This window comes from Haliotis cracherodii, unplaced genomic scaffold (genome assembly GCF_022045235.1).
Source record: "Haliotis cracherodii isolate W230 unplaced genomic scaffold, xgHalCrac1.p SCAF_1, whole genome shotgun sequence".
Taxonomy (NCBI): domain Eukaryota; kingdom Metazoa; phylum Mollusca; class Gastropoda; order Lepetellida; family Haliotidae; genus Haliotis; species Haliotis cracherodii.
The window spans coordinates 75,061,034-75,124,467 of record NW_027266264.1 but is presented as its reverse complement, the minus strand read 5'-3'; the positions used below and the strand labels follow the sequence as shown (position 1 = coordinate 75,124,467).

The 63,434-nt window shown below is 38.4% G+C and overlaps 1 protein-coding gene across 1 annotated transcript; it reads right to left on the bottom strand.

Moving 5' to 3' along the window:
* Positions 1-40,787: 40,787 nt before the first annotated feature.
* LOC139468734 (E3 ubiquitin-protein ligase TRIM9-like) lies at positions 40,788-57,375 on the bottom strand. Its single transcript, XM_071250864.1, has 6 exons — positions 57,295-57,375; positions 52,083-52,854; positions 50,913-51,173; positions 49,878-50,138; positions 47,007-47,093; positions 40,788-42,229 (listed from the first exon to the last, which is right to left on the bottom strand). Exons 2-6 carry the CDS (start codon positions 52,833-52,835, stop codon positions 42,215-42,217), a joined length of 1,377 nt encoding a protein of 458 aa, XP_071106965.1. The 5' UTR covers positions 52,836-52,854; positions 57,295-57,375; the 3' UTR covers positions 40,788-42,214.
* Between the last annotated feature and the right edge of the window lie 6,059 nt (positions 57,376-63,434).

Genomic DNA, 63,434 nt, shown 5'->3' with positions numbered 1-63,434 from the left:
TCCATATTCTGAAACTATCTACGTCCAGAACAATATACCACTCGACATCATTTCTTATCTCGACGATCAACATGCGGAACCATCTACTATGACCATATAGAAATAGTAAACAAGAATCCGAGTTTAAATCAGACATTGAACAATAATAGTAGTTTAAGTTGGGAATACTCCTCTTCCTCTGCAAACTGTAGTAAAAGCCTCTTTGAACTTAGTCATTCTGAAAGCATATACCCACACGTTGGATACCGGACTAATCAGTAGACAGAGGATACTAGACGTAACCAAGTAATCTATGTCCACGTGTTTGCCTACCATCGAAATCCCAATAGGGCCAATCCAAGTTATGCCATACACAATACCCATCAGAACAGCAGCTTGGGATTGGCTTTTTATTCTGATCTGATACCGTCTGTCACGCTGCAAATGAGTTCTGCTTATGACGTAAACGTAGGCGAAGAAAGCGAAATTAAGAACCATCAGTATTACGAGGACAACTCCTGTAAAGTATAAGAACATGTTTTGTGAACCATAGATACCTCGAAGAAGTCTTCCAATAACAATATACATCAGACACAGGATCCAGGACAAAATCACGACAATCACCATTTTTCTTACTGTTACAACTTCACAGTATATATATGGATACCGAATACCAAATAAACGCTCGAAAGCAATTAATGAAATACTAAGAAAGGTCATCATGAAAATGTATGCCAAAAATTGTGTTCTGAACTCCACAAATATGGAGTTGCATCGCAACTGTGGTTCGATGTGGTACATTATATAGATGGGAAAACCAAGAGCACAACTTGATGCGTCACTGACGGCCACGTTGATAAGAGGAATATTGCAGGGAAATGCTCTTAATGATTTAGTTTTCAGGTACACAAAAATTATCATGCAATTACCAATCGTTCCAATGAGCGCCATGACAGAACCAACTGTCGCAATGGTGATGAGCATTGCTCCATCAACAGGCTTTGGACCCTCATAGGTCAACGACACATTTTCTGAATCGTTGTGCATGATGAAGTGTGATTCAGTTACAAACAACTATGATTTCTCTCTGCACTTTTAACATATAATATATTTGTATGCTCATCACAGAGGAAGTTCGATGTTAATAAGATGCAATATTTGATAGATTGATTGGAATGACACGCTGTAAAAATATTCAATTAGTAATAAAACAAACGCTTATTTCAGTTTCAGCAGAAATGATTTACAATGAAATATTTATATGATTCCCCGTGGCACACACAAATGTTGTAAAAACTCGAAATTTCAAAATGGTCCGTTCACAGGATAACTAACTCTACACTATGGGTCGGCATAAAAGGCGTCAAGTGAAATTCCACTAAACAAATTGACATACTACCAGCAGATATATATATATCAATGGTAAAACGGATTGTTGACAGAGAGATCATTTTTAAAACACTCTTACAAAAGACAACAAATCATTAAAAATATGAATATAATCTGATGACGTATTCGAAATCTTCGACACTGAATATGTTGACATGTCAAAAAAATCACAGTTGTTTAGTAGACGTAAATATTACAACTGTATCACATCAATCCCTGTTACACTATAGCATTAGGGTGTTAGTCGTGGATCATTCAACGTCAAGTAACGATTGTTCGCTGATTGACATTTCCTATCACCACACAAAGAGTGATGTATCAATCATTCAAGGCTGTGTCACGGGTTTCTTCAAGCAAGTTGTCCCGATGCCATTACCATGCTGTCCTCACGTGAAAGCAAGGAGGGATCTGCCCCTTTAGTCAAGGTACAAAACATCTCGGAACTGAGTGGCTTACCATACAGCCTTTGGACCAAGTGTGTATAGATTGTTGAATAGATCAGTAGTCCGTATCTTTCACATATCTCCAGTAGGTTTCCAACTGAAACATCAATCGTTTGTCATTTCCTGTCCTCTTCCTTTTAAAAGCCAACGAATCGTAATTCATAAGTGTACAAAGCGTGGATTGTTCGATATTAAGATTTCGATCATTGAAAAGTTAATACATTCATATATCGACATAATGTGTAATTTGAGTTCAAACTACTACACAAATAGTTTCAAAAACAAATAAAGAACTCTACATCTGACATACTTTTCTTAAATATCAAACTTTCAACGCCAGAGGATTTTTTGCCAAAACATTCAATTGGGTGTAAGAAGATAAAATAGTGACGGAATTATATGAAAATTAGGATATCAATGATCAACAACTATATTATATAGTAATAAGTAGTTCTGAATTAGATATGCCTTGTTTATCTGGACTCTTACAACCTACAACTTCGCTTTCGGTCGACTGAACATGGCAGGCGGTGAACATGTTACACGTAGACTGGACACCATGTCGACCAAAACAGCGAAATGTTTTAGAGATGTGATGCTAAATGGTGAGAAGATACCAATGTATAGTAATTAATTATCTTCCAATGAACCAATTAGGCATGATATTTAACCGAATGATAATTTGTTAAAACCTGGATGAGAATTTATCTGAATCTCACTCTTGTATAGTTTCCTAATCACAGGATTGTTCTGAACAATGAAGCACGATGATGAATTCTCAACAAGACACACGTCCTCTAAGAAGCGATGTTGTTCAATAGTCGAGACGAATCTTGCATCAGTACAGGGCCTCTTTAAGAATCAGCCGCGGATCTTGTGAGGGATGTCCGCTTAGAGGAGGAGAAGAAGAAGAATATTATATTAATATAGTGTCACCCACTGTATATATAAAATGACAAGGTAAGAATGTAAAAACTCTGCGGCAGGCCAAAATGGCCTTCGAGACACTAAAAGACTCATAAAAACAATATTTTATATATATACACAACACATTTAATAATAATTATGAAAATAACATTCATAGTATCCCCCGTACAAGCATCATATATACACACAATCACATCCATTCCCACATCCAGTCCTTCACTCACAGCAGCTTACTCAAAACACTCTAATACACCTGTTCATTCAAACACATCCAAACCCTCATTGACAACTGCTCAATCATATTCGAACCCTCACCACACCGTCACACACTACCCTCAGCCAGACCCTATTCTTTAAACACGTGTACCCATTCCATCCATACCACCCCCTATATCTGCATTATCAACCGCGCCCTCACACGCAACAACATCCTTTCCCACTTCCACAAAAAGAAGCATCAAACACGTACAAAGACACTAACACGTAAGTAACATTCCACTGTCACATATACACACTCCCCACTTAACAACACATATACAATTAAACGGAACAAGCATACAGCACAACCTTACACACCTTAGAAGGCTGGCACAAGGCACAAAGAGTCGTTTCACATCACTCCTTTTGGTGTGATGTTGAATAGATAATTGTTGGATGGCCAGTTAGTCACATTTTCTATCAACCCCTTTTTCAATTCCTTTTCTGTCATGAACTGCTCATTGTCTTTTACACGTCCATACAAGCGTCGTCATTCCTTGTATCGCTTTTTCATGAAGCTAGAAAATAAACGGCAAAAAAGAAACCCACATTTGAGGGGCGTCGGGTGGCATGTACGGCTTACTGAATATGCTTTGCTTGTGTATCAATTTATACCACATCGTCTTCCCTGGACTAATTGTGATTTGGTTATGGCACACAGTTCTTGACTTTTCGAACCCGGTTACATTATGACAGTTTTATTTATTAGCTTTGTAATCAATATGCTCTTAAATACAAATGACAATGTTTGTAGCAACGTTATTGCTTCTTGGTAATTCATATCAATTGCCACATTATCGGGTGATAATAAAATACTTCAAAAATTGCTTTCAGGTCGTTAGCACAATATGATCTTTCCATGCAGTGCATGCTGTGAATGTATCATAGAATACTACACCGTTAATATGAAGTTGATAGTGATACAAAAGACACGATAATTAATGTCAAGGCTGGCGATTCAATCACTTATTGTATAAACTAACTGGAATGGAGTGAGTGAGTTACAATTTAACGTCACATCGGAAATATTTCATCAATATCGTCTTTTGCTGTCTTTTCTATATTGGGTGTCCCCAGGTAGTGTGACTATATATATATATATATATATATATATATATATATATATATATATATATATATATATACACACACACACACAAGTATGATCCGATTGCAGAAGAGAGTGCTCAATACAAAGTAGAGCATACATACAGATTTGAATACACTTTCCTTATATCATTTTGCAACTCTGAGTTTCACGCACCCATGGTATTGCGTACGATCATCAGGCATAATGAAACATGGTTTTTAGTTTGACCCTTTCTTTTTTGCTCGGCTTGGGGGTTTACCATGGCGACAGGTGGAAATGAGCTCGCTTTTTTTGTTTAGCTTGTTAGCTGTTAGCATGAGAATCTCGAGCTTCTCTTCCATGCATAGGTTGCAAATCCCTGAGTCTCTTTTGTTGGTGTTTGATTTCTTGATTATGTCCAATTTAATTTTGTCTCAACGGGCAAGTCATGATTTGAAGTACGAAATTTTAATATTGGCATGTAGTTCCCTTTAGGAAGTAACAGACAGTTTTCAAAATTTGGTTTTTCTTATGGTGTTTATAGTATATACCCTTTGGACTCGACTCCATACTTTCCCTCCACTTTTGTATAAACTGGTCCTTAAGTATCTGTTCGACCGTTGAGACTAGCCAATTTGTAGTGCATATGTATATGGTTTATGAAATATTTCACTTAGTCCGACATCATTTAGTATCTTTTGTACACACACAATCCATGGAAAATTTGTTTTGTATTCCGCTGGCTTTGAAATAATGTAGCGGTACAGAAATGTGATATTTTATTTATGCCATTTTGGCAATTCAATTTGCGCCAATAAGCTATTATACGTTTAAACAGTTTAATATATATTGGTTCCCTGTTAAGTTCTCTATATACCATATGATTTGGCGTTGAGTTTGTTAATCCGGCTGCAAGTTTCAAGAATTTTAAGTGTATTTTTTCTATTACTCCTACCTTTTCAAAACCCCATACATATGATCAATATAAAAGGATTGGAGCAACCATAATATCAAAAGCAGTTAGGAGGCAATCGAGTGGTAGATTTACATTTCTAGCTCTTTTAATATAGGCAGTACATCGCTTTCGTTGCACTTTTAATCAGGGCTTTTATTCCCATAACAAATCTTCTGTTTCTGTGGAATTTTATTCCTAGGTATGTATAAGTATCTACTATTTCCAGAGGCCGTTTATTTAAAACAAATATATTTTTGGAAGATTTAGCCGGACCTCCTCCAAAAATTAAAATCTTGGTTTTTGATATATTTACGTTTAGTTTCCACCTTATACAGTAATTTTGAAACGTATCTAATGAATTTTGTAGACATTTGGGTGTTTCGCTAAAAGGTACAGTGTCGTCTGCATATAGGAGTACTATAAAATGTATCCAGATCTGGGTCTCATTCTCCGTTAAGCAGTAGATATTTATTCCTACGCATTCGTTATCGGTTAAAAAGAATTCCAGGTCTTAAGGAAAGATTGAAAACAAAAGGGGTGACAGATTTACCCCTTGTCGTACACCTGATTCACATGGAAAATATTCAGATAATGTATGATTTGATTTTACAATGATTTTATGTTCATATACATATTTTTGACCAAATTGAAGAATCTACCCTTTATGCCTGTTTTTAGGATTTTGGTCCAAAGACCATTTCTCCAGACAGTGTCAAATGCTTTGGTGAAGTCTATAAAGGCACAGAAGATTTTTTCTTTTGGGTCATATGGATCATCTTTCTGTTTGTAAATTGGTTTTATTATTCCTATTAACCATGCTTCAGGGATAATACCTGAGGCGAGTACCAGATTAAAGAATTCAGTATATAAAGGGGCTAATAAGATCGACACTGTCAATGATATAGTCGTTTTCTACGTTATCTAGACTTGCTGCTTTGTTCCGTTTAAGTTTCTTTGCTGCTTTTAGAATTTCATCGGTATTGATATCATCATTCAAAATACTGCAGTCACTTACATTCCCGTCTAAAATATATTCATTAAAATCATCTTCGTCTTGTTTAGGGTTCTGGTTTATGTTTTTGAAAAAATTCAAAGAAGCTAGCAATATCCGGTATATTTTTTTGTTTTCTGTTATACGTTGTTTATAATATTTTCCAAAATTCTTTTGGGGATTGTTTGATATTTTTTCGAAAAGCTTCGGTCAGTGGGTTATTATAATTTCGTATATGTTTGTCCATGCATTTTTTATATGCTTTCGAATGCTGTCGGTAAAGACTTTTATTTCTTACTGTATTATTTTTCTTAAAACGACGTTTGGCTTTGTTAAACATTTTTCTTGCCCTTTTGCATTCATTTCCGAACCATGGTTTATCAGTGTTACGACGGTACATGGCTTCACCACTACAGCTTCTTACACCAAATGCCGCACGTGCAGCGTCAATTAGCACGTGCGCTATGCTGTCTCCAAGATTGTTTACGGAAAGTGGGTCACATTGTTGGATACGCGCTTCGTGGGCTAACTGGGTGAGTTTATTTATTTGTTCAACATTTATATTTTGGCGGAATAAGTCAGTTTTGTTGCTGTCGTAGCATTTTGGTTTATTCATTTCCTTATGTATGTTATTCGGTTGAGGGGAGTCCAGGTTTTCTAAGTAGGTTTTGTCACAGTTAGAGAGAATGTGAGTGGACAATGTACATCCGAGAAAAAGAGAGAGAACTCCTGTATATCGAATGTTATAAAAAGTTTATAACAGTTTTGTCCTTACATGTTGTTTTTTTCCAATAAGTTTATCCGTACCCAGTCGTCCATTTCCTATAAATAAATTCAGATTTTACAAATATCAATCACTTTATTCCCGAAGTTATTTATCTTGATTCTATCATGTGTGCCCCTAACCCTTGGCAAATTCAAGTCATCCAGTAAAGATTCAGGCTCAATTTCTTTTGTTATCTCATTTACATCTAGATGTTGATCAGTTGATCCTTTAGTCCAAGTGTACAGCGCACCTGACATTACTAAGCCACTTTGGGGTATCCCATTTTAGTTTGATTTCGTTTATGCTTTTGGGCATGTCTATGTTGTCCTCGACATAGTCTCTTCCACATATATATATTATAATACTTTTTTGAAAAACAGAGTATTGGAAACAACAGTTACTTAGTGCGTAGTCCATCACGGGAAGGTTGGTTACCCACGGATTGCTAAAACAAACTGAGTATTAGAAATACTAGTTACTAAGAGCTTAGAAATCACGGGAAAGTTGGTTATCCACGGATTACTACCAAAACTAAGTATCACAAACCCTAGTAACCAAGTTTAGTTCAGTACAAACAGGCTAAGTAAGAATCTTAATCGACATGGCCCCGGAAGTCACTTTCTGACGGAACCTGAGTTTCGACGGTGACCATTCCAGTAGCGAGTCAATCGTGAACGGTTTAACGAAGTCTGGATGATGATGATGATGATGATGATGATGATGATGATGATGATGATTTATCGAGTGCTTCCAGTGTAGCCAATTTCGCACTCGAGCCTGGAGGGTGAAGATACGAGATCGGACATCCGAGGGGTCATCCTCTCCTGCATTACAACTGAGGGCGGCGCCTAGCTAACGTATGTTTCCAAAAACGGGGAAAACACGAATAGCAACCCTAATTATAGAGAGAGTACCTAATATATATCATTCTCAATCAATGTACGATGTTCATATTATCTGGGGGTAAGTACCATTTTGCTAAGAAGATTGACGACGATGAAGATATTCATGTTTAGCGGTACATGATTGAACTTATATAAACAATCGGTACAATTCCAACAGACAATGATCATGTAAATAAGTCAAGTCACGTTTTTCCACATAATCTCATCATGTGTACAGATTATTCCGGTATATACAGGAAAGCAAAGTATAAACCAACTATGCACAGCGAAGTCACAATACTGGCGCACCTAAGTACTACAAAAAATGGACACTACCAACGTAAACCAATGTCAGTTTTATGTGATTTGAGTTTTGATTCCCTGAAGCGATAATACATGTAGGTGATCCGTAAATTAGGTGACGTGTGTGGGAGCCGTCGAGCCGGCAGGTGATACTAAAAATGAAACGTGCGTTTCGAGGTAGGAGAACCCGCGGCTTAATTCTGTGTATTTTCTTTGATATGTGGATGTGAGAGGTTTTCTGGCTGAGCCTATGAGGTGTGATGTCCTGGGTGGGGAGGGACAGTGTTTTAACTGCTTTTCTTTTGAATATTACTTGTTGGGCCTCCCCAATTAACCTTTTCTTTTCATGGTTAACACAGACTTTTTTCTGGAAATGGATATCAGTGAATGTCAAAGGGACTGACAGGACACGTGTTGAAAACTGTTAAAGCACTTCCAGCACTGTCCAAGTCACATGCATAAACCTACAGCGCTGTTAAAGTCACGTGCATAAACCTACAGCGCTGTTAAAGTCACATGCATAAACCTAAAGCGCTGTTAAAGTCACATGTATAAACCTTCAGCACTGTTAAAGTCACATGCATAAACCTACAGCACTGTTAAAGTTACCAAAATACGATATTATTGTAAAATGTGCCTTCTAAGAAGTGTCCATAGACGCAACATATTTTCATCTTAAGTACATGCATACTCACAATTCAAGCGTGCATTTCAACAAATCCTCTAAAGTGTTGATTGATCCAGATCAATATTGGACCTTAAACTTATAATGTCACAATAAATACTCTTGGCAGTACGTACATGGAAGTGAAGTCGTTTATAGTTTCCGTCTCAGCACTAATGTTATAGAGGAAACGAGGGAAGTAAGAACGTAAAGGAACGTTTTAATACCAGTAAATACAGTTAATAACATATAAAGCCCTCTTTGAAGAATGATTTTATTCAAATTTAGATGCGCAAACATGATAACAGAACATATAGTAAAGGTTGAACAATGTATGTAGAATGTTCAACAACATCTAGCATATACATCGAATATAAGGCATGGAGACTCATCAAAACAAAGTCAGAAACAGGAACAATATCATATTGAAGCAGCATACAGGGTACTATACTACCAAAGCATACTGAACATCTACATTATGAGACTGGCTGGTGGATGTCAGCTATAAGAACTATGGTTGGTTTACACAATGACCCCAAACAACATTGTCCCAAATGACTGAAAGATTTTAGTCCCATGTTCAGATGACTCAACAACAATGTTCTACCTATAATCTTCCATATTTTGAAAACATCTACCTTGGATTCCAGAACAATCTACTACTCGATAGCATTTCTTATCTCGACGATCAGCATGCGGAACCATCTGCCATTACTAAAATACATAATAAACAGTTATGCGAGTTCACAACATAAATTCAAAAAGACTATTCTACTACACATGTGAAACGTGATTGGACTGAGCAGATGATATGAATTTGATACAAGGTCGATCCAAAATTCGTGTGTGCTGACACCTGTGATAACGAATTTCATTAGCTGCTTTGATTGATAGTTTCATAACACTGCCCCAAAACAATGGAAGCATGGAGAAACAATGTTCCCATGCTTAAATATATTTTGTCAACTTACTGTGTCTTACAATATACCGGCATTTAACGTTGTACAACAATAAGCGGTATCAACCATTTAAGTATCTTGTTAAATCATTTTTCTTAATTCTCCTCCGGGAAATGTTAAAGACATTTGAGTCATTATCTGAAAGCAACGCAAACCTTTTTAAACTCTCTTCAGTGTGTGAGGATGTCGATGGGTATGTTAACTATAGCTATCCCAGTCTGTGATGCGTCTACTCTTCTACCCTTATAAACTGTAGTAAAAGCCTCTTTGAACTTAGTCATTCTGAAAGCATATACCCACAAGTTGGATACCGGACTAATCAGCAGAGGGAGGATACTAGACGTAACCAAGTAATCTATGTCCACATGTCTGCCTACCATCCAAATCCCAATAGGGCCAATCCAAGTTATGCCATACACAATACCCATCAGAACAGCAGCTTGGGATTGGCTTTTTATTCTGATCTGATACCGTCTGTCACGCTGCAAATGAGTTCTGCTTATGACATAAACGTAGGCGAAGAAAGCGAAATTAAGAACCATCAGTATTACGAGGACAACTCCTGTAAAGTATAAGAACATGTTTTGTGAACCATAGATACCTCGAAGAAGTCTTCCAATAACAATATACATCAGACACAGGATCCAGGACAAAATCACGACAATCACCATTTTCCTTACTGTTACAACTTCACAGTATATATATGGATACCGAATACCAAAAAAACGCTCGAAAGCAATTAATGAAATACTAAGAAAGGTCATCATGAAAATGTATGCCAAAAATTGGGTTCTGAACTCCACAAATATGGAGTTGCATCGTAACTGTGGTTCGATGTGGTACATTATATAGATGGGAAAACCAAGAGCACAACTTGATGCGTCACTGACGGCCAAGTTGATAAGAGGAATATTGCAGGGAAATGCTCTTAATGATTTAGTTTTCAGGTACACAAAAATTATCATGCAATTACCATGCGACTATTTCACGGCACAGTTGAATTTAAGCAAACAATATAACAATCATAATCAATGTGATAACGATGTGATAACAGCACTCACGTTGGGTGACATTCCGCTGAATACATTTGACATACCTACTAGTAACAGTTTTGTAAAGATGTCAAAGGAAAAACAAATTGTTGATAGAGATATTCATAATGGAATCACATTTTCCAATGACAATAAATCATAAAAACTATCATTATGACTTTAATATGATGACGTTTCCGAATTTGAGCCCAAGATCAGACAATCACAATCAATAAAGAAAAATATTCTAATTTGACATACAACTAGCAAACACGTCAAAGGTAAACACACTTTTTACCAACAGATTAATATTTAATCACTCAAAAGACACTAAATCATAGAAAATATCCATATGATATTAATCTGATGACGTAAAACGATATCTTCGACACTGAATATGATGACGTGGTACAAAATCAGAGTGGTTTAGTAGACGTAAATATTATTATTTAACGGTTGAGCAGGCGTATTATGTTGAAACCCGAACCCCGAAACTCTGTAACACTACTGCTTCACCAGTACAGGGTGTGGGTCATGGATCATTCAACGTCAAGTAACGATTGTTCGCTAAGTGAAACTTTCTATCACCACACATAGAGTGATGTATGAATCATTCAACGCGGTGTCACGGGTTCTTCAAGCAAGTTGCCAGTGCAATGCTGTCCTTACGTGAAAGCAAGCATGGATCTGTTTCTCATTTCATGGTAGAATGCACCTCGTTACTAGCCTGCTTACCACACAGCCTTTGGACCAGTTGTATATTGATTGTTGAATAGATCAGTAATCCATACCTTTTACATATCTCCAGGAGGTGTCCAACTGAAACATCAATCGTTTATCATATCCTGTCCTCTTCCTTTAAAAGCCAACGAATTGTAATTCAAAGTATACAAAGTGTGCATTGTCCGATATTAAGATTTCGAATATTGAAAAGTCAATACATATATATATATTGCCCACGTTGATGCCGCATTTATGTATTGATGGACATTATGTGTAGTTTGAGTTCAAATTAAACACAAATAATTCGTTTCCTCAAGGAATAAACAACTCTACAACTTACCAACTTTTGTTCAATCAAAAAGGTTTCAACACCAGAGAATAATTTTGAGAAAACAATTGGTGGTAAAGGTAAAATACTGATGCAACTTCTTTGAAAATTAGGATATCAGTGATCAACAACTATATTATATAATTGTAAGTAATTCTGAACTAGATACGCCTTGTTTATCTGAACTAACTTTTACAACCTGCAACTTCGCTTTCGATTTACTTAACATAGCAGGCGATGAACATGTTACATGTAGGCTTGACATCATGTCGAACCATGCCAAAACCAATTTGGGCTGATATAAAATTAACTGATAACATGTTAAAATCTGGATCACAACTTATCTGAATACGGTGAGTTGACGACGAAACAAAAACGTTTTGTGTTGTCAGATGCTTGTAATGTTTCCTACATTTCACAGGATTGTTCTGAGCTGTATTACATGAACCATGCAAGTCACTTCACCCCGATGCTGGAACAAAGTTTGTATGAAGAATCCTTCACAGCATCTGTCACAGATGCTGATGTTGTCCAATAGCCTTGTGAGATGAATATTGCATCAGTGTAGAGCTTTTTAGAGGAATATGTAAGGGGTGTCCGCTTAGAAGGTGACACAAGCAACCAAACACATACGGACTGTTGGTGTGACGTTGAATACTTGTAGGATGGCCAGTAAGTCGTATATTCTATAAAGTTCCTTTTCAAGTTCATTTCTGTCATAGACAATAAAATCATGAACTGCTTATTGTCTGTTACACGTCCATACAAGCGTTGTTATTCCTTGTATAATGCCTTGTTGATGGTATATTCATTTTTTGATGATGCTGGAACAGCATAACTTGCATCAAAGATAAATCCCACAATTGCTAAAACGAGGGACTCATATGTTAACGGGCGTCGGTTAGCATATAAGTGAGCTTAGTGAATTTCTTGCATTCGTGTCATTTATATACCACATTGTTTTCCTTAGACCAACTGAGATTTGGATATATCACACAGCGTGACCTTTTGAACCGAAGCTCACGACTGCAGTTCCATCTATTATCTTTGTAATCAATAAGTACTAATGGCAATGTTTGAAGCAACGTTATAGCGTCTTTGTCATGTGTCTTGATTATCTGCTGATGAAACTAATAAATAAAAGTGTATGTAGTCCTCAGTACAACAGGATCTTCCTTTGTAGCGCATGGTGTGAATGCATGATAGAAGAATACATCGTTAATGTGATAGTGTTGATAGAGATAGGAAAGTCAAATTAATGTCAAGGCTGGTGAGTCAATCACTTCCTTTCACTTGTGTCCAGCTTCTAATATTTTATGGACCTTGTTGTATAAACTAACTTGAGTGGAGCTCTGACATCTACTTCCAACAACCAAAAAATTACTTGGATTTTTGCTGAATTTCAAAACGTATTTACATTTAATTTGTACATCCGCAGTTGTAGAATGAGGAGTCGGTAAATTCCTTGTTCTAATGACACGGATGTGTATATGTACCTTATTATCTTCAACAATTCCCCTTCAATACACGATTGTAAATTTTGAATATGTCAACATACATTGTGCACTATGGTTATGACTATATTGACATACAACTATCATTTGTATTCTGTGCATGTATATTATTGTGCATAGATTCAGTGATGAAGTTCTATAATTATCTCAACATATGAAATCGACATTTTACTCAAGTGTGATGCAAGAACAATAAAACATTTCCATAAGTAGAATGAATATCTACTAACAGCAGAGTCCATTGTACGATTCCGACTATATCACACTCTATTCCAGACCAGTTCTGACTGATGGGCACTATTGGTCTCAGACTAAGTCATGTCAGTGAGAAAAGTGTACTATTACGTGTGTGATATCGTGTCAGGACGCAAATCACTGTCATTACTTAATCAGATGATCCTGAAGTACGACCAATGTGTAATGAATGGAAATTTTTGCTCAGATTGGCAAAGTCAAAACAAGAACTTATAAGCTTCGGGTGTATCTATGATCTGGTATCATTCAATTATCATCAAACAGCTAATTCCCTTCCACTGATTTACCCACCTGCACTCAAAATAAAAGTGTCCAGTGATGCTGCTTCATCTGTTTCACATTTAGATCGATAACAAAACACTTTCCAAACCACTGTATGACAAGAGGGATTGCGGGTGCTACCGGTAGGGCAGGACATGGTTACCCTTTTCGCAAATACCTGTTGTCTACACTGATTTCCAGCGGTTCATTCATACATTTTCCACAGCTATTTGCCCTTAACACCAAGTGGTATGTTTTGGCAGAATATCTAGTCTGGCTATTCTCTTGAACTGACAATTTATATTCAATGTCCCCTTTATATTGAGCAATATTTCAACAAATAGCGTCATACATGTACTTCTCTTGCTCAAAAGTTGTTTGATCAAGATTACAACATCCAAAGCTTTAGAAGTGTTATGGACACAATGTGGAGGATACTTCCAACAATTATGGTCGATACAATTCCCTCTTTTTGCCTTGCATCATATGTTCCCGCTCTTTTTTAGGTGAACAATTGACTTACCTTTGCATGTGTTTGTGATGATGCCACCGATGGGGTCGGATACGCTCCACTTTTCGCGAACATCGCGTATCATCACTGTTTGAAAGAGATTCATAAACACATCCTCACGAGACAGTCAGAAGCATTCAGTCGACTCTATTATCGGTAAATCTGAGGTTTCTTGTTGCTATGGAAATAGATTTGTCGATTTTATCACACGTGAGTGTAAATCACGTATTGCACCTGTAGCTCTTTGTTAGACAATTTCAATGTTACAATGATAATAATATTCTTACTTCAACTCCAAGAGGACAAATCGATATTTGGGACGCTGTAAAGTACAATTCTGCCCGCTTCTGATAAATCGCATACAACAATGATGAACGAAACGTGGTTTGTTTCACAATAAAACATTGTTCTATCATGTCGGGGGGGGGGGGGGGGGTTCGCTGTGCAGAGTTGCGTCCCTTGGGCACGCCAGGAATTTATGATTGTGGGTTCGAATCCCGGTTCACCCCGATTATGTTTCTAGGTTTGTCAGCATCATACCCGTGCTCGTGGGTTTCATCGAAGTGGTAAACGTCTGAGACCTGCATCACTTCGGGCTTTCCTCCCACATTAAGCTGACACGCCGTGATATAACTGGAATACTGTTAAAGCGGCGTTAAACCCAACTCACTCACTCTATCATGTCGTCATTTCTGGAGATCGAATATGCGCTCGCAAATAATGACGTCATATATTGGACGACGTTATTTTTTAGAGGGAAGTGTCTACTATGTTGTTCCCCACAGATGTAGCTTGACTACGCAGATAAACGATCGCATCCAAAAGTGGGAGAGATATTATAATCGGTATTAGGAGAATAGGAACCGATAATCAACGTGAGGATTGTGATATTATGCCGGGGAAACCCAACTTAACCCACCTGTTAATGGACTTGTCCAACATTTCCGAGGTCGGCTTCTATTCCCGTATTCACCAATATTAAAATTTGGCAAAATATTTTTAAAGCTCCTACCTTGTATCAACATCCTGAGAGAGGTTATACATAATGTTGATATCTCATATAAGAAATAAACCGGCCGTGGTCATTGCATCCCTCGTGGTTTATTCTCCCTGCAGTGTGAACAACTCCCACTAGTCGCTTACGTCTTAAGCATTTTTTCCTTTGGTATGTGAAGTATATGAGTCATTGTTGGAGACGTTAACGAGAACATTTTGTACCAGCCTTCAACTAATTACGTAATCACATAGATTTCAATAACCAGCGTAACATAACGATAGAGAGTTTACACGCTCAACAGTACTCTGCAACTCCCCATTATCGTCAGTGTGTGCCCTGGTTCAGTACAGGCAGTTCGTTGTCGTAGATGTTGTTGTGACGCAGGGATATATTGTTTGGAGACCAATAACATTCTCAGTCAGTCTTATTCTCAATCAATGTACGATGTTATAATATATATATTAGGAACATATTGTTTGTAGGCTAATAACATTCTAAATTAGTCTTATTCTCAATCAATGTACGATGTTACTATGATATATATGAGGTGCTCTTTTTGCAGGCCAATAACATTCTCAAACAGTCTTATTCTCATTCATTGTACGATGTTATCATAATAGATTATGCTCATATTATCTGGGGGTTAGTACCATTTTGATAAGAAGATTGATGAGGCTGATGTTTAGCAGTACCTGATTGAACATATGTAAATAATCAGTACAATTCCAAAAGACAATGATCATATAAATAAGTCAAGTCACGTTTTCCAACCTAAATCTCAACATGTGGTACATAGAGATCATTTCGGTATATACAGGAAAGCAATATATAAACCAACTATGTACAGCGCAGTCACAACAATGGACACTACCTACGTAAATCAATGTCAGGTTGAGGTGATTTGAGTTTTGATTCCCTTAAGCGATGAAAGGTGATCCGTAAATGAGGTGACGTAGGCACGGGGGAGAATCTGTACCAGTATAAAATCTCCGGGGTGTGTGTGTGTGTGGGGGGGGGGGGGGGGGGGGGGGGGGGTTGTACGGGGGAGAGTTTATACTGGGACACCGGTTCGGGCCGGCAGGTGATACTAAAAATGAAACTTGTGTTTCGAGGAAATTGTTTCTCAAGTGTCCATACAAGAATAGTTTTGTTCAAGGAACTGAGTTTGAATGAAAATGTATAGCAATGACTACATACCGCGAGTCCTAGTAGGAGAACCCGCGGTTTAGTTCTATGTATTTTCTTTGATATGTGCACGGAGAGGTTTTCTCACTAACCCTAGGATGTCCTGGGAGTGACAGTGCTTTGAAAACTTAACTTTTGTTAATTACGTTTTGGGCATCCCTAATTAACCTTTACTCATTCATGGGAAACACAGACTTTTTTCTGGAAATGGATATCAGCGAATATCAAAGGGACTGACGGGACACGTGTTAATAACTGTTAAAGCACTTCCAGCACTGTTTAAGTAACGGAGTGTCAACGTGCTTTTCATCGGCTCCCACTTCTTTTTTGTTTGTTTGTTTGTTTGTTTGTTTGTTTGTTTGTTTGTTTGTTTGTTGTTTTACGCCGCACTCACCAATTTTCAGATAATGACAAGCATCAACCAGTTCAACAAGCCTGACCACCCGATCCCGTTAATCGCCTCTTACGACAAGCCTAGTCCCTTTTTACAGCAAGCATGGGTTGCTGAAGCTCCCATTGGCGAAACAAATCGTATAAACTTAAACACGTCCGACGTTACAGGTATAAACCTACAGCACTGTAAAAGTTACAAAAATACAGTTTTAAAATGTGCCTTCTTAGAAGTGTCTATAGACACAACATGCTTTCATCTAAAGTGCATGCATACTCACAATTCAAGCGTGTATCAATATTGGGCCTTAACAACATAGTCCAAACAGAGTCCTCTTTGAAGAACGGTTTTATTAAAATTTAGATGCGCAAGCATGATAACAAAACATATAGTTAAGGATGAACAATGTATGTAGAATGTTCAACAACATCTAGCATATACATCGAATATAAGGCATGGGGACTCATCAAAACAAAGTCAGAAACAGGAACAACATCACATTGAAGCAGCATACAGGGTACTATACTACCAAAGCATACTCAACATCTACATTATGAGACTGGCTGGTGGATGTCAGCTGAAAGAACTATGGTTGGTTTACACAATGACTCCAAACAACATTGTCACAATTGACTGAAAGATTTTAGTCCCATGTTCAGATGTTCAACAACAAAGTTCTACCTATAATCTTCCATATTTTGAAAACATCTACGTTGGATTCCAGAACAATCTACTACTCGATAGCATTTCTTATTTCGACGATCCATCTGCCATTACTAAAATACATAATAAACAGTTATGCGAGTTCACAACATAATTTCAAAAAGACTATTCTACTACACATGTGAAACGTAATTGGACTGAGCAGATGATATGAATTTGATACAAGGTCGATCCAAAATGCGTGTGTGCTGACACCTGTGATAACGAATTTCAGTAGCTGCCAATGGAAGCATGGAGAAACAATGTACCCATGCTTAAATATATTTTGTCAACTTACTGTGTCTTACAATATACCAGCATTTAACGCTGTACAACAATAAGCGGTATAAAACGTTTAAGTATGTTGTTAAATTAATTTACGTAATTCCTCTCAGGAAAATGTTATAGACATTTGAGTCATTATCTAAAAGCAACGCCAACCTCTCTTCAGTGTGTGAGGATTTCGATGGGTATCTCTATGTTATTAATAACTACAGCTATCACAGTTTGTGATGAGTCTACTCTTCTACCCTTATAAACTGTAGTAAAAGCCTCTTTGAACTTAGTCATTCTGAAAGCATATACCCACAAGTTGGATACCGGACTAATCAGTAGACAGAGGATACTAGACGTAACCAAGTAATCTATGTCCACATGTCTGCCTACCATCCAAATCCCAATAGGGCCAATCCAAGTTATACCATACACAATACCCATCAGAACAGCAGCTTGGGATTGGCTTTTTATTCTGATCTGATACCGTCTGTCACGCTGCAAATGAGTTCTGCTTATGACATAAACGTAGGCGAAGAAAGCGAAATTAAGCACCACCAGTATTACGAGGACAACTCCTGTAAAGTATAAGAACATGTTTTGTGAACCATAGATACCTCGAAGAAGTCTTCCAATAACAATATACATCAGACACAGGATCCAGGACAAAATCACGACAATCACCATTTTTCTTACTGTTACAACTTCACAGTATATATACGGATACCGAATACCAAAAAAACGCTCGAAAGCAATTAATGAAATACTAAGAAAGGTCATCATGAAAATGTATGCCAAAAATTGGGTTCTGAACTCCACAAATATGGAGTTGCATCGCAACTGTGGTTCGATGTGGTACATTATATAGATGGGAAAACCAAGAGCACAACTTGATGCGTCACTGACGGCCACGTTGATAAGAGGAATATTGCAGGGAAATGCTCTTAATGATTTAGTTTTCAGGTACACAAAAATTATCATGCTATTACCAATCGTTCCAATGAGCGCCATGACAGAACCAACTGTCGCAATGATGATGAGCATTGCTCCATCAACAGGCTTTGGACCCTCATAGGTCAACGACACATTTTCTGAATCGTTATGCATGATGAAGTGTAATTCAGTTACAAACAACTATGATTTCTCTCTGCACTTTTAACATATAATATATTTGTATGCTCATCACAGAGTAAGTTCGATGTTAATAAGATGCAATATTTGATAGATTGATTGGAATGACACGCTGTAAAAATATTCAATAAGTAATAAAACAAACGCTTATTTCAGTTTCAGCAGAAATGATTTACAATGAAATATTTATATGATTCCCCGTGGCACACACAAATGTTGTAAAAACTCGAAATTTCAAAATGGTCCGTTCACAGGATAACTAACTCTACACTATGGGTCGGCATAGAAGGCGTCAAGTGAAATTCCACTATACAAATTGACATACTACCAGCAGATATATATATCAATGGTAAAACGGATTGTTGACAGAGAGATCATTTTTAAAACACTCTTACAAAAGACAACAAATCATTAAAAATATGAATATAATCTGATGACGTATTCGAAATCTTCGACACTGACTATGTTGACATGTAAAAAAAATCACAGTTGTTTAGTAGACGTAAATATTACAACTGTATCACATCAATCCCTGTTACACTATAGCATTAGGGTGTTAGTCGTGGAATCATTCAACGTCAAGTAACGATTGTTCGCTGATTGACATTTCCTATCACCACACAAAGAGTGATGTATGAATCATTCAAGGCTGTGTCACGGGTTTCTTCAAGCAAGTTGTCCCGATGCCATTACCATGCTGTCCTCACGTGAAAGCAAGGAGGGATCTGCCCCTTTAGTCAAGGTACAAAACATCTCGGAACTGAGTGGCTTACCATACAGCCTTTGGACCAAGTGTGTATAGATTGTTGAATAGATCAGTAGTCCGTATCTTTCACATATCTCCAGTAGGTTTCCAACTGAAACATCAATCGTTTGTCATTTCCTGTCCTCTTCCTTTTAAAAGCCAACGAATCGTAATTCATAAGTGTACAAAGCGTGGATTGTTCGATATTAAGATTTCGATCATTGAAAAGTTAATACATACATATATCGACATAATGTGTAATTTGAGTTCAAACTACTACACAAATAGTTTCAAAAACAAATAAAGAACTCTACATCTGACATACTTTTCTTGAATATCAAACTTTCAACGCCAGAGGATTTTTTGCCAAAACATTCAATTGGGTGTAAGAAGATAAAATAGTGACGGAATTATATGAAAATTAGGATATCAATGATCAACAACTATATTATATAGTAATAAGTAGTTCTGAATTAGATATGCCTTGTTTATCTGGACTCTTACAACCTACAACTTCGCTTTCGGTCGACTGAACATGGCAGGCGGTGAACATGTTACACGTAGACAGGACACCATGTCGACCAAAACAGCGAAATGTTTTAGAGATGTGATGCTAAATGGTGAGAAGATACCAATGTATAGTAATTAATTATCTTCCAATGAACCAATTAGGCATGATATTTAACCGAATGATAATTTGTTAAAACCTGGATGAGAACTTATCTGAATCTCACTCTTGTATAGTTTCCTAATCACAGGATTGTTCTGAACAATGAAGCACGATGATGAATTCTCAACAAGACACACGTCCTCTAAGAAGCGATGTTGTTCAATAGTCGAGACGAATCTTGCATCAGTACAGGGCCTCTTTAAGAATCAGCCGCGGATCTTGTGAGGGATGTCTGCTTAGAGGAGGAGAAGAAGAAGAATATTATAATAATATAGTGTCAACCGCTGTATATATAAAATGACAAGGTAAGAATGTAAAAACTCTGCGGCAGGCCAAAATGGCCTTCGAGACACTAAAAGACTCATAAAAACAATATTTTATATATATACACAACACATTTAATAATAATTAAGAAAATAACATTCATAGTATCCCCCGTACAAGCATCATATATACACACAATCACATCCATTCCCACATCCAGTCCTTCACTCACAGCAGCTTACTCAAAACACTCTAATACACCTGTTCATTCAAACACATCCAAACCCTCATTGACAACTGCTCAATCATATTCGAACCCTCACCACACCGTCACACACTACCCTCAGCCAGACCCTATTCTTTAAACACGTGTACCCATTCCATCCATACCACCCCAAAAATCTGCATTATCAACCGCGCCCTCACACGCAACAACATCCTTTCCCACTTCCACAAAAAGAAGCATCAAACACGTACAAAGACACTAACACGTAAGTAACATTCCACTGTCACATATACACACTCCCCACTTAACAACACATATACAATTAAACGGAACAAGCATACAGCACAACCTTACACACCTTAGAAGGCTGGCACAAGGCACAAAGAGTCGTTTCACATCACTCCTTTTGGTGTGATGTTGAATAGATAATTGTTGGATGGCCAGTTAGTCACATTTTCTATCAACCCCTTTTTCAATTCCTTTTCTGTCATGAACTGCTCATTGTCTTTTACACGTCCATACAAGCGTCGTCATTCCTTGTATCGCTTTTTCATGAAGCTAGAAAATAAACGGCAAAAAAGAAACCCACATTTGAGGGGCGTCGGGTGGCATGTACGTCAGGCTTACTGAATATGCTTTGCTTGTGTATCAATTTATACCACATCGTCTTCCCTGGACTAATTGTGATTTGGTTATGGCACACAGTGCTTGACTTTTCGAACCCGGTTACATTATGACAGTTTTATTTATTAGCTTTGTAATCAATATGCTCTTAATTTCAAATGACAATGTTTGTAGCAACGTTATTGCTTCTTGGTAATTCATATCAATTGCCACATTATCGGGTGATAATAAGATACTTCAAAAATTGCTTTCAGGTCGTTAGCACAATATGATCTTTCCATGCAGTGCATGCTGTGAATGTATCATAGAATACTACACCGTTAATATGAAGTTGATAGTGATACAAAAGACACGATAATTAATGTCAAGGCTGGCGATTCAATCACTTATTGTATAAACTAACTGGAATGGAGTGAGTGAGTTACAATTTAACGTCACATCGGAAATATTTCATCAATATCGTCTTTTGCTGTCTTTTCTATATTGGGTGTCCCCAGGTAGTGTGACTATATATATATATATATATATATATATATATATATATATATATATATATATATATATATATACAGGTAGTGTGACCATATATATATATATATATATATATATATATATATATATATATCGGCCAGTCTCAACGGGCAAGTCATGATTTGAAGTACGAAATAAACTGGTCCTTAAGTATCTGTTCGACCGTTGAGACTAGACACTTTGTAGTGCATATGTATGGTTTATGAAATATTTCACTTAGTCCGACATCATTTAGTATCTTTTGTACACACACAATCCATGGACAATTTGTTTTGTGTTCCGCTGGCTTTGAAATAATGTAGCGGTACAGAAATGTGATATTTTATTTATGCCATTTTGGCAATTCAATTTGCGCCAATAAGCTATTATACGTTTAAACAGTTTAATATATATTCTACCATGAATTTCGAATTTACTCGATTCTGATTGGTCAATCAGAGGCTATTAAATCACAATAAACCCCCTCTGATTGAAACAGCTGGTTTGACGGCCGCATCACCGCGGAAGCTAATATTCATAGAATAGTACTATTTTCAGTCATTGTCGGTAGGCATATTTAAATCACTATATCTACAATTACAGGTTACAAAATGCACAGATGCGGTTACTACAATATTCAAAGGATGTGTGGCAATACATTTCGTGCAGAAAAACACGACAGAAATCTACAAGGGGAATGTTTTTACGTTTTGGAGACAACAGAGCTTGAAATTTTGGCGCTTTTCTATATACGACTGTGACGTCATATCTTTTGCGTCACAATGAGCGATATGACGTCATAATGGTGATGCGCGATGTAGAGCGAAAGCCTTGCAAAGCTTGCTTTGTTTTCTTTAGGGATGCCCACCTCATGTTAGCTTACCAAGTTGCCGTGCTTATATGCTTTCAATACCTGTCATATGTTCTAGTGAAGTATTACGGTGTAAACAAACTGCTTGAGTATATACAGCGCCATATTTTGTTGGGTGATTCCGTAATTCAGATCGATAACCAACTCAAAACAAAGAACTCAACCCATGCCGGTTCACTCAGTATATTTGCTAACACCAAAGAGTTCGCGTTTTATTTAGTCATGGTAGAATTGAGATAAACATACTGTGTTTTCAATGTAGAGCTAGGTTACCTGTAGATTTAACCGCGCTAAATTTAACATTTGAAACCTCACGCTGCGCGTTCGGTTCCAAATTCAATTTAGCGGGGTTAAATCTACAGGTAACCTAGCTCTACATTGAAAACACAGTATGTTTATCTCCTAATTGGTTCCCTGTTAAGTTCTCTATATACCATATGATTTGGCGTTGAGTTTGTTAATCCGGCTGCAAGTTTCAAGAATTTTAAGTGTATTTTTTCTATTACTTCTACCTTTTCAAAACCCCATACATCTGATCAATATCAAAGGATTGGAGCAACCATAATATCAAAAGCAGTTAGGAGGCAATCGAGTGGTAGATTTACATTTCTAGCTCTTTTAATATAGGCAGTACATCGCTTTCGTTGCACTTTTAATCAGGGCTTTTATTCCCATAACAAATCTTCTGTTTCTGTGGAATTTTATTCCTAGGTATGTATAAGTATCTACTATTTCCAGAGGCCGTTTATTTAAAACAAATATATTTTTGGAAGATTTAGCCGGACCTAATCCAAAAATTAAAATCATGGTTTTTGATATATTTACGTTTAGTTTCCGACTTATACAGTAATTTTGAAACGTATCTAATGAATTTTGTAGACATTTGGGTGTTTCGCTAAAAGGTACAGTGTCGTCTGCATATAGGAGTACTATAAAATGTATCCAGATCTGGGTCTCATTCTCCGTTAAGCAGTAGATATTTATTCCTACGCATTCGTTATCGGTTAAAAAGAATTCCAGGTCATAAGGAAAGATTGAAAACAAAAGGGGTGACAGATTTACCCCTTGTCGTACACCTGATTCACATGGAAAATATTCAGATAATGTATGATTTGATTTTACAATGATTTTATGTTCATATACATATTTTTGACCAAATTGAAGAATCTACCCTTTATGCCTGTTTTTAGCATTTTGGTCCAAAGACCATTTCTCCAGACAGTGTCAAATGCTTTGGTGAAGTCTATAAAGGCACAGAAGAGTTTTTCTTTTGTGTTTTTAATATCTGTGTTAACATATGAAGAACAAATACATTATCTGCCGTTGATAATTTTTTTCTGAAGCCAGCTTGCGCTGATGTTATAAGATCGTTTTCTTCTAAAAAGAGTTTTAATCTGTCATTTAGAATACTTGTAAACAATTTACCAAAACAACTCAGCAATGTTATCGGTCTATACGAATTTGGGTCATATGGATCATCTTTCTGTTTGTAAATTGGTTTTATTGTTCCTATTAACCATGCTTCAGGGATAATACCAGAGGCGAGTACCAGATTACAGAATTCAGTATATAAAGGGGCTAATAAAATCGACACTGTCAATGATATAGTCGTTTTCTACGTTATCTAGACTTGCTGCTTTGTTCCGTTTAAGTTTCTTTGCTGCTTTTAGAATTTCATCGGTATTGATATCATCATTCAAAATACTGCAGTCACTTACATTCCCGTCTAAAATATATTCATTAAAATCATCTTCGTCTTGTTTAGGGTTCTGGTTTATGTTTTTGAAAAATTCAAAGAAGCTAGCAATATCCGGTATATTTGTGTTTTCTGTTATACGTTGTTTATAATATTTTCCAAAATTCTTTTGGCGATTGTTTGATATTTTTTCGAAAAGCTTCGGTCAGTGGGTTATTATAATTTCGTATATGTTTGTCCATGCATTTTTTATATGCTTTCGAATGCTGTCGGTAAAGACTTTTATTTCTTACTGTATTATTTTTCTTAAAACGACGTTTGGCTTTGTTAAACATTTTTCTTGCCCTTTCGCATTCATTTCCGAACCATGGTTTATCAGTGTTACGACGGTACATGGCTTCACCACTACAGCTTCTTACACCAAATGCCGCACGTGCAGCGTCAGTTAGCACGTGCGCTATGCTGTCTCCAAGATTGTTTACGGAAAGTGGGTCACATTGTTGGATACGCGCTTCGTGGGCTAACTGGATGAGTTTATTTATGTGTTCAACATTTATATTTTGGCGGAATAAGTCAGTTTTGTTGCTGTCCTAACATTTTGGTTTATTCATTTCCTTATGTATGTTATTCGGTTGAGGGGAGTCCAGGTTTTCTAAGTAGGTTTTGTCACAGTTAGAGAGAATGTGAGTGGACAATGTACATCCGAGAAAAAGAGAGAGAACTCCTGTATATCGAATGTTATAAAAAGTTTATAACAGTTTTGTCCTTACATGTTGTTTTTTCCATAGTTTCCAAGTTTATCCGTACCCAGTCGTCCATTTCCTATAAATAAATTCAGATTTTACAAATATCAATCACTTTATTCCCGAAGTTATTTATCTTGATTCTATCCTGTGTGCCCCTAACCCTTGGCAAATTCAAGTCATTCAGTAAAGATTCAGGCTCATTTTCTTTTCTTATCTCATTTACATCTAGATGTTGATCAGTTGATCCTTTAGTCCAAGTGTACAGCACACCTGACATTACTAAGCCACTTTGGGGTATCCCATTTTAGTTTGATTTCGTTTATGCTTTTGGGCATGTCAATGTTGTCCTCGACATAGTCTCTTCCACATATATATATTATAATACTATTTTGAAAAACAGAGTATTGGAAACACCAGTTACTTAGTGCGTAGTCCATCACGGGAAGGTTGGTTACCCATGGATTGCTAAAACAAACTGAGTATTAGAAATACTAGTTACTAAGAGCTTAGAAATCACGGGAAAGTTGGTTATCCACGGATTACTACCAAAACTAAGTATCACAAACCCTAGTAACCAAGTTTAGTTCAGTACAAACAGGCTAAGTAGGAATCTTAATCGACATGGCCCCGGAACACACTTTCTGACGGAACCTGAGTTTCGACGGTGACCATTCCAGTAGCGAGTCAATCGTGAAGGGTTTAACGAAGTCTGGATGATGACGATGATGATGATGATGAAGATTTATCGAGTGCTTCCAGTGTAGCCAATTTCGCACTCGAGCCTGGAGGGTGAAGATACGAGATCGGACATACGAGGGGTCATCCTCTCCTGCATTACAACTGAGGGCGGCGCCAAGCTAACGTGTGTTTCTAAACACGGGGAAAACACGAATAGCAACCCTAATTATAGAGAGAGTACCTAATATATATCATTCTCAATCAATGTACGATGTTCATATTATCTGGGGGTAAGTACCATTTTGCTAAGAAGATTGACGACGATGAAGATATTCATGTTTAGCGGTACATGATTGAACTTATATAAACAATCGGTACAATTCCAACAGGCAATGATCATATAAATAAGTCAAGTCACGTTTTTCCACATAATCTCATCATGTGTACAGATTATTCCGGTATATACAGGAAAGCAAAGTATAAACCAACTATGCACAGCGAAGTCACAATACTGGGGCACCTAAGTACTACAAAAAATGGACACTACCAACGTAAACCAATGTCAGTTTTAGGTGATTTGAGATTTGATTCCCTGAAGCGATAATACATGTAGGTGATCCGTAAATTAGGTGACGTGTGTGGGAGCCGTCGAGCCGGCAGGTGATACTAAAAATGAAACGTGCGTTTCGAGGTAGGAGAACCCGCGGCTTAATTCTGTGTATTTTCTTTGATATGTGGATGTGAGAGGTTTTCTGGCTGAGCCTATGAGGTGTGATGTCCTGGGTAGGGAGGGACAGTGTTTTAACTGCTTTTCTTTTGAATATTACTTGTTGGGCCTCCCAAATTAACCTTTTCTTTTCATGGTAAACACAGACTTTTTTCTGGAAAAGGATATCAGCGAATGTCAAAGGGACTGACAGGACACGTGTTGAAAACTGTTAAAGCACTTCCAGCACTGTCCAAGTCACATGCATAAAGCTACAGCGCTGTTAAAGTCACATGCATAAACCTAAAGCGCTGTTAAAGTCACATGTATAAACCTTCAGCACTGTTAAAGTCACATGCATAAACCTACAGCACTGTTAAAGTTACCAAAATACGATATTATTGTAAAATGTGCCTTCTAAGAAGTGTCCATAGACGCAACATATTTTCATCTTAAGTACATGCATACTCACAATTCAAGCGTGCATTTCAACAAATCCTCTAAAGTGTTGATTGATCCAGATCAATATTGGACCTTAAACTTATAATGTCACAATAAATACTCTTGGCAGTACGTACATGGAAGTGAAGTCGTTTATAGTTTCCGTCTCAGCACTAATGTTATAGAGAAAACGAGGGAAGCAAGAACGTAAAGGAACGTTTTAATACCAGTAAATACAGTTAATAACATATAAAGCCCTCTTTGAAGAATGATTTTATTCAAATTTAGATGCGCAAACATGATAACAGAACATATAGTAAAGGTTGAACAATGTATGTAGAATGTTCAACAACATCTAGAATGTACATCGAATATAAGGCATGGAGAATCATCAAAACAAAGTCAGAAACAGGAACAATATCATATTGAAGCAGCATACAGGGTACCATACTACCAAAGCATACTGAACATCTACATTATGAGACTGGCTGGTGGATGTCAGCTATAAGAACTATGGTTGGTTTACACAATGACCCCAAACAACATTGTCCCAAATGACTGAAAGATTTTAGTCCCATGTTCAGATGACTCAACAACAATGTTCTACCTATAATCTTCCATATTTTGAAAACATCTACCTTGGATTCCAGAACAATCTACTACTCGATAGCATTTCTTATCTCGGCGATCAGCATGCGGAACCATCTGCCATTACTAAAATACATAATAAACAGTTATGCGAGTTCACAACATAAATTCAAACATACTTTTCTACTACACATGTGAAACGTAATTGGACTGAGCAGATGATATGAATTTGATACAAGGTCGATCCAAAATTCGTGTGTGCTGACACCTGTGATAACGAATTTCAGTAGCTGCTTTGATTGATAGTTTCATAACACTGCCCCAAAACAATGGAAGCATGGAGAAACAATGTTCCCATGCTTAAATATATTTTGTCAACTTACTGTGTCTTACAATATACCAGCATTTAACGTTGTACAACAATAAGCGGTATCAACCATTTAAGTATGTTGTTAAATCATTTTTCTTAATTCTCCTCCGGGAAATGTTAAAGACATTTGAGTCATTATCTGAAAGCAACGCAAACCTTTTTAAACTCTCTTCAGTGTGTGAGGATGTCGATGGGTATGTTAACTATAGCTATCCCAGTCTGTGATGAGTCTACACTTCTACCTCTATAAACTGTAGTAAAAGCCTCTTTGAACTTAGTCATTCTGAAAGCATATACCCACAAGTTGGATACCGGACTAATCAGTAGACAGAGGATACTAGACGTAACCAAGTAATCTATGTCCACATGTCTGCCTACCATCGAAATCCCAATAGGGCCAATCCAAGTTATGCCATACACAATACCCATCAGAACAGCAGCTTGGGATTGGCTTTTTATTCTGATCTGATACCGTCTGTCACGATGCAAATGAGTTCTGCTTATGACGTAAACGTAGGCGAAGAAAGCGAAATTAAGAACCATCAGTATTACGAGGACAACTCCTGTAAAGTATAAGAACATGTTTTGTGAACCATAGATACCTCGAAGAAGTCTTCCAATAACAATATACATCAGACACAGGATCCAGGACAAAATCACGACAATCACCATTTTCCTTACTGTTACAACTTCACAGTATATATATGGATACCGAATACCAAAAAAACGCTCGAAAGCAATTAATGAAATACTAAGAAAGGTCATCATGAAAATGTATGGCAAAAATTGGGTTCTGAACTCCACAAATATGGAGTTGCATCGTAACTGTGGTTCGATGTGGTACATTATATAGATGGGAAAACCAAGAGCACAACTTGATGCGTCACTGACGGCAACGTTGATAAGAGGAATATTGCAGGGAAATGCTCTTAATGATTTAGTTTTCAGGTACACAAAAATTATCATGCAATTACCAATCGTTCCAATGAGCGCCATGACAGAACCAACTGTCGCAATGATGATGAGCATTGCTCCATCAACAGGCCTTGGGATCTCACAGGTCAACGAACCATTTTCTGAATCGTTGTGCATGATGAAGTGTGACAATAGAATAATGTAAATCACTCTGAATCACTTACAATTAACTAGGCATTTTCTCATAAGATTTGGAAAATAAATTTATTCCTCGGGGACCACATGTTCACTCCTCTTAGAGTCGTAGATGTTACATTTACTCATACACAAAGTGCAACTTTAAAAAATGGGTGTATAACCGAATCTTAAAAACAGGGAACCAAAAGATTATTTGTTTATCTGAGAAACAAGCGACTATTTCACGGCACAGTTGAATTTAAGCAAACAATATGACAATCATAATCAATGTGATAACGATGTGATAACAGCACTCACGTTGGGTGACATTCCGCTGAATACATTTGACATACCTACTAGTAACAGTTTTGTAAAGATGTCAAAGGAAAAACAAATTGTTGATAGAGATATTCATAATGGAATCACATTTTCCAATGACAATAAATCATAAAAACTATCATTATGACTTTAATATGATGACGTTTCCGAATTTGAGCCCAAGATCAGACAATCACAATCAATAAAGAAAAATATTCTAATTTGACATACAACTAGCAAACACGTCAAAGGTAAACACACTTTTTACCAACAGATTAATATTTAATCACTCAAAAGACACTAAATCATAGAAAATATCCATATGATATTAATCTGATGACGTAAAACGATATCTTCGACACTGAATATGATGACGTGGTAAAAAATCAGAGTGGTTTAGTAGACGTAAATATTATTATTTAACGGTTGAGCAGGCGTATTATGTTGAAACCCGAACCCCGAAACTCTGTAACACTACTGCTTCACCAGTACAGGGTGTGGGTCATGGATCATTCAACGTCAAGTAACGATTGTTCGCTAAGTGAAACTTTCTATCACCACACATAGAGTGATGTATGAATCATTCAACGCGGTGTCACGGGTTCTTCAAGCAAGTTGCCAGTGCAATGCTGTCCTTACGTGAAAGCAAGCATGGATCTGTTTCTCATTTCATGGTAGAATGCACCTCGTTACTAGCCTGCTTACCATACAGCCTTTGGACCAGTTGTATATTGATTGTTGAATAGATCAGTAATCCATACCTTTTACATATCTCCAGGAGGTGTCCAACTGAAACATCAATCGTTTATCATATCCTGTCCTCTTCCTTTAAAAGCCAACGAATTGTAATTCAAAGTATACAAAGTGTGCATTGTCCGATATTAAGATTTCGAATATTGAAAAGTCAATACATATATATATTGCCCACGTTGATGCCGCATTTATGTATTGATGGACATTATGTGTAGTTTGAGTTCAAATTAAACACAAATAATTCGTTTCCTCAAGGAATAAACAACTCTACAACTTACCAACTTTTGTTCAATCAAAAAGGTTTCAACACCAGAGAATAATTTTGAGAAAACAATTGGTGGTAAAGGTAAAATACTGATGCAACTTCTTTGAAAATTAGGATATCAGTGATCAACAACTATATTATATAATTGTAAGTAATTCTGAACTAGATACGCCTTGTTTATCTGAACTAACTTTTACAACCTGCAACTTCGCTTTCGATTTACTTAACATAGCAGGCGATGAACATGTTACATGTAGGCTTGACATCATGTCGAACCATGCCAAAACCAATTTGGGCTGATATAAAATTAACTGATAACATGTTAAAATCTGGATCACAACTTATCTGAATACGGTGAGTTGACGACGAAACAAAAACGTTTTGTGTTGTCAGATGCTTGTAATGTTTCCTACATTTCACAGGATTGTTCTGAGCTGTATTACATGAACCATGCAAGTCACTTCACCCCGATGCTGGAACAAAGTTTGTATGAAGAATCCTTCACAGCATCTGTCACAGATGCTGATGTTGTCCAATAGCCTTGTGAGATGAATATTGCATCAGTGTAGAGCTTTTTAGAGGAATATGTAAGGGGTGTCCGCTTAGAAGGTGACACAAGCAACCAAACACATACGGACTGTTGGTGTGACGTTGAATACTTGTAGGATGGCCAGTAAGTCGTATATTCTATAAAGTTCCTTTTCAAGTTCATTTCTGTCATAGACAATAAAATCATGAACTGCTTATTGTCTGTTACACGTCCATACAAGCGTTGTTATTCCTTGTATAATGCCTTGTTGATGGTATATTCGTTTTTTGATGATGCTGGAACAGCATAACTTGCATCAAAGATAAATCCCACAATTGCTAAAACGAGGGACTCATATGTTAACGGGCGTCGGTTAGCATATAAGTGAGCTTAGTGAATTTCTTGCATTCGTGTCATTTATATACCACATTGTTTTCCTTAGACCAACTGAGATTTGGATATATCACACAGCGTGACCTTTTGAACCGAAGCTCACGACTGCAGTTCCATCTATTATCTTTGTAATCAATAAGTACTAATGGCAATGTTTGAAGCAACGTTATAGCGTCTTTGTCATGTGTCTTGATTATCTGCTGATGAAACTAATAAATAAAAGTGTATGTAGTCCTCAGTACAACAGGATCTTCCTTTGTAGCGCATGGTGTGAATGCATGATAGAAGAATACATCGTTAATGTGATAGTGTTGATAGAGATAGGAAAGTCAAATTAATGTCAAGGCTGGTGAGTCAATCACTTCCTTTCACTTGTGTCCAGCTTCTAATATTTTATGGACCTTGTTGTATAAACTAACTTGAGTGGAGCTCTGACATCTACTTCCAACAACCAAAAAATTACTTGGATTTTTGCTGAATTTCAAAACGTATTTACATTTAATTTGTACATCCGCAGTTGTAGAATGAGGAGTCAGTAAATTCCTTGTTCTAATGACACGGATGTGTATATGTACCTTATTATCTTCAACAATTCCCCTTCAATACACGATTGTAAATTTTGAATATGTCAACATACATTGTGCACTATGGTTATGACTATATTGACATACAACTATCATTTGTATTCTGTGCATGTATATTATTGTGCATAGATTCAGTGATGAAGTTCTATAATTATCTCAACAAATGAAATCGACATTTTACTCAAGTGTGATGCAAGAACAATAAAACATTTCCATAAGTAGAATGAATATCTACTAACAGCAGAGTCCATTGTACGATTCCGACTATATCACACTCTATTCCAGACCAGTTCTGACTGATGGGCACTATTGGTCTCAGACTAAGTCATGTCAGTGAGAAAAGTGTACTATTACGTGTGTGATATCGTGTCAGGACGCAAATCACTGTCATTACTTAATCAGATGATCCTGAAGTACGACCAATGTGTAATGAATCGAAATTTTTGCTCAGATTGGCAAAGTCAAAACAAGAACTTATAAGCTTCGGGTGTATCTATGATCTGGTATCATTCAATTATCATCAAACAGCTAATTCCCTTCCACTGATTTACCCACCTGCACTCAAAATAAAAGTATCCAGTGATGCTGCTTCATCTGTTTCACATTTAGATCGATAACAAAACACTTTCCAAACCACTGTATGACAAGAGGGATTGCGGGTGCTACCGGTAGGGCAGGACATGGTTACCCTTTTCGCAAATACCTGTTGTCTACACTGATTTCCAGCGGTTCATTCATACATTTTCCACAGCTATTTGCCCTTAACACCAAGTGGTATGTTTTGGCAGAATATCTAGTCTGGCTATTCTCTTGAACTGACAATTTATATTCAATGTCCCCTTTATATCGAGCAATATTTCAACAAATAGCGTCATACATGTACTTCTCTTGCTCAAAAGTTGTTTGATCAAGATTACAACATCCAAAGCTTTAGAAGTGTTATGGACACAATGTGGAGGATACTTCCAACAATTATGGTCGATACAATTCCCTCTTTTTGCCTTGCATCATATGTTCCCGCTCTTTTTTAGGTGAACAATTGACTTACCTTTGCATGTGTTTGTGATGATGCCACCGATGGGGTCGGATACGCTCCACTTTTCGCGAACATCGCGTATCATCACTGTTTGAAAGAGATTCATAAACACATCCTCACGAGACAGTCAGAAGCATTCAGTCGACTCTATTATCGGTAAATCTGAGGTTTTTTGTTGCTATGGAAATAGATTTGTCGATTTTATCACACGTGAGTGTAAATCAGGTATTGCACCTGTAGCTCTTTGTTAGACAATTTCAATGTTACAATGATAATAATATTCTTACTTCAACTCCAAGGGGACAAATCGATATTTGGGACGCTGTAAAGTACAATTCTGCCCGCTTCTGATAAATCGCATACAACAATGATGAACGAAACGTGGTTTGTTTCACAATAAAACATTGTTCTATCATGTCGGGGGGGGGGGGGGGGGGGGGGGGGGGGATTCGCTGTGCAGAGTTGCGTCCCTTGGGCACGCCAGGAATTTATGATTGTGGGTTCGAATCCCGGTTCACCCCGATTATGTTTCTAGGTTTGTCAGCATCATACCCGTGCTCGTGGGTTTCATCGAAGTGGTAAACGTCTGAGACCTGCATCACTTCGGGCTTTCCTCCCACATTAAGCTGACACGCCGTGATATAACTGGAATACTGTTAAAGCGGAGTTAAACCCAACTCACTCACTCTATCATGTCGTCATTTCTGGAGATCGAATATGCGCTCGCAAATAATGACGTCATATATTGGACGACGTTATTTTTTAGAGGGAAGTGTCTACTATGTTGTTCCCCACAGATGTAGCTTGACTACGCAGATAAACGATCGCATCCAAAAGTGGGAGAGATATTATAATCGGTATTAGGAGAATAGGAACCGATAATCAACGTGAGGATTGTGATATTATGCGGGGGAAACCCAACTTAACCCACCTGTTAATGGACTTGTCCAACATTTCCGAGGTCGGCTTCTATTCCCGTATTCACCAATATTAAAATTTGGCAAAATATTTTTAAAGCTCCTACCTTGTATCAACATCCTGAAAGAGGTTATACATAATGTTGATATCTCATATAAGAAATAAACCGGCCGTGGTCATTGCATCCCTCGTGGTTTATTCTCCCTGCAGTGTGAACAACTCCCACTAGTCGCTTACGTCTTAAGCATTTTTTCCTTTGGTATGTGAAGTATATGAGTCATTGTTGGAGACGTTAACGAGAACATTTTGTACCAGCCTTCAACTAATTACGTAATCACATAGATTTCAATAACCAGCGTAACATAACGATAGAGAGTTTACACGCTCAACAGTACTCTGCAACTCCCCATTATCGTCAGTGTGTGCCCTGGTTCAGTACAGGCAGTTCGTTGTCGTAGATGTTGTTGTGACGCAGGGATATATTGTTTGGAGACCAATAACATTCTCAGTCAGTCTTATTCTCAATCAATGTACGATGTTATAATATATATATTAGGAACATATTGTTTGTAGGCTAATAACATTCTAAATTAGTCTTATTCTCAATCAATGTACGATGTTACTATGATATATATGAGGTGCTCTTTTTGCAGGCCAATAACATTCTCAATCAGTCTTATTCTCATTCATTGTACTATGTTATCATAATAGATTATGCTCATATTATCTGGGGGTTAGTACCATTTTGATAAGAAGATTGATGAGGCTGATGTTTAGCAGTACCTGATTGAACATATGTAAATAATCAGTACAATTCCAAAAGACAATGATCATATAAATAAGTCAAGTCACGTTTTCCAACCTAAATCTCAACATGTGGTACATAGAGATCATTTCGGTATATACAGGAAAGCAATATATAAACCAACTATGTACAGCACAGTCACAACAATGGACACTACCTACGTAAATCAATGTCAGGTTGAGGTGATTTGAGTTTTGATTCCCTTAAGCGATGAAAGGTGATCCGTAAATGAGGTGACGTAGGCACGGGGGAGAATCTGTACCAGTATAAAATCTCCCGGGGTGTGTGTGTGTGTGGGGGGGGGGGGGGATTTGTACGGGGGAGAGTTTATACCGGGACACCGGTTCGGGCCGGCAGGTGATACTAAAAATGAAACTTGTGTTTCGAGGAAATTGTTTCTCAAGTGTCCATACAAGAATAGTTTTGTTCAAGGAACTGAGTTTGAATGAAAATGTATAGCAATGACTACATACCGCGAGTCCTCGTAGGAGAACCCGCGGTTTAGTTCTATGTATGTTCTTTGATATGTGCACGGACAGGTTTTATCACTAACCTTAGCTTATGAGGTGTGATGTCCTGGGAGTGACAGTGCTTTGAAAACTTAACTTTTGTTAATTACGTTTTGGGCATCCCTAATTAACCTTTACTCATTCATGGGAAACACAGACTTTTTTCTGGAAATGGATATCAGCGAATATCAAAGGGACTGACGGGACACGTGTTAATAACTGTTAAAGCACTTCCAGCACTGTTTAAGTAACGGAGTGTCAACGTGCTTTTCATCGGCTCCCACTTCTTTTTTGTTTGTTTGTTTGTTTGTTTGTTTGTTTGTTTGTTGTTTTACGCCGCACTCACCAATTTTCAGATAATGACAAGCATCAACCAGTTCAACAAGCCTGACCACCCGATCCCGTTAATCGCCTCTTACGACAAGCCTAGTCCCTTTTTACAGCAAGCATGGGTTGCTGAAGCTCCCATTGGCGAAACAAATCGTATAAACTTAAACACGTCCGACGTTACAGGTATAAACCTACAGCACTGTAAAAGTTACAAAAATACAGTTTTAAAATGTGCCTTCTTAGAAGTGTCCATAGACACAATAGGCTTTCATCTAAAGTGCATGCATACTCACAATTCAAGCGTGTATCAATATTGGGCCTTAACAACATAGTCCAAACAGAGTCCTCTTTGAAGAACGGTTTTATTAAAATTTAGATGCGCAAGCATGATAACAAAACATATAGTTAAGGATGAACAATGTATGTAGAATGTTCAACAACATCTAGCATATACATCGAATATAAGGCATGGGGACTCATCAAAACAAAGTCAGAAACAGGAACAACATCACATTGAAGCAGCATACAGGGTACTATACTACCAAAGCATACTCAACATCTACATTATGAGACTGGCTGGTGGATGTCAGCTGAAAGAACTATGGTTGGTTTACACAATGACCCCAAACAACATTGTCACAATTGACTGAAAGATTTTAGTCCCATGTTCAGATGTTCAACAACAATGTTCTACCTATAATCTTCCATATTTTGAAAACATCTACCTTGGATTCCAGAACAATCTACTACTCGATAGCATTTCTTATCTCGACGATCAGCATGCGGAACCATCTGCCATTACTAAAATACATAATAAACAGTTATGCGAGTTCACAACATAATTTCAAAAAGACTATTCTACTACACATGTGGAACGTAATTGGACTGAGCAGATGATATGAATTTGACACAAGGTCGATCCAAAATTCGTGTGTGCTGACACCTGTGATAACGAATTTCAGTAGCTGCCAATAGAAGCATGGAGAAACAATGTTCCCATGTTTAAATATATTTTGTCAACTTACTGTGTCTTACAATATACCAGCATTTAACGCTGTACAACAATAAGCGGTATAAAACGTTTAAGTATGTTGTTACATTAATTTACGTAATTCCTCTCAGGAAAATGTTAAAGACATTTGAGTCATTATCTAAAAGCAACGCAAACCTCTCTTCAGTGTGTGAGGATTTCGATGGGTATCTCTATGTTATTAATAACTACAGCTATCACAGTCTGTGATGAGTCTACACTTCTACCTCTATAAACTGTAGTAAAAGCCTCTTTGAACTTAATCATTCTGAAAGCATATACCCACAAGTTGGATACCGGACTAATCAGTAGACAGAGGATACTAGACGTAACCAAGTAATCTATGTCCACATGTCTGCCTACCATCCAAATCCCAATAGGGCCAATCCAAGTTATGCCATACACAATACCCATCAGAACAGCAGCTTGGGATTGGCTTCTTATTCTGATCTGATACCGTCTGTCACGCTGCAAATGAGTTCTGCTTATGACGTAAACGTAGGCTAAGAAAGCGAAATTAATCACCACCAGTATAACGAGGACAATTCCTGTAAAGTATAAGAACATGTTTTGTGAACCATAGATACCTCGAAGAAGTCTTCCAATAACAATATGCATCAGACACAGGATCAACAGGCTTTGGACCCTCATCTGAATCGTTGTGCATGATGAAGTGTGACAGTAGAATAATGTAAATCACTCTGAATCACTTACAATTAACTAGGCATTTTCTCATAAGATTTGGAAAATAGATTAATTCCTTAGGGACCACATGTTCACTCCTCTTAGAGTCGTAGATGTTACATTTACTCATACACAAAGTGCAACTTAAAGAAATGCCGAATCTTAAAAACAGGGAACCAAAAGATTATTTGTTTATCTGAGAAACAAGCGACTATTTCACGGCACAGTTGAATTTAAGCAAACAATATGACAATCATAATCAATGTGATAACGATGTGATAACAGCACTCACGTTGGGTGACATTCCTCTGAATACATTTGACATACCTACTAGTAACAGTTTTGTAAAGATGTCAGGAAAGGAAAAACAAATTGTTGATAGAGAAATTCGTAATGGAATCACATTTTCCAATGACAATATATCAAAGAAAATATCCTTTTTATTTCAATATCATGATGTATCCGAAATGTTCGAAACCGTTTGTGTTGAAGTGGAAAAACACACATTTGCTAAGTGACCGTAAATATTGTAACTGTATCACATTATAATTCTGTTCAGGGCAGAGACTTTGTCAGTCTTGAAAAACTCAAAGTCACGGAACGGTTGTCCTTTCAGCTGGTGAGTTGGCCTGTAACCTTGTCACAGTATCTTGGTAACAGTCATGAATCAGTCAAAGTCACGGAACGATTGTCCATTTTGCTGGTGAGTTGGCCTGTAACCTTGACACAGTATCTGAGTACCAGTCATGAATCACTCAAAGTCACCTTTCTTTTGTCCATTTAGCTGGTGAGTTGTCCTGTAACCTTGTCACAGTATCTGGGTACGAGTCATGAATCACTCAAAGTCACCTTTCGGTTGTCCATTTAGCTGGTGAGTTGTCCTGTAATCTTGTTACAGTACCTGGGTACCGACCCTGGAGCATTCAACGTCATGTTACAGTTGTCCTTTCTTTGAACATTCCAGAAACATACCTCAAGTAGGGTTCCAACTGAAACATCACTCGTTGGTGAAACCCTTTCCTCTTCCTTTTAAAGGCAACGGAGCCTAATTCAAATATGTACAAAGTGTGGACTGTTCGATTTTCAGTATTCCATAATTGTATGAAGTTACTACACAAATAATTCGTTTCAGCAGGAATAAACAACCAAATCACAACTATGATGGTCGCATGGATGGTGAAGTGGATGCCTTCTTTTCGTCAATCCTTTCTTGATTTTATCACCAATCACACTGAGCCAGAAAGGATAGTAGGTTTCGTTCCAGTGTCAACAGAGTGCGTGAATATGTTAGTGAGCACTGCCTTCCCGGTCGATGATGATGGTGAGTAATCACGTGTAATTCGAAAGAAACACGCTGTACGCCTAGTGTTGATTACTTTTGTCACCATTGGTCTGTCGCATTATTTAACACTAAATGTGTTGAACATTTATTGATCTGAATTTCTGTCAGTGGTGCCTAAATTACAAATTAGGTTTGTAATTGTTATGCAATGTCAATAGTGAGTGAGTGAGTTCGGTTTAACGCCGCTTTTAACAGTATTCCAGTTATATCGCGGCGTGTCAGCTTAATGTGGGGGGAAAGCCCGAAGTGATGCAGGTCTCAGGCGTTTACCTCTTCGGTGAATCCCACGAGCACGGGTATGGTGCTGACAAACCCAGAAACATAATCGGGGCGAACCGGGATTCGAACCCACAATCATAGGTTTCTGGCGTGCCCAAGGGATGCAACTCTGCACAGCGAATCGCGTCGCCTTAGACGACTGGGCCACCCAAGCCCCCTGAAATGCCAAAAGCTTACTTTGATACTACATACGGCTATCAGTATTTTCTTAATTAACTATGTTGCATAGCTATAAGTAATATTGAACTATACAGATAATCCCTGTTTATGTGGACTAGCTCTTACAACCTACAGCTTCCCTTGCATGTAAAGGTTGTTCTTTGAGAGAGATTTTCCAATAACCACATACAGAGTGATGTATGAATCATTCAACGCTGTGTCACGTTTGTTCAAGCAAGCTGTCCCGATGCCAATACTATGTTGTCCTTACGTAAAAGCAGGGATCTGACTTATACAGGTAGAATACGCCTCAGAAACTATGTATACATTGCGTACCATACAGACTTCGGACCAGTTGTATATAGATTGTTGAATAGATCAGTGGTCTATATCTTACACATGGGCTTCACACATTGTGCCCATGTCGGGAATCGATCCCGGGTCTTCGGCGTGACGAGCGAACGCTTTAACCACTAGGCTACCCGACAGTGGTCTAGTGGTAGAGCGTCCGCCCGGAGAGCGGAAGGTCCGGGGTTCGATCCCCGGCCGCGTCATACCAAAAGACGTTAAAAGATGGTACTTGTTGTTACTCTGTCTGGCGCTCGGCATTAAGGGGCTAAAGCAAGGACTGGTCGGCTCGGAGTCAGTATACTGTGTCTGAGTGGGGTATTCGTGTTAAACTGCGGCATGGTATCTCAGTGGACTAGCACTATAAATCGGCATCAGTCCGGACTAGTACAATCAGCCTCACACACACACACACACACACACACACACACACACACGCGTACATGCACGTCGCTATATAAGTGCAATAATCTTGGAGGCGACGTTAAACCCCATTTCACCTCACCTCACCACCACTGAACCTTGCAGATGGTGAACATGTCACGTGTAGGCGTAACATCATGTCGAACACAGTCGCGATGTTTGCAGAGTGGAAAGGGGATGTGGTGTTACAAGCGCGAATAAGAAGTTTGGGAAGGGGGTACATGAAGACATGAAAGGGGCTTGGATCTTACAGCATACACATCCTCATACAAAACATATTACGAGGCGACTGCCTCCGTGGTCTAGTGGTAGAGCGTCCGCCCGGAGAGCGGAAGGTCCGGGGTTCGATCCCCGACCGCGTCATACCAAAAGATTGTACGTTAAAAGATGGTACTTGTTGTTACCCTGTCTGGCGCTCGGCATTAAGGGCCTAATTTTACAAGGACTGGTCGGCTCGGAGTCAGTATACTGTGTCTCAGTGGGGTATTCATGTTAAACTGCGGCATGGTATCTCAGTGAGCTAGCACTATAAATCGGCATCAGTCCGGACTAGTACACAGCCACACAAACACAAACACTCGTACATGCACGTCGCTATATAAGTGCAATAATCTTGGACGCGACGTTATACCCAATTTCACCTCACCTATTACGAGGCAAGAAACGTGTTAAGCTTAGAATCGTTGTACTGTGAGTTACAACAGTATCGCACTGGCGTGTTTAAATACTGCAGTTGTGAAATTGTTCCCGGGGAGCGTCCAAAAAGGGTATTTTGTTATCTCTCACCCTGCATTTAGTCCTCTCTTTTCCCAAACATGGGTATTGATCTTCACGGCAAAACAACTATCAATGAATACTTGACGATGCATAAGAATGAAACAGTTTTATTCATGTCAGTTTACAGAGATGATAATTCAGTATAGAATATAACAGTAAATAAACAGATCATGTTTTATGCATGATCATATTCAATACTTGAAACACAAAAAATGTAATATTTGGCGTATATTTTATTGTTATTAATTATTTTTGAAAGCGTTGAGAAGTTTTATGTTTCAAATAGTATTTCCCTTCAAGTAAGCATACATTTGCTGGGTCAGCCATCTGCCAGGTTGGAATGCGAGGGAAATATAACGAAATATAGCCATAACTAGTTCAATACATTGCGCTGTATTTAGAGCGAAACATCTCGTACTTAATGCACGGCCTGAACTATACAATAGAATATAATATCCATTCAGTATGAACTGTTTATTCAGAGTAGTCTGCATTGCAATAATATTTGTGACCAGTACTTTTGGTGATTAGAAGTGACACGCAGCAACCTATGCTTGTCGTAAGAGGCAACTTAATAGATTAGTTGGTCAGACTCGATGACAAAGTTTATTGCGTGTCATTGCACTCCGGCGGCGTTGATGCTTGCTCAAAATACCAATCACTGGTATGTCTGCCTAGAGTTGAGTATTTACAGGCCGCCATCATATAGTTGAAATATTGCTGAAAGCGTCATAAAACAAGAAACTAGAATTTTTCTCATTCAAGTAGTATTCAAACTGACACCTCAGGACTAGACCGACTTGAGCATCTAGATTAACCTTAAGAATTTAATCACATAAAATTCTAAAGAAATACTGAGTATTCAAAATACCAGCGCGCAATATCGTATATACATGTGCATGTGTCTGTGTTATTAATGCCTTTTCTACTTGATGGTGAACGGGTTTCGAACTCTCAAAAAAGGGTCTGTGGTTGAAATAAAATATAATTAGAACCATAACATATAATTAGACCCTTTATTTAATTTTATTCGCGACCCTTGAAGATCTGGACTAGAATAGGTCTTCAGTAACATATGCTTGTCGTAAGAGGCGACTAACGGGATCGGGTGTTCAGGCTCGCTGACATGGTTGATGCATGTCATCGTATCCCAATTGCGTAGATCGATGCTTATGATGCATCACTGGACAGCTGGTCCAGACGCGATTATTTACAGACCGCTGTCATAAAGCTGGAATATTCGTGAGTGCGGCGTTAAACAACAAACAAACAGACAAACAGCATATGCCGATTGCCAGGTCATGATAATTTCTAGATAATACACAACAATGTAGATAATGCAGACAATAGGTAAAATACTTATACGTAGCTCTAATAACGTATCACCCATTATGTCTGGGGGTAAATGACAAAAGTTATGTAACATTAGGATTAAGTGCGAAGTTAATCATATTCTTGTGTTATATACCAGCACATCACGCGATCGTCAGCGGGATATAAACAGAATGACGCTGCTGTTGCGTCAGTTGTAGTGAAGGCCACAGATAATCGCCAAGGGTGTCACTCATGATAATATCAGGTCAAACGTCATGTATTCGTAAGTTCTCAGCCATCCTTTATTTGGCAGCCCTCTGAAACAGAGTGAGAGACACACACGTTTATAGTAACAGTTAAGGAAACTTCTGCAACGAAAAATGGTCCATATATTGCGACTTTGATTAATTGTTTACATGGTCCATTAACTGCGATTTGATGTAACCATTTACATGGACCATTATTGTGATTTTGATGTAACCAAATACAAGGTCCATATATTGCATTGTTGATGTAACCACGTACATGGTGAATGTATTGTGACTTTATTGTAACCACGTACATGGTGAATATATTGCGATGTTGATGTAACCACGTACATGGTGAATGTATTGCGATGTTGATGTAACCACGTACATAGTGGATGTATTGCGATGTTGATGTAACCACGTACATGGTGAATGTATTGCAATGTTGATGTAACCATTTACATGGTGAATGTATTGCGATGTTGATGTAACCACGTACATAGTGGATGTATTGCGATGTTGATGTAACCATTTACATGGTGAATGTATTGCGATGTTGATGTAACCACGTACATGGTGAATGTATTGCGATGTTGATATAACCACGTACATAGTTGATTTTTACGATGTTGATGTAACCACATACATGGTGAATGTATTGCGATGTTGATGTAACCACGTACATAGTGGATGTATTGCGATGTTGATGTAACCACGTACATGGTCGATTATTACGATGTTGATGTAACCACATACATGGTGAATGTATTGCGATGTTGATGTAACCACGTACATGGTGAAAGTATTGCAATGTTGATGTAACCATTTACATGGTGAATGTATTGCGATGTTGATGTAACCACATACATGGTGAATGTATTGCGATGTTGATGTAACCAAGTACATGGTGAATGTATTGCAATGTTGATGTAACCATTTACATGGTGAGTGTATTGCGTTGTTGGTGTAACCACGTACATGGTGAATGTATTGCAATGTTGATGTAACCACGTACATGATGGATGTATTGCAATGTTGATGTAACCAAGTACATGGTGAATGTATTGCAATGTTGATGTAACCATTTACATGGTGAATGTATTGCGATGTTGATGTAACCACGTACATGGTGAATGTATTGTGACTTTATTGTAACCACGTACATGGTGAATATATTGCGATGTTGATGTAACCACGTACATGGTGAATGTATTGCGATGTTGATGTAACCACGTACATAGTGGATGTATTGCGATGTTGATGTAACCACGTACATGGTGAATGTATTGCAATGTTGATGTAACCATTTACATGGTGAATGTATTGCGATGTTGATGTAACCACGTACATAGTGGATGTATTGCGATGTTGATGTAACCATTTACATGGTGAATGTATTGCGATGTTGATGTAACCACGTACATGGTGAATGTATTGCGATGTTGATATAACCACGTACATGGTTGATTTTTACGATGTTGATGTAACCACATACATGGTGAATGTATTGCGATGTTGATGTAACCACGTACATAGTGGATGTATTGCGATGTTGATGTAACCACGTACATGGTCGATTATTACGATGTTGATGTAACCACATACATGGTGAATGTATTGCGATGTTGATGTAACCACGTACATGGTGAATGTATTGCAATGTTGATGTAACCATTTACATGGTGAATGTATTGCGATGTTGATGTAACCACGTACATGATGGATGTATTGCAATGTTGATGTAACCAAGTACATGGTGAATGTATTGCAATGTTGATGTAACCATTTACATGGTGAATGTATTGCGATGTTGATGTAACCACGTACATGGTGAATGTATTGTGACTTTATTGTAACCACGTACATGGTGAATATATTGCGATGTTGATGTAACCACGTACATGGTGAATGTATTGCGATGTTGATGTAACCACGTACATAGTGGATGTATTGCGATGTTGATGTAACCACGTACATGGTGAATGTATTGCAATGTTGATGTAACCATTTACATGGTGAATGTATTGCGATGTTGATGTAACCACGTACATAGTGGATGTATTGCGATGTTGATGTAACCATTTACATGGTGAATGTATTGCGATGTTGATGTAACCACGTACATGGTGAATGTATTGCGATGTTGATATAACCACGTACATGGTTGATTTTTACGATGTTGATGTAACCACATACATGGTGAATGTATTGCGATGTTGATGTAACCACGTACATAGTGGATGTATTGCGATGTTGATGTAACCACGTACATGGTCGATTATTACGATGTTGATGTAACCACATACATGGTGAATGTATTGCGATGTTGATGTAACCACGTACATGGTGAATGTATTGCAATGTTGATGTAACCATTTACATGGTGAATGTATTGCGATGTTGATGTAACCACATACATGGTGAATGTATTGCGATGTTGATGTAACCAAGTACATGGTGAATGTATTGCAATGTTGATGTAACCATTTACATGGTGAGTGTATTGCGTTGTTGGTGTAACCACGTACATGGTGAATGTATTGCAATGTTGATGTAACCACGTACATGGTGAATGTATTGCAATGTTGATGTAACCATTTACATGGTGAATGTATTGCGATGTTGATGTAACCACGTACATGATGGATGTATTGCAATGTTGATGTAACCAAGTACATGGTGAATGTATTGCAATGTTGATGTAACCATTTACATGGTGAATGTATTGCGATGTTGATGTAACCACGTACATGATGGATGTATTGCAATGTTGATGTAACCAAGTACATGGTGAATGTATTGCAATGTTGATGTAACCACGTACATGATGGATGTATTGCAATGTTGATGTAACCACGTACATGGTGAATGTATTGCAATGTTGATGTAACCACGTACATGGTGAATGTATTGCAATGTTGGTGTAACCACGTACATGATGGATGTATTGCAATGTTGATGTAACCACGTACATGGTGAATGTATTGCGATGTTGATGTAACCACGTACATGGTGAATGTATTGCAATGTTGATGTAACCACGTACATGGTGAATGTATTGCAATGTTGATGTAACCATTTACATGATGAATGTATTGCAATGTTGATGTAACCACGTACATGGTGAATGTATTGCAATGTTGGTGTAACCACGTACATGGTGAATGTATTCCGATGTTGATGTAACCACGTACATGGTGAATGTATTGCAATGTTGATGTAACCACGTACATGGTGAATGTATTGCAATGTTGGTGTAACCACGTACATGATGGATGTATTGCAATGTTGATGTAACCACGTACATGGTGAATGTATTGCGATGTTGATGTAACCACGTACATGGTGAATGTATTGCGATGTTGGTGTAACCACCTACATGATGGATGTATTGCAATGTTGGTGTAACCACGTACATGGTGAATGTATTGCAATGTTGATGTAACCACGTACATGGTGAATGTATTGCGATGTTGATGTAACCAAGTACATGGTGAATATATTGCGATGTTGATGTAACCACGTACATGGTGAATGTATTGCGATGTTGATGTAACCACGTACATGATGGATGTATTGCAATGTTGGTGTAACCACGTACATGGTGAATGTATTGCAATGTTGGTGTAACCATGTACATGGTGAATGTATTGCAATGTTGGTGTAACCACGTACATGGTGAATGTATTGCAATGTTGGTGTAACCACGTACATGGTGAATGTATTGCAATGTTGGTGTAACCACGTACATGATGGATGTATTGCAATGTTGGTGTAACCACGTACATGGTGGATGTATTGCAATGTTGCTGTAACCACGTACATGGTGAATGTATTGCAATGTTGGAGTAACCACGTACATGATGGATGTATTGCAGTGTTGGTGTAACCACGTACATGGTGATCGATTGCGATGTTGATGTAACCACATACATGGTGGATATATTGCGATGTTGATGTAACCACGTACATAGTGGATGTATTGCGATGTTGATGTAACCACGTACATGGTGAATGTATTGCGATGTTGATGTAACCATTTACATGGTGAATGTATTCCGATGTTGATGTAACCACGTACATGGTGAATGTATTGCGATGTTGATGTAACCACGTACATGGTTGATTATTACGATGTTGATGTAACCACGTACATGGTGAATGTATTGCGTTGTTGATGTAACCACGTACATGGTTGATTATTACGATGTTGATGTAACCACGTACATGGTGAATGTATTGCGATGTTGATGCAACCACGTACATGGTGGATTATTGCGATGTTGATGTAACCACGTACACTTGAGGCACTCAGACAAGTTTGTGTGTAAATCTCATGAACGAACACGATTCTCCAGGAGTTGACGTATTCATTGCTGCCACGTAACACCTATATGGATCTCCAACATACGGTATGTACAACAATTATGGAGCCTATGAAATTTATTCTATTTGAATGGTATTGTATACGCGTATCTAATGGCAATTCTGAAACCACTGTTTCCTTAAAAGTCCTAAAAGGGAGATGTTTACATACTTTAACATAGACTTGCGACAGTCGAAGCGCTACGATCGCTTTGTGGAACGGGACACAGGTTCGTTAATTCTTAACTTCCTTGCGAATTTACCTTCCTATTGCAGTATCTGTCATAGCGTGACGAAGTCTATAGTTGCAGCTCTCCGTCAAGATATGCAGTATGCAGTTACGATGTTTACTAGAGACTCAATACCTTTACATGGTTGTAAGTTACCGCTGATGTGGGATGGACTGAACATAGATGAAGTTTCAGGCTGCTGGAGAAATAAGACAAATCCCGGATTACAAGAGTTGCCTCCCTTCACCTACCTGCAGCCTAGCTCGGCGATCTCGGAGAACGTGCAGCAACTCGGCCATCGCATCAGCGCGAATGTTCATCAGCTCAACCAACTTCAACTGTAAACACAAACTCTTCACTTATACAATTCCAATATTTAGTCTGAAGGAATAAACTCAAGGTGTATATATTCAACATATGTTTATATAAACTTGAAACCAAAGGAAATGCGAACGCCTACTCCCCTCAAACGCCCACACACAAGCACGCATGCCAGCACGCACATGTACGCAACACGCACACGCACACGCACACGCACACGCACACGCACACGCACACGCACACACGATCGGGCTGTGACCAGTCCAAATTTACGACCAGGGTACCCGAAAGCCAATTACTGAACCGATCCAGGTACCCGCTGTTCACCGGTTTTCACAATTACATTCGTAGATAGTATTTGCTAGTTCACCAAGCATGCTAAGTGAATTGTCTTTCAAAGATATTACTTACCTCAGTAATACATTCATTTACGACAGGTTGTGTGAACAAAATGATTTTATATCAATTGTCTCTCTCTCTCTCTCTCTCTCTCTCTCTCTCTCTCTCTCTCTCTCTCTCTCTCTCTCTCTCTCTCTCTCTCTCTCTCTCTCTCTCTCTCTCTCTCTCTCTCTCTCTCTCTCTCTCTCTCTCTCCAAACACACAGAAACATACATACATGCACACAGATATATCCCCACACACGTGGGTTTGGATTTACACACACCCAAATATACACTCATGGATCTCTCTCTACACACACACATGGACACGCACACGCACATGCACATGCACACGCACACGCGCACTCACACGCACACTGGACCCGCTGTATTACGTTCCCTTTCCAAAGACAATTATCTAAAACGATCCTACTATTATCATAGGGAAAATGGACAAAGTTTGACAAATATCTTATCACGTGAAATGCCACATATTAGGAATCGGAAATTGTGAAAGAAGGAAATTTTACAAATAACGACCACGTTCCATTATCTTTAGACTGCAAAGGGTCAAACCGATAACGCATATAGGACAGGACCCGCATCTCTCATGGTGCTGGTCAGATAACGTTAGGCAAACAAATGTAAGACGTTAATATCTGTATCTGTATCTATAGCTGTTTATCATCCACCCTTATCAAATCACCCGTACCACGTATATATTCGTTGCATACTAGTCAACTGATAAACTATCATTCTTACTAAACTTCACTCATAAACAACTTTATCATCAACGCCTCGGTCAAACTAAAATATATAATTCTGTCAGTTTCTTCAGTCAGTGGGATTATCTGTAGAAGCTAGAATAGGTATAAATACGGACGACAGACAGTCACAAATGATTCTGTGGCTGTCTAATAAACTGGCTGTATATTCACTCAGGTCTTGGGTTGTTGTGTGGGTTGGTCGTGTACAGTGGTACCTCTGCTAAGCTCCCCTCACTCGCTTTAAATACTGTTATGCACTTTGAACTGAATTCTGAGGCGGAATTTGTCAAATATTTGTTAAACCGCGCCATCAGCATATATCAGTATCATCTACCCAATACCTTATATCTTTGTATGTATCAACTGTTTCCTTATATCTTTGTATGCATCAACTGTTTCCTCATGTATGTGTATGTATCAACTGTTTCCTCATATATATGTATGTATAAACTGCTTCCTTATATCTGTGTATGTATCAACGGTTTCCTTATATCTGTGTATGTATCTACTATTTTCTTATATCTGTGTTTGTATTGGCTGTTTCCTTATATCTGTGTATCTACCAGCTGTTTTCTTATATCTGTGTATCTATCAACTGTTTCCTTATATGTGTATGTATCAACTGTTTCCTTATATCTGTGAATGTATCAACTGTTTCCTTATATCTGTGTATGTATCAACTGTTTCCTTATATCTGTGTATGTATCAACTGTTTCCTTATATCTGTGTATCTATCAACTGTTTCCTTATATCTGTGTATGTATCAACTGTTTCCTTATATGTGTATGTATCAACTGTTTCCTTATATCTGTGTATCTATCAACTGTTTCCTTATATCTGTGTATGTATCAACTGTTTCCTTATATCTGTGTATGTATCAACTGTTTCCTAATATCTGTGTATGTATCAACTGTTTCCTTATATCTGTGTATGTATCAACGTTTTCCTTATATCTGTGTATGTATCAACTGTTTCCTTATATCTGTGTATGTATCAACTGTTTCCTTATATCTGTGTATGTATCAACTGTTTCCTTATATCTGTGTATGTATCAACTGTTTCCTTATATCTGTCTATATATCAACGATTTCCTTATATCTGTGTATGTATCAACTGTTTTCTTATATCTGTCTATATATCAACGATTTCCTTATATCTGTGTATGTATCAACTGTTTTCTTATATCTGTCTATATATCAACGATTTCCTTATATCTGTGTATCTATCAACTGTTTCCTTATATCTGTGTATCTATCAACTGTTCCCTTATATCTGTGTATGTATCAACTGTTTTCTTATATCTGTCTATATATCAACTGTTTCCTTATATCTGTGTATGTATCAACGGTTTCCTTATATCTGTGTATGTATCAACTGTTTCCTCATATCTGTGTATGTATAAACCTTGTTCTCATATCTGTGTATGTATCAACTGTTTCCTCATATCTGTGTATGTATAAACCTTGTTCTCATATCTGTGTATGTATCAACTGTTCCCTTATATCTGTGTATGTATCAACTGTTTCCTTATATCTGTGAATGTATCAACTGTTTCCTTATATCTGTGTATGTATCAACTGTTTCCTTATATCTGTGTATGTATCTGCTTTTTCCTTATATCCTGTTTTGAAGTTTGAACAAGTGCAATACATACCTGAACATTGACAGATTTCCTGGGCGCAAGTTTGTTTTTAGTTGATTTGCGCTTGGTTTCCCCTTTCTGTGGCGTTAGGCTGATGTCCATAAGAGAATGCGTTGGAGACTGGGACTGGTGCTGGCCCACACACCCTATACATAGATAGACGGAACAGTCCAAGCACCTAACTGTGGCCGTCTGTGGTGGTGTCGTTTGACATGTTTTGCAGGTGAACTCAACAGCGAACTGAGCAAGTTCCGACACGACACTGACATCCACCTACAGCGCACAGGACAGAACCTTTAGTGAGTGAGTGAGTGAGTTTTGCTTCTTTGTTGTTTTAACGCCGCACTCAGCAATATTACAGCTGTATAACGGCGGCCACTAAATAATTGAGTCTGGACCAGACAATCCAGAGACTGACATCATGAGCATCGATCTACACAATTGTGATACGACGATCTACACAATTGTGATACGATGACATGCATCAACCAAGTCACCGAGCCTGACCACCCGAAGCCGCTAAACGCCTTTCACGACAAGCACAGTCGTCTCCTAGGACAAACATGGGTTGCTGAAGAACTATTCTCTACCCGGATCTTCACGGTTCGAGTGAGTGAGTGGGTGAGTTTGGTTAAACGCTGCTTGAACAGTGTTTCAATTACATAACGGCGTGTCAGCTTGATGTAGGGGGAAAGTCAGAAGCGATGCAGGTCTTAGACGTTTACCACTTTGGTGAAACCCACGATGACAGGTATGGTGTTGACAAACCTTGAAACACAATCGGGGTGAACCGCTAGTCGACCCACGATCATATGATCAATTGCGAGCATGGGTATGGTGCTGACAAACATAGAAACATAACCATAGGTGACTGGCGTACCTAAGGGCATCACTCAGGGTTAGGGTTCTGCGCATAATATAGTAACATTTGTGGTGATAGGATGTTAATTGCATTGTACACTGCGTTATGGTCGATCCAAATTTTAGGTAAATATAACTATTGGTTATGAATGAATGAATGAATGAATGAATGAATGAATGACCTACCCTGGACTGAACTGAACTCATGCTACCCCCGCGATCCCTTGTGGGTTCTGACGATCGTCTTTCCGTCGCATCAGAAGGTGGGTTCCCTGTCTGGACAGGGGCAGATTGCACGTCCACCAGAGTGTGCTCTGGGGTTGTATTGGTGGTGGGATGGAAGGCATGGAGGCAGCTGTTACAGAAGGTCATATGGCACTCCAGACATCGGACACGTGCTGGGGATTGGGTTGGTGATGCGGGGTCACAGAGGGTGCACATGTGGGGCTGAAACAGGCGGATGAGCTAGTGACAAAAACGCAAGTGTTTCACAAGTAGTGAAAAAAATGTTAATGTTTTATTATTAATGCAAGAAGCATAAAAACTGCAAAAAAATATTTTTGTTCCTTGAAGTATATGTAAATATACGTTTAATGACTATTTTTGCATTATCATTATTATTTATTATATTTTCTTTATTTTCTTTCATTCAATTTTGCATAGCTTTGTAGTGAATGTGATCTTGTTCCAACATGGACAATATGCTTATGAAATTAAACCCCTATCATTGTATACAATAGGTCCACATATCTTTATAGCCTCATACTTTCATTGTCTCTTTTCAAAAGTACATGTACCAGTTATTTGAAAGTTATCATATTGACAGTGGATAAGAGCGATGAACATCAAACATGTACCTCATTTGGGAACCACAAAACACAAAAAAAACAGAGTGAGTGCGAAAGTTAAAATGTAAAGAGACATAGGTAACATTTCAGCCATATTGTTACACATTACTTATATCTGAAAACCTGTACACAATGGACAACTAGAATATCACAACTTTATAAACCAGTATTAGAAGGTTAACACTTTATGACCTTTACTACAATGTAAAACCGGGCTATAGACCACCAGCAACCAAAGGTAGATCACCATACTGGGGACCATGGGGACTTGCTGAACTTCTCCTACCTGCAAGAATCCCAGCTGGATTTACATCATCCTCCAGCTGCCGGCGATCATTGACACATTTAACTGAATATCAAAAGAACACATATTCTACGCACAAAGACAGAAATGCACCCTAAACTCTCCGTTACATCACACATTTACTACTGTCATCTAGTTCTATGGATGCCTACTCCATCGAGAATGTTGTTTGAGTGCCTGCCAGTTCCTACAAATACCAAGTACCTCAGCCTTCTCTTGTACGGGTGGCAGGGGTTCCTTCATCAGTTTCAGTGTGTGGCCGATTTCCTCCGGATGATAGACACCGCGGCAGGTCTTGCAGAAAGCAATATGACATGTTTCACAAAACACGTGTGCTTCACTGGTCCGTCCTATATCGCACGTGCTGCACGTAGATGGCAACACTTGATTTGGAAGTGTCGTCTGCAGGGCTTGATATGAAGGTGCCCCTTGCATCATTGGATTTGGAAGTGTAGCCTGCTGGCCTTGATTTGGAAGTGTCGTCTGCTGGCCTTGATTTGGAAGTGTCGTCTGCTGGCCTTGATTTGGAAGTGTCGCCAGAAGGTCTTGATTGGTTGCAGTTGCATGAAGACAATGGCGTGGTGCTGCCGTTGGAAGACCTGGGTTTGGAGTTATCAGCTGATTTGAAAGTGACTGGTGGTTTAAAGTCCGAGGTGACTGAGATAACTTTCTTTTTCTTTGGGATTGTCTGTATATAGCCACCATACTACTCAAAGGGAAGTTTCGCTTTAAACTAGCATGACCACTTGTACCCAAATCAACTTGACTGTTGCACTCCGGACACTTAAACGCCTGCGACGTGACAGGCCCGTCCCGTGTAAACCTCTCCACGCAGCGACGGCACAGTGAATGGAGACATGGAAGAAGTACAGGATCTGTGAAGAGTTCCAGACACACACAACAGGATAGCTGTCTCTCCATCTGATCGTCGTTGTCAAGGGCCATGGCTCCGTCCATGCTGGATCAATCAGTTTACCTGCGAAGTCAGATTACAATTTCTCAACTCTATGTACATGGAAAGCCCGCTTATTCCGAAAATATCTAATTGTGCTTTTCGACCCGTCTGTCAGGAACAGTATGGGACATTAGTCATGACATTGATTCGTAAATTTTGCTATCCGTATATGAAGATATTGTCCCGATTGACGCCGTTGCACTGTGCATGATCGTATATATGTGTATAACGATACTGTCTAGAAATGGGAATGTTGCACTGTTCTTTGTCGTGTATGTTTACAACTGTCTTGTCAAGATTGACGAAGTTACACAGTATTTTATCGTGTTGATGCATTCGAGGCCTATTTCATTACCTCACGTGACAATGGAAGACGTGGAATCTTGTATGTCCTCCGTGTCTTCATTCTTCTAAATGTCACTTAAGTATTTAGAATTTATTCCCTTCAGAGGTTCTACCACACAGAATCAGTCGTTTGACAAGCAGTTTTTGTAGAGCCTTCAGTGCAGATTGAATCATCTTGCGGCTATGATTGGATGGTTTTCGGTAAGATTATTATGTTTTTTTAATGTACAACCCATCCAGTAATCAAAACTGACTATGTTTTCAAATATTTAGTGCTGTCTTTTTTAACATGTGATTTATGTGACAGGAGATATTTTCAAGCAAGTGACATTTGTTGCGGAACTAGGGGTTGTGTGTTTAGTTTCCTGTACTCGAAAAAGGAACTGGCTAAGCTAGTATATTTTTAATTGCTCCTTTAAAGCCAGGCTGTGCACACATGTACATGTAATAGCCTAAATATTTGTTTTACAATATAATGTTACTAGAAAAGTGTATTGGAGAACATTTGGTTTTGTGTAACCTAAAACAGTTTTTAGATTAAAATTTAGATTTATTTAGATGCACAGTTTACGCCTGGTAATTACATTGAATAAAACATTTATTCTATTCATCATACGAAATGTTTGAAGGAAGGTGAAAGTCTTCCTGAACACAAAATTCATAAATTCGGATTCGTTATGGTGATCGGTAAACGGTTGCACTTTGGAACATATTTGTTGATATCGTACAAAAATACGTGTTAGTGGTGTCAGTGTTGCTTGTAAGTCAATAGGCTGAACTGCTAAAAACGCTAATCTGATCACATAGTGTTCTGGTCGGTTTTCAATACGTTCCGGTTTCCAACGTGGTCCGGAAAAGATTACCCGCAATCAGTTGGTCACTCAAACTGACCACCCAATGTATTTTAGTTGGTCCTTTCACCAGCATTGATTATTTGAGACGACCATGTGTCCGAGTATGTGTCTCTGTGTGTGCGTGCGTGTTTGTGTCTGTGTGTATGTGTGTGTCTGTGTATGTGTCTCTGTGTGTACGTGTATGTGTCCGTGTGTGTGCATGCGTGTGTCTGTGTGTATGTGTGTGTGTCTGTCTGTGTGTTTCAGTGTATAAACGTATGGGTCTGTGTGTACGTGCGTCTGTGTGGGTCTGTGCATGTGTCTGTCTGTGTGTGTCAGTGTATATATGTGTGGGTCTGTGTATGTGTGTGCATAATGTATATGTGTGTGGTTTGTTTACCACTACACTCGTACATATTCCAGCTATATGAGGAATCTGGACAAAAAACAAATCGAGTGATCGATATCATGAGCCTTTAGTCGCATCTTGCGAGGTAACCTGCCGTCAAAATGTCGTTCACCCATATTGAATGGTGGCTCAAAATTAAACAAACAAGAAAAAGTTATTCGAATGTGACGTATTTGATAAGGATATCATAGTTGTGTTTTGGAGTGTTTCGAGTGTATACTTTCTTTTGCCTTACAGTGTATTGTAGCGTATTTATCTGAATCCTGAGGGCCTACAGTCTGGTCGTATATGTTTAACATATTCAAACACACTACGATCCGTAATCAAATACCCCAAATATAGGGTTATATCAATAAAAGTCCCTTTCCACAATCATAGCATAAGAAATCTCTACAGAAAGCCATTGTACGATTCCGACTATATCATGAGCATGTGTTTATGAATGACTATCAGATAGTGATGACACCAGGTGTATCTTGCCCCTCCCGCCAAAACATGTACAGTGAGTTTAAATTGAAAGTGACCGCCTCCGTGGTCTAATGGTAGAGCGTCCGCCCGGAGAGCGGAAGGTCCGGGGTTCGATCCCCGACCGCGTCATACCAAACGATTGTACGTTAAAAGATGGTACTTGTTGTTACCCAGTCTGGCGCTCGGCATTAAGGGACTAAAACAAGGACTGGTCGGCTCGGAGTCAGTATACTGTGTCTCAGTGGGGTATTCATGTTAAACTACAGCATGGTATCTCAGTGAGCTAGCACTATAAATCGGCATCAGTCCGGACGTCGCTATATAAGTGCAATAATTTTGGACGCGACGTTAAAGATTTTACCTCACCACCTAAAATTAAAAGTCACATCGGCAATATGTCAGCCATATCGTGAGTAAAACATGTACAGGCAAGCCAAGTAGTGGTCAAAACACACGGACTATATAAGCTACACGAGAACATGTATCGTGTGTTACATACCCTACATGTGTTACCAACGCAGACCCTATTTAGCTGCATGGTACATGCAACCGTCGCAGCTGTTACCTATTGATTTATTCTTTATTCGGGTCGTATTGCATTCGACAGCTAAAATCGATAAATAATATTTTGTAAATATGACTATGTGACGTCATCTATTTTATTAATTCGTCTAGCGACTCTCTACCAACCTAGGGGAACGGTTAGACAAGTGCCCTGTCCCCCTGCTGTCTGAATCCGATGGTTGTTTGTTCCAACCCCAAAATATACCTTGGTTATAATTGTGGATGTGTCAGGGCAATATATGCGCTCATGACTTTCACAAAACATTTCCCACAATAACCCGATCGACATGCCAAGGGACTAACCATTTGACATACTTGGGGAGGGGGCTGGGATTCTGTACCAAGATTAGAGATTTTTTAGCTACAACTAAAAAAACATATATATTTTTAGTTAAAACTATGAGCCTGAAATTTAAAGGAAAATATCTTCCAACAACGTCATTGATGTTGCACCAATCTTTTTTTCAAAAGTCGGAAGCATAATCTTTTTCAAGAATTTTCAGGGACAATATATTTTTTCGACCCCCAAGCATTACAGTTATATCACGGCGTGTCAGCTTAATGTGAGAGGAAAGCCTGAAGTGATGCAGGTCTCAGATGTTTACCACTTCGGTGAAACCCACGGGTATGGTGCTGACAAACCTAGAAACATAATCAAGGCGAAACGGGATTCGAACCCACAGTCATAGGTTTCTAGCGTACCAAAGGGACGCAACTCTGCACAGCGAATCGCGGCGCCTCAGACGACTGGGCCACCCGTGACCACCGAGAAAAAGAGGGTCACCATGTAAATACTTTCACATGTTATGGAATGTCATATTGTTAGGTATTTTAACGAGCATATTAGTTGATATAACGTTTCCTAAGTTTAGTATGGAGGACCGCCTTTACTGAGATGACGTCCTCTCGGTGTAACGGTATTAACACAGCCTAGTTTGTTTGTTTGTTCTCTAACGCCGCACAGGAAACAGTTTCACTGTCACACTAATTCATAACATGTGCTGATATGCTGTAACACTGATGCAATCAAAGTATAGTGGTGTCGTATGACTGGTGACTATGATTAAATTGACTGACTGTTGTTTAACGCCACACTCAGCAATATTCCAGCTATAGGACGGCGGTCTGTAAATAATCGAGTCTGGACCAGACAATCCGGTGGCTGACATCATGAGCATCGATCCACGCAATTGACATGCATCAACCAAGTCAGCGAGCCTGACCACCCGATCCTGTTAGTCGCCTCTTACAACAAGCATAGTCGCCTTTTACGGCAAGCATGGGGTGCTGATGACCTGTTCTACCCCGGATCTTCAAGGGTCCCAGGCGGGTACACAAAGCAGGACAAGAGATGAATACCTAGGCGAGCGCGCGGCATACACATTACACGCTGAAATACTCACACGAGTGGAGTGCCAGTGTCGTTTAACGCTCAACGAAACATTATTTGATCCATATGACGACAGCCTGGTAATAATCGAGTGGCGATTCACACCATCGGGACGTGATGAAATGCATTCACTGAAGCCACCCTGGTCACCTTCAGCTGAGTCTTACACGTGTAATTATAAACAGTGCGCGTGATTTAGTAACATCCCTGCCTGTAAAAATTGAAAATGTTTTATGACACGACGTAACTAGTCTTTCAGTGAGAATACGCAGACGCAACTACCCAGATGACACACCACTAATGTGAACTTAGTGCTAATTAACACGACACTGGTATGTAAACATCATTCAAGACCTCTATCCTATCAACGAGATAGCCCCGTGGCTTAACGGGACTGGCAAAATAACAATCTTATTAAATATTTTAGTAGTGTGGCACCACTCAATACCTACCTCTAAACACACACAGATATAGATGCAGACGGTCCCTTGTAATTGTCACTATGGTAGATAGCGCCAGGCCCTCACCAACCAATAGCTACTACCTCAGTACGCCACCTAATGCGCATGCTCGTGTAATGACCTATTTGTCAGTATTGACGAATTCCAGGAAGTATATTTTTAGTTTGGGGAAATCCGAATAGAAACGCTTTCGTTAGTGTCATATGTACTGAATGTGTGTTTGAGTGTAATTTGAGTGTAAGTAAGACACGTGTCCTCTCGAAATTTAACGCCTCTTTTCAAGCAAATTGACAAACTATTTGAATAAACGAACGTCAGATATAGCGTTTACAGATAAACGTTACAACATTATTTTGACCATGCTTGTCTACCAAACACAACATACGCCTTACATTCTAAGTTGTAGCAGGATCACTCTGCTACATGGGGTACATGGGGTTTTATGTGTCCCGCGTTTGGTTTAATACCACGAGCCGGATGCGAGCGGTGAGGTGAGGCGAGATTGGGTTTAACGTCGCGTCCAAGATTATTGCACTTATATAGCGACGTGCTTGCACATGTGTGCGCGGCTGCTTGTACTAGTCCGGACGGATGCCGATTTATAGTGCTAGCACACTGAGATACCAAGCCGCAGTATAACAAGAATACCTCACTCAGACACAGTATACTGACTCCGAGCCGACCAGTCCTTTTTTAGCCCCTTAATTCCGAGCGCCAGACAGGGTAACAACAAGTACCATCTTTTAACGGACCTTCCGCTCTCCGGGCGGACGCTCTACCACTTGACCAAGGAGGCGGTTGGATGCGAGTGGTATAAAACCTAACGAGGGATGCATAAAACCCAATATACCCCGAGTGATCCTGCTACAACGAATTTATCTTACCGACATGTTTTAATATGACATTGTAAGCGGATCAACAAAAATTCAAAATTGATAGAAAACAGCTGTGGCTGAGGTTAACTTGTGCTCTGTCACGTGACTTCCATTGACTCGGGAAAAGCGTGCGGCTTTTTGCATTGAAGCGGGGTATAAGGGATGTATTCTGTCTCTCAGATATCCACGTGCGGCCTTCATTGCTCGTGGCGGGGTATAAGATATTTATTCCCAGGCTGAGAAATTTATTACCCTCCAAGGCGGGTTACACAGTGTTTTATCAAGATCACGTGGACCAATCAGATCTCATCACTCTGACATAGGGGCGGTCGGGTAGCCTAGTGGTTAAAGCGTTATCTCGTCACGCCGAAGACCCGGATTCGATTCCCGACATGGGTACAATGTGTGGAGCCCATTTCTGGTGTCCCCCGCCGTGATATTGCTGGATTATTGCTAAAAGCGGCGTAAATACCATACTCACTCACTCACTCACTCACTTTGACATGGAGGTATGAGAAATGGCCATGTACACATATGCCATTGCATCATATATGTGGTTGAGCAGACACGGAGAAGACTATGAGTCGGGGTATTAAAGGGGCTATCTCCGACGTCGGCACTGGCTTCCAATGCAAGTTCTTTAGTAGTTAGTTATAGTAGTTAATATCTAAAGACGCCAGACTGACATGATCATCTCGGAGGGGCGTGGCAGAAACCGTGTCTGTTTAATGCATATCAAAGATTGATCAGTTCACATATCAAATAGTGTTTGTTCATGTGATATGCAAGATACAGTTGTTGTTTTTATTTCACATATCAAAGAATGTTTGTTTATTTCACATATCAAAAGAATGTTTGTTTATTTAACATGTTAATGGGTGTTTGTTCATTTGACACATGGACGTTTGTTTATTCACATAATATGGAGTATTTGTTTCTTTCACATATTCATGGGCGTTGGTTTGTTTTGTTCACATCTCAATGAGTGTTTGTTTACATATCCACAATTTTTGTTCATTTCGCATATCAATGAGCGTTTGCTTATTTCACATGTCAAACAATGTTTGTTTATTTCAGATATCAATGACCGTTTGTTTACTTAACATATCAATGAGATTTTGCTTATTTCGCATGTCAAACAATGTTTGTTTATTTCAATGACCGTTTGTTTACTTCACATACGAGGGGCGTTCAATAAGTTTTGCAACTTCACTATAAGACCGAGTCGCAGAATATCTTTTGCACTTTTATTTTTCAATATTATCTCGATTCACCTCAATACACTTATTCCATTTGTCCTTCAAGCTTTTAATACCACTTTTATAGAACTCCCAGATTGGCCTTCTAACCACGCCTCAGTGGCAGCCTTTATGTCCTCGTCATCCTGGAAGCGTCTTCCACGTAGAGCAGATTTCGTTTGCCGGAACAGGAAAAAGTCACTGGGGGCTAAGTCTTGGCTGTAGGGTGGGGGATTTAACTGTACAGCCAAGACTTAGCCCCCCAGTGACTTTTTCCTGTTTTCTCTTAAAGATTTAGATGATAAAAGACCATGTTTATATACCATCAATAAGTGACTGGCCATTTGATATTTGTGTAGATACGGGAACTTTTGTAAATATCATTTTATTTCCCAAATTTCCAAAATATTAATCATTTTATCTCTGAAGTAGATATTTAGTAGTAAATATCTATATCTGGAGAAAATCTATCATATTTACTTGTTTAATACCCCTCTGGATACCGTGTTAATCTCCTGACGCACCGTGTTAGAAGTTCAAAAAGAGAACGTTGTGCCCAAATCCCGGTAAGTAGAATATTAAATGTCCGATCTGTAGCTGTAAAAAATATTGTTAATGTAACACTGGTCTGAAAAAAAACAGACCGCCCTGAAACTTGTCCGAGATTCTATTATACGTACATAAACAAACACATTTCGTCTCTTTTTATGGTCCACTTTAAAAAGTACTGTGCGACGGAAAGTGTTATTTGACAGCAAAATTAGCTATTTTTTTATGTTCCTCGACGTCCCGCAATCCAGTCAAAAGAAAACATAGAGTTACACGCACGCTCATAGAAAATGGGCCTTAACTCAGTTACGCTTAGAACTGGACCAGTATAACCATTGTAGCTATGCTTGTGAGAATTTGCTGAGGATCAGATGAATATATTTGCGTACTGATTTGTTCACAAGGAACCAAACTGTTCCATCTCACATAGTTATATCTGAAAAAATATACCTTTCGTCGGAGAAAAAAGACATTGCCGTATTGATTAAGATATATATTGTACTTAATTTCGTTCATAGTATTAAACGCGCTATTGTTAAAGCAGATTTTGAATCTCATTCGACGCAACATTAAACGGGTGTTTTCATCAGGAAAATGATGTCTTGAATTGATAGAAAATTAGGTAAGTTTTTCATTTATTTTAATTTGACAGCATGTGCATCTGATATGCACCACGCGTTTATCTATCAAATATAGAAAGAAAATTCGAAACAAAAACATATATTTTCAATGTTGCACGTGTATGTGTTTCATTAGAATGTGGTTGTCTCTCTTCATTGTTTAGGTATTATACACTTATTGTTGAAATAAAAGATATTGTATATGAAATAACCTGGCTAAGTCGTATAAGGATCGCCAACAAATGGTGTACATGTCGCGATTGGTTTGGTTAATTCTGATAAATCTATAGTAAACAGTTTAATATTCTATGAATTCAATATTTAAGAAACGTGATTGAACTTTACAAAATGAGACTCGTTATACGTAAATCGTTTGTGATCAATTTCTGATGTAAAGAAAAGCGACAAAACACTTTCCATAATCAAATCATAAGAAATCTCTGCTATAAGCATTCCATTGTTCGATTCCGACTATATCCGTCATCTACAATATATCGTAAGCATGTGGTTATTAATCACTATCAAATAGTATTCATATCAGGTTGTCGCGGAACGGTGAGAACAAATAAGGAATTACATCGGACATCATTGGGTCACTGATGTGTCAAATTTGGAAAAAAAATTCACACGTCCACCATAACACGTTTTGAAAGCTTTACTAAGGCGGTGACTTTTACAACTATGAATAAACAACCATTGAGTCAAATGACGGGTTTTGAAACCTTCGGAGAAAGAGTATGCCCCATTGTACCTCACAAACTGTGAAAGGCAAACTCTAAACTTGGCTGGAACTGCTGAATATTTCTCGACATAAGGGAAAGTTGACAATTGGAAAATTAAAGTCATCCTTCTTGTCATACAGTCAGTGGAGAGTGTTTTGTCATAGATCTGTAAATCTAAATATGAAACAGATGAGGGAATCTCACTGGTCTCCTATATTTCTAGTTCAGGTAGGTGATAAGTGGAAGGGAATTGGCTATTTGATGGTCATTAAACCATATCAGATCATCGATATACCTGAAGCTTTAAGTACCACTTCTTGGACAAATTACCGTATTTGACTTTGTCAATCCGAGCAGAAATACCGGTTCATATGCATTGAGAAACAGGTCAGCAAGAAGGGGAGCACAATCGGTGCCCATGGGGATGCCTACTTCTTGCCTTAATATCTTACCCCAAATTTTACATAGATATCAACGAGGAAGTCCAGCATTTCACTCTCAGTACATTTCAGATTGCATTTGCTTTCATTTTTGACAAATTGCCCGGAACCTCTGAAGATAGATTTGTAACTGTATCTATGGTCGCAGCGTTCTGTAACAAAAGCCCCATGGATCAAGGAATGAAGTTTATCCTCAAGTGGGATAGTGGTGTACGTTTTGACAGAATTGAACTTGGTTCTTTTCTAAGATTGTAAAACGTCAAGCAAATCCTTTGGTTTTTGTGAGCCCAATTCCACTTGTTTCAAATACTTTCTGTGGAGATAAAGAAAGTCCTTCCTTGGTTGTAATAAGAATTATGGTTAGACTTTGAGACAAGGATTTGGCAGTGCATTTGCTGAACCGATGTTTGTAATCAGTCAATCTGACGATTAATTTTCATACTTCCATTGTAACCGAGAGACTGGTTCAGAGATGCAGAGACCGTCGCCGTTGTGCAGAACTGAAACTTTTTCTTTTTATGTTGAATTTACCAAATCATTCTGACGAATAGACGAATGGAGCTAACAAAATAGTGAACTCTACTTCAAGTGTTAAATGAGGATTTTGCTAATTTCAGAACACATGATTTATTTCGCTTCCTTTAAACTAGACAATGTGTCATTTTATTAGTCGCGTTCTTGGCCGGCTTGAACGGATATCATGACGTCATAATGTTTCATGTGACGTCACGTGCTGTTCACGTCATAAATTGACCCTGGTCGCACCATGCTGAAAGTCTATTTGCTGTTACAAGATAGATCGAATTGTCGCACACAAATATCTCATCGAAAATAAGTCTTGTAATTTATAAAACCGTAATGATAAATTTGTTACATGGGGGTGTATGGAATTGAACGAGCTGGACAGACAGCACGAGACCGCTAGAGACACACGTAATTTATAATGCAAACTTCTACAAGTCAAAATAAATGTTACAAACCATCAGCTATCAATGATAAAAATAAAACAAATATTCAGAAACCAAACGTAATCCATACTTCTTTTTGTAATGCATTTATTAATACAATATAATACATCACAAACATGGATAGCTAAATTTAACAGACACTGGTCAGTTCGTTCAAACAGGTCCCTCGATCTGGAAATCTCTAGCAAACAGCTAAAAAGCAAAGAGCTGAATCCTCACCAAAGATATGAGAAGATGTGTTGGCAGCATGTGATGTCTGTCACGCCGTTGTTGATACGGGTGCTGCAGGGATTATGGTCTTACCGTTGTTACATCCTATGCGTGTGTGGTCATGCTTAATGTCCTCACTGTGGCGTTGTGTAGGGTATTAAACCCTAAGAAACAGCACAGAATGGATAAAAAGAATTATTTGGTTCGTGGTGAGTGGGAACAAGTAAACCGATGACTACAATAAAAGCCCATTCATAACCTTCTGATATTATTTATTAGCAAATATATGAATTTGAAATGATGTGTCATAAGAGTAGCATCTGCAAAATTTAACAGAATAAGGCATAAAGGAAGCACTATTTTTCGTTTGTTGTAAGTATCTGCATGATTTAATAGATTAAGGCATCAATGAAACACTATTTTTCGTTTGTTGTAAGTATCTGAATAATTTAACAGATCAAGGCATCAATGAAACACTATCTATATTTTGTTGTACGTATCTGCATAAT

Bases quoted from the DNA above. Each gene is read 5' to 3' on its own strand.
- LOC139468734 (XM_071250864.1), bottom strand. From the start codon at position 52,835: ATGGACGGAGCCATGGCCCTTGACAACGACGATCAGATGGAGAGACAG. The intron at 51,174-52,082 runs GTACTTGGTATT...CGCCTGTTTCAG, and splicing joins CCGTACAAGAGAAGGCTGAG to CCCCACATGTGCACCCTCTG. The intron at 50,139-50,912 runs GTAGGTCATTCA...TGTGCGCTGTAG, and splicing joins TGAGTTCAGTTCAGTCCAGG to GTGGATGTCAGTGTCGTGTC.